Below are 72089 nucleotides of genomic sequence, written 5' to 3'. Positions count from 1 at the left end.
TGTTATTTTGTCCCTTTTATTTTTCTTGGTCGGAGAGTGCTGAGACCCACACCATGAGATGGAGCTCACCACGACACTGCCAGGAGAGCCAGCACCCAGAGATGGAGTAGCCTAGAGACCTAGAATGGAGCCAAACATGCCCCCCAAAAAAGTCAATGAAATAATCCCTAATGATATCCAGCTATTGCTTACCCCAGTGGTCATTAGAGAGGAGTCATCCAGCAACTGATGGAAACAGATGCAGAGACCTACAGACAAACATTATGCAGAGTTCAGGGAATCCTGCGGAAGAGGGGCAGGAAGGATTGTAGGAGCCAGAGGTGTCAAGAACACCACAAGAAAACCCATACCATCAATGAAGCAGTGTCTCATAGTGACTCATTGAGACTGAACCAACAACCAGGGAGACTACATGGGCTGACTTAAGCACACTGCACACGTGTTGCAGTTGTATAGCTTAGTCTTCTTGTGGGACTCCTAACAGAGGGAGCAGGGGCTGTCTCTGTTATCTGCATTTGGGACCCATTCCTCCGACTGGATTGCCTCATTCAGCCTCAATAGGAGGTGCCTAGTCTCACTGCAACTGGATAGACCATGGCTGGTTGATATCCATGAAAGGGTCCCCCTTTTTTGAAAAGAAGTAGAGGAGGAAAAAGGGGAGGTGTAAAGAAGAGCACTGGGTGGGAAGTGACTGGGAGGAGAAGAGGGATGGAGAGAAAGAGAGAGAGAGAGAGAGAGAGAGAGAGAGAGAGAGAGAGAGAGAGAGAGGAGTGTATCACCTGGTGGATGTACCCTTGCTGTGTCAGAGAGCAGGGCTTTCAGTTCTGGATGCCAACCCAAACAGATGTTCCAGAATGTTCCTGATCTTGGTCCTCAAACTTGGGACTTCCCTTCTTTGGTGTGAGGACTATGCTGATTCTAAACAGGAAATGAAGCTGAAAGAGGGGTGTCCCCATCTCCACACACATTTGTTTTTCTTAATTAACATTTCCACTTTCATCAAATGACTGAGGCGCCCGGCATAAAAACCTTTGCCCAGCATGTTCATTGTGAAATGTGTGCTCTGAAGTAATCGGATCGTCTTTTATAGCATTATAAAATCAACTCAGATACTACATGGCAACGTGTGCTTTATCCATGTTGTTAGAAGGATGGGCTTTCAAAGCCTAAAATAATGTCACATCAGCCATATTACTCTTTCCATGGAGTAAATAATCAAAAAAATTGCCTACATGAGAACCCTGTGAGAAGAGTTCAACAAACCATGTGATCCACAGAATCCAAGCTGTCTGCCATTCAGTCTGTGTTCAATAGAATGGTAAGTATAAGAGTCAATGTGACCTCCAGAAAATCAATTTGAGGTTGAAACCTCTGTGGAATGATGTGGAATGAATCCTGTTGCTAAGTTAAGCCTTTATAGTTGATGATACTTGGACACTAAACTCAATTCTTCGTTCTTCATGATGACTTTGTACATGCTTTGGCATCTAGGTTTCTTATGGTGTTACCAGTGAGACCCTGGATGGTACTTAATCCAGTAAAGATGTTATTAAAAGGAAGGCTTGGGAAAGTACCGTGTACTCATGCCTATAGAATAAAAACACTGTGCCTTTGTAAAAAATTATGTGCGTGCAGACAAATGTGCATATATACAGATGCATATATATATATATATATATATATATATATATATATATATATATATAGTGTGTGTGTGTGTGTGTGTGTACAGAGCTAGAGGATAGCAACTGTCTTCCTGTATCCATTTCCATTGATTCAGCTAAGCTAAGTGACCAATGAACTCAGAGATGATCCACCTGTCTCCACACATACCCCCTTCTAGGTTTGTCGATGCAAACTCCTTCCCCTGCCCAGTGTTAGACCTTTAGGCACACGCTGCTAAACCCAGCTTCTACTCACATGCAAAAAAATCTGAACTTAGATCTTCACACTCTCGGGTCATGCAGTTACAAATGATGCTATCTCCCCAGGTCCCAAAAACATGAATCTGAACGTAGATCTTCACACTCTCGGGTCATGCAGTTACAAATGATGCTATCTCCCCAGGTCCCGAAAACATTGTTGATGATAAACCTTGAGACACATAATCAGCTTTAGACTGCCCATCGGGATTTGTATGTTTTTGCTTATAACGGTGATATGGTGTGATCTCTCCCTTGACAACCTTAGGAGGGTTGAGCAGTCTTCCGGAAGCTAACGTGAGAGTGTATTTAAAGACAAATTCTGTGCCAGTGTCACTGTCAAGTTATGACAAGGACAACAACCAACCAAGCGAGACATCCAGGAGCAATACTTAGGGTTTGTTTTCTTTCACGCTGGAAGGAACTCTGGGCTTTGAGCATGGAATGGAAACACTCTGCCAATGAGCTACAATCCCAGCCATCAAAATCTCCCTGAGTAAGCTCACTTCAGGATGGCAAGAACATAGAGACCTAGGGTGATGCTGAAACGATTGCATTCAATAAGAAAGGATCTGCTGTTTTCCTTTCACATCAGAGGGAACTGTCTAAGGGATGGTAGATGTCCTTGCTTGAGCACCCAACCCTTCTCTACAAAAGATATGCCTTACTATGCTTACCCTCAGACAGAGTCTTAGTGACGGCCTCTATGGCCATGAAGAGACAACATGACCAGGGCAACTCTTACAAAGGAAAAACATTTAGTTGGGGTTGGATTACAGTTTCAGAGGTTTAGTCTATTATCAGCATGGTGAGAAAGCATGACAGTGTGCAGACAAACATGGTGCTGGAGATGAGCTGAGAGTTCTACATCTTGATCTTCTGGCAACAGGAAGTGAACTGAGACATATTTCCTCCAACAATACCGCACCTACTCCAACACCTGCTAAGAGTGCCACTTCTTATGGGCCTATGGTGGAGCAGGGGTTTTTCTTTCAAACCACCGTGGAGAGATAAATTAAAATAATAAGAATTTGTTATTGAGACACAAAGGAGTAAATTCTAAGGAAGTAGGAGCACTATGGTGTCCCTTTCCAGCTTCCATTAGCCTGGGAATTTGATGGACACCTTCAAGACAGGTGGGTTGAGGCTGAGGATGCAGTTCAGCTGGTAGAACGCTGGCCCAAAGGCTGAGTTCAATCCTCAGTCCTACAAAACTTAAGGGCAGGGCATCACATGCTTATAACCCCAGCCCTCAGGAGGCAGAGGCAGGAAGATCAGAAGTTCAAAGTGATCTTTGGCTACATAATGAGTTGGAAGCCAACTTGAGTTATATCGCTGTCTCAAATCCTTTGTAAAAAACTTACAACAGATGGACCTGAGTGTCACCTAGACATCTACAAGAATGTTCTCTTCATTCTGGCTTTTTGGAACATTTTGTGCACATGAATTAGTACATGAAGCAGGGTGTGGTGATACACACCTCTAACTTACGTGGGAGCTGAGTAAAAAGGATAGAGTTTATGACCAGCATGGGCTAATAAGACATTATCTCAGAAGAAAGCATGGAAGGAGCTACTATTAGGAGTCTATACATAAACAGCATGTCAAATTTTGTGGTCAACTTAAGGGGTCGTCCACATTCATTTTTACTATTTATTCACTTTAGTGCCTATACCTACCTGAGAAACCGCTCCCCAAACATTCAATTGCTGATAACCAAATAATCTTTGTCTTTTCTTCCTCAAATTAATAACTATTCAGAATCAAGTCATTGACTTTCTTTCATATATTAAATTCCCTAATATAAACCATTTTATTAGAAAGCTACTTGAATCAATTGCAAATTAATAGTTTCATCAACAAAGGTTCAGCAAGCACCCCTAGACACAGGTTCCAAATGGGTTGCCAAGGCTGTAAAAACAGATGCTACCTCTGGTTCAAGGGTTTTTAACCCTAACTGATGAAGACAGATAAAACACATTGAACGTGGTTTGAACAATAAAACAGTTCCAATGTTGCCCCAGAGGAAAAAGAATTACTTAATTTGATGCTTAACAAAATTCTGCAGGTTGATTTAAAATGTAAAATGTATTTTGTTTTTATGGCTGCTGTTATTTTTTTTCTTGTTGTAATCCCGTCATTGAAATTGCATTTATCATACTTAATATTTTTATTAATCTTCTAGCTCTCCTGCCAAAATTAAATCATGGGATGAGAGTTACCTCTCTAATTAGCTTTATGGCTTCTAAAAAGATCCCCTGATTCTTCTGTAAATGAACTGTCACTGTAAATTATGCAGTGCACCTAAATTGCCAGACAAACATGACGTACATTTTTAAATAATAAATTAAAATGTATGCATCAGACTTGATTCTCCTACTTACTGTCATGCTAGCTTTACTCATCAGAATGTTGCATCTGGTTCATTCTAAAGTCGCATAAATTATGTGGCTAGTTTCATGTAAGATGACATTAAGAGAAAACCCTATAGACATTTACCTATCGTGGCTAACTCGGCAGTGACCCATGGCCATGCTAATGCCTCTCTCACAGTCGGTGTAACATGCCAAGGCTATTGTCTCCACAGTTGTTATGTGTTTCTATATGCTAAAGACATTGGTGCCATCTCGAGAGTTGTGTATCTTTTACAGGCAGATGTTTCTTTCCCAAATTCATGTTTGCTGTTATTCCACAGCCCCACCCCCAGGCCACTCCTGAATGCATTGCTGAAGAGAATGACCAACTCCAGAAAGAGCTGTAACTGTGAGAGACAGGGTAGATGATGAAGGATTTTCGGGAAATCTTCAGCGCTGATCCGCAGAACAAGTTAGGGGTGGGTATAAGAGCACCTCAGCGCAGAAAGCAGCAGGCCATCTGAACAAGCTGAGGAAAGAGGGACATCAGAGGGCAGTAGGGAAGTCCATTCGGTTCCAGCACCAGGCTTCACCCTGGCGAGGCTGCAGATAGTAAAGGCAGTGGCAAACAACACCACATTCTTCCATTCCCTCAAGCCTGATGACAGAGAACGGGGCCGAAAGGCAGCTGGAGTGTTTAGGACAGGGAACTCATACCCAGAAGCAGTCTTGAGCATCTAGAGGTTTCCATGACCCTGGGCTTTAAGTTTCCAGTCCCCTTCATGAGGCATGGCCTTCAGACAGGGACAGTTAGAAGAGGCCTTTTCCTAGCAGAGATGAGCCCCTGCTGAAGCTGAGGACGAACACTGAAAGGAGAAGCCAGGAAGCAGAATAAGGAGGTAATAATTCAGAAGTGTCTTTGAAGCTGGCAATCAGCCTCCTTAAAATGATTTTCCCAGGGTTCACACGAAGGAGTGGAAGAGATGCAGCACTAAGAAGATGGCTCCATCAGTACATGCTGGCCTGGGAAGTCAGCACACTTGAATTCAGGTCCGTAAAACCCATGCAGAAAACTGGGTTCATGCTGTAATCCCAGTGCTGGAGGAGAAGTCTGGCTTGTTTGGGGCTCTGTGAACAGCCAGTCTTAAAAAATAGGTAACATGTGGGAAAGCAGTCAAGAAAAGAAAGACAAAATCAACCTATCTCCTACATACACAAACGTACACACACATACATGCATGTATACATACATATATAAATACACATACATATTATACACACATATACATACACACATAACCACACATACATATACACACATACATAGATATATCACATATATGCACACATACATACATATACACATGCATGCATGTACACTCACATAAGTGTACACATGCATGTGGATATATATCACATAGAGAGAGAGGGAGAGAGGGAGGGAGGGAGGGAGGGAGGGAGAGAGGGAGGGAAGGAGGGAGGGAGGGAGGGAGGATGGGAAGGAGTGAGGAAGGGATTCAGAGACTCCTGCATTCTTCAGTTTCTGTGTTCTTACCTTGCACATCATAGTTTTGATCTTAAGTTAGACAACTATTTAAAGGAACCCTTCACCTGAACCAGAATCTTAGAAAACACAGCTAGCTACTTCAGTATGTGAACTCTAAACAGCCTCCTGAGGATCAGGCCATCAGGAGAGCTATCGTGGGCAGAGCTGGCCCCTTGTTTGGATCTGGGGAATAACTCCTGGTCTTCCAGGAACCAGGGCAGTTCCTCACGTCTCCATCCACATTCTCCTTCGTTTACTCAGAACTTTATGGAAGAAAAACAAATGACACAGTCAAGGAAAATAAACAGCTGAAGAGGAAATTCAGCTAGGAACTGACACAGAAAACCAGCCAGAGACTGTTAAGCCCCAGTCACAGCTGGTACCGAGGCGAGCACAGACAAAAGGCCAACCATGCTGAGCGGTCAGGCAGGTACAGAGCAGAGTAGAAGACAGTGGCTTTCCCTATAGGTGGCTATTTTGATATTATTCTGTAAAACTGACACCCTAGAGCTATCTTTGGTTCTCCAGATGTTCTGGTGTTCTCTGGACGGAGGTCCAACAACTGATGAATTACACGTGATCCAGCTAGGAGACAACAGCCAGATGGACTCACAGTGAACTCACTCCTGAGTATGTCTTCCACAGGCAGTGAACAAGAGTGGACTTTTAATGCAATTAAATGTGAAACTCATCTAACAGCCGAAGAGTCTTGACGATGGCCGGTCCTTTTTCAGTAATGAGAATTATAGGCCGAAGTACAGCCATGACATTATGAATCACTGCAATCCATCACATCAAGAGAGACCTACAGAGTCCCCACCCCACCCTCACCCCACCCCGGTCCTTCACTCTGATTTCTACCTGACAGTGCCAACCCCTGTCATTGTGCTCATTGCTGATTCTTAGTGGCATCTTTTACCCTACATTCTATACACGTGAGAGATAAGTTGTGATTTCTATGCAGTTTAAGAAAATGGCTTCATATTTCATTCATTAAATACAATCACAACGTTCCCTGAGTTTTGGAAATGGTTAATTTTAAAGTGCCTTTAAAATGAAAGCAATTAGGAAGGCTCATTAAAATTAACAACAGAGGCTGGTGATATATAAGTCAGCGGCCAGCACTTGCCTAGCGTCAGGTCCGGGAGTCAATTCCTGACACTGTAAAAACAGTAACACCAAAATAACAGAAATGCTAACCTATTACAATAAGAAGCCCTATAAATTACGGTATTGAAAGAAAAACCTACTAAATATTCCTTGGCTGGGTTAGCTGTTCTTCGTGTATCTGTTTGTACACTCACCCCCCAGTTAATGAGTACCCTAGTGTTTTAGCTGCTGACCCAGGCTGAGGAGATGCACATGAATAACAGACCCAAGACACTGCCACCCATGAGCAAAACAAAGCCAGTAACGCAGAGGTGGGGATACTACAGTCCGAAAAGCATCTCAGATCCACCACGTGAGCAGAGGCTCTCTGCCTCTAAGATAACCCTCCACACGTGGTGTAACACAAAATAAAAACACAGCTCTCATCTCAAAGGGCAAAAGAGATTGTTTACCCTGTGACCAAATAAGAATGACCACGGCCCAAGAACTTAGATTTAGGTTGTCCTAAATACTATGTTCTAACATTGTAACAGCAAAGCTTTTATGGTAACAGGACAAAGAAAGTCATTAGCCAAGACACTTTTCAGATCCATTGGTGGAAACATGCAGGCATGTTATAACAAAGGAGGGAATTGTTGTTTGCTACAGGCTTCAGATGCTATCTGAACCTACTATTAGCTTTTGGGTTGGTGTCTCTTCATACATTCCAAAATAATTTACCTAATATTCACAAGGATGTTACACCATACACAGATAGGTATGAATGGCTGTCTCAGGGGCTAAGATAACTCAAGATAATTTGTCTGTGATATTTTCTAATCCCCAGAATCATTGACCTTCTAATCAGTCAACCAGACTTGCAGAATGGTTAATATGGGCACAGCTTTTTCCTAAGAACTTCAGTCAACAAGTCCAAACAAATTTCCATTTCAATGCAATTTACTGGAATCTACGTTGTGCCAGAAACTGTGTGAGATTAAGTCAAAAAAGAAGCCTATGGAGAAACGGAATTTGATATCTGTCTGGAAAATCATTTGTGGGCTTCAGCCCAATAATTGCAGTTATAACACAATTCCCACATGATCCCTAGATTTTTTTTAAAAATCTGCTATTCATAAGCAGACACATGAGAGAATCAATGAAGCCAACCAGTCTTGTAACTACAAGTAGGAGAGAAATTGGGTTCCATCCTGAAAGTTGGAATCTGTGTTCTGCTATGAGAAGGAACAGTCATCTCTATGTGCTGATTGAAACTCCATTTCCAGTGTTGAGTCAAGTTAGAATAGTGACATTATTCAAAGTAAATTAAGAGTCAAATCCTCTTTCCCATTCTGACAACCAGTGGACGCTCTACGGAAAAATCCAGGCATGGGCTGGCTGACTTCCGGCTCTGTCCATCTCTCACCTAGCAGGAGATATCCACTTACCTCACATCCTTCAAACTCACCAAATGAGAGCTAGCTCTCTCCAGCTCTGTGCACATCTCCCATCCTTACCTCTGCAAGCCCCTGGGATTCCCAAAGGCCCTTATACTCCGGGCTTCTTCTCTACCATAGCTCAACTTTTTTAGCTTCTGCCGCATGGGATTGCTTCCACACTAAGAATGTGGTGTCATGTCTTTTCTCAAGATTGAAATACAGAATTCCCATACCATTCCTCTTGCTTTTAATAAACAACAACAACAAAGAGGAAGACATGAAAATCCCACACACACACACACACAAAGAAAAGGATGGTGTGAACTGCCACGTTTGCTTTTGGATTTCTTCCTAAGTAGGCACAAAGTCATAGCTGCTTCTGCAGAGGTCTCCACAAAGGCCAGGGCTCCGGGCATGAAGGCCCCTCTGTTCTGAGTGGTATTCTGGCGTGAATGATGTGACGACAAAGAATTCACCTAGCGGGCCACTCTCGTGGACAACCTACTGTCTCCTTTGCATCTTTTGTTTGCTTATGTGAGTAACCCAGCTTCAGTTTCCATTTCCCTGTATAGGGATGTTCGCCTTTCCCTCCTTCCAGAGGAAGTTACAAACCAGAAGGACAAAACTCCCAAGAGCAGACAAGACTTCTCCAGAATTCAAGCGTGAAGCACCTACAAAGTCAAAATCTTTCCCAACGGGTCCCATTAAGAACTCAACCATCTCCCTAGTGGCTTCTAGCCATCCCATGCAAAGCATCCACAGTTTTCAGAAAACCTGTCCTAGACTGGAGGCAGAATCCTGAGTGCATCCTTTTTTTTTTCTGCCAATAATTTTCACGCCAAGTGAATGAAGCCATGATAAGATGAATGAGAAGTACTCAGTTGCCATGGCCATTAGTGTCAGCAGTTGGTAAACTTTCCGGGAGGGAAAGACTTAGTAGAGTGTGGAAGGAGGTCCAGAAGGGTGTGGCTTCCGCTGGGCCCTCTGCCTCCTATGAGTTTCAGGCATTGGCATTTGATATCTGGATTTTTCCAGCTGGAGAACTGGTTAGACCACACACATGCTCAAATGCCTCCAAGGGACCAACCTCGATGCACAGGCTCAACCCACTAAGAGGAAGAGCATATTTTCCTAGTCCTGACACAGACTTTTCAAGTGACTTTGTTAGCCTCAGCTACCAGGACTGCAGAGAGAAGCCTTCGCTTCCTTTCCCTCCCTCCACACACACCCCACTGTCCCAAGTGTGCTGTTTCTACCTCACAGGAACAAAGAAAAGCCTGCCTGCCGTGAGATTACAGCTTCTCACTGGTCTCTTCCAGGAAGAGTGTCTAGTCACAACATCTACTGCCCTAGTGAGTCTCCAAAGAAGGAGGCAGAATTTAAGAAAGCTGGTGTTGGAGAATGGCATCTGCCCTTCATCAGCCACCAAGCAAAATCCCCGTCTGGTTCAACTAGGATAAAAACAAGCTAGCTCATATGTAGGCCGATCTTCTCCATTCCTCAGCCTTCACTGTTATAGCATAGGCTGTTAAATGGTTACAAACATGCATAACACCTTTTAAAAATAAATTGATAGTCTGCTCATCCATAGGAACCTACTAGAGAAAACGCAAATAGAAGCTACTTAAAGTTTTATACTAATAGCTTTTTATTTTATTTTATCTTTGTTTTTTCCTGTTTGTTTTTTTTTTACATTTTTATGTTTAAGGAAAACAAGTTTTTTTTTTACTATGCTGCAAGGCAATAAAAACCACATGCCTGTTACTTTTTTCCTTTTATACATGAGTGAGAACCACCACTCTCCCTCTTCTCCATCTTCCTGGTCCTCACCCGAACAGAAAGGGTGGCCTCCAAACACTTAAATCCTCACTCCCCTGCTTTCTTCTACTCTTCCTCAATCTGGTTCTCCTCAGAATCTGTGCCAGCCCCTCCTTATAGTCCTCCCCTCTCTCACTCCCAGGATAAATTGCCCTCAGCCCCTGTGTCACCCCGCCCTTAGTGGGTGTGAATGGCCCTACTCACGTCTATGGTCCCTTCTCTCTTGGTGCTGAAAAACATCTAGGTTCCTTTACCACAGACCTCACCACCTTCATCAAACAATTCCAATACCTAACCCAGCCCACAACTTCACCTTCTGTGATCTTTATATGATCCTTCCTTATAACCTCCTCTTGAGGATCGCAGATGTGTCTGGGAGAAAGTCTGGGAACATGCAGATCAGATATACGAAACATGCCAATCCCACCCCTCCAGAGCTGCGAAAGTCCCCGACACAGATTCTAACCAGAACTGCAATAATAGATAATAATTGTCGAGCCATAGACCACTTCATTGCTTGTCTCCTCTCTGGTTGAGGAGATTGGCCGCTAAACCAATTAACTTTGAAAAATCCTAGCAGTAGTTCAGGACAATCTGAAAATCCCTCTCAGTTCCTCAACTCCTTACATGACCCTGTTCCCACATACAAACCTGGACCCAGGGACTCCACATAGTCACTGATGACCTCCTTTTTTGCCCAGTCTTCCCCAGATATAATGGCTGAGGTTCCAGCCCTGGCATTCAAGGTCTTTCATAACGGTCATGAGTGCAACCCAAAACGCAGGTACCAGCTCTTGGCTAAGGCTTTTCAAAAGACTCCTCATGCTGGAGCACTTCAAAGAAAGGGGGTGTCAGGTCAGAAGGAGCCACCAGACCCTTACTTCAAGTGTGGCAAGAAAGGTCACTATGCCTGCCCAAATCCTTGCAGACCTACCTGAATGTGCCCTAAATGTCACCAGGAGGGGCACAGGGCATCAGACTTCCCCTAGGGCACAACTTCCTCAGCGTCATCCAACCTCCTGGCACCTCCCTTGGACCTACTGGACCCGGAAGCCGAGGTGTGATGACGCACAGGCTCTGCTATAGACTTGACCAAATACACACAATACACACCAATTATTCTTCAGAAGCCTAGGGCCTCACTCATTCTGAATCTGACAAATTTAACTTTGGGATCTTCCTTTACAACCTCTCTCTCTCTCTCTCTCTCTCTCTCTCTCTCTCTCTCTCTCTCTCTCTCTCTCTCTATCATTCCTCTCATATACAAGAAGATCCTCTAGCTTCTTCTGACTACAATTCTTATACCTATGAGAGCTCGTTCCTGTCAGATGGCTACCATATTGCAGGATACGCAGTGGTCTCCGATGATGTCACTGTTTAGGTGGCCTCTTTACCCTGACACAGGCAGAATTAATAGCCCTCATCAGAGCCTTACAAATGGCTGACGCTACATCATTACGAGTATCTACCAGTGTATACAGACTCCAAATGTCTTTCCGTGCCTTGCTAACACACTTGGCTATCTGGAAGGAACTAGGATTGCTAAACACAGAAGGCAACTCAATTACTAACTTTTCATACATCCATATCCTCCTCAAGGCCTCTCTTTAACCCACTCAGACTGGCCTGGTTCATTGCAAGGCACATCACATTAACCCCTCCTTAATCAGTAGGGGCAGTCATTGTCCAACACGCAGCCCGTCAAGCAGGCCTCCATCCCTACAACTTACCCCTCTTCCCTCCAGACTATCTTACTACATAACCAGGGTAAAAACATCCCTAACCGCCCTTCAGCACAGGACTTTGCTTCTTACATCAAATACTTCACGCTAACTCTAGATCCTTTCTGTCCTTTCTCCAAACCTACCTGATTCACATCCCAGCAGCTAAGACAGTCTACAGAACCGAACCCAAACCTACCACACATGTCAGCAAACTAAAGCAAAAACACCACCTTTCCCACTCACCAGGCCTGGGAACTGCTTCCTCGCTATGCCTGGCAGACTGACTTTACCCATATGCCCTCTGTAAAATGCTTCAAATATATTTTAGTCTGTGTTGACACATTCTCTCATTGAGATGAGGCCCATCCAAGCACAAACAAAAAGGCATCAGCCTTAACCCCTTTTCTGTTCTCTAACAGTCTCTTGCTTTGGATTGCCTGCTTTCCTCCAGTCAGATAACTGTGGAGAATCCACCCCTCAAGTCACTCAGGGCTTAACCGAAGCCCTACAGATACCCTGGCATGCTCATATTCCTATCATCTACAGTCCTCTGGCAAAGTAGAATCACCAATAGAATCCTAAAGGAAATCTAACAGAACTCACTCTGGACCCATTAAATTCCTCCTCTAGCTTTACTCTGCCTTCCCTCTACACTGCTCCACCAGCTCAGCAGCCTTTCTCCCTTTGAGTTAATGTTTGGAAGACCCTTTCTATCCCCAGGACTACCTCCCTCACCTCCCCCATACGTAATGAACTCCTGCACACCGCTGCCCCCCCCCCCCCCCATAGGCCATCCAATCCCTCATCTGGACACATTCTGAAAGGATTCTTCCCAAGCCTTCATAAATTCTCCAACTTGTCCCACACAGCTGGGAGGTCAGGGTTTCCTAGCAACTCCCAAGCAACTAACCCCTCCCCTCCGGCCCAAGTGGCAAGGGCCCTATACCATGTTACTCATACTCCAACTGCAGTCAGACTCCAGGAAAATCCACATTAGGTCCTTCCAGGGTTCAGAGGGCAGCAACGTGCAGTATTCAGCTTGCTTCCTTGCACAACCCAGGACCACCTTCATGGGTTAGCACTGCCTACAGTGGGCTAGGCACACTCCCACATCAAGAAAATACCCCAGATACACCTACACATCAATCTGATGGTGGAGGTTCTTCAGCTGAGGGTCACTCTTCCAGGTGACTCTAGTCTGTAACAAAATCTAACCAGCTCAGTCATCATCCCCAGATGATTCTGAAGCAGGTGACTGTCCCCACCTCAGGGTTTAGTTCTAGGTATCATTGGACAATGAGAATTGAGAGAAGTATTAAAATCATATTAATTCCCAAGTGGTTAGTTTGCTTTTCTGGGACACCAAGCCTTAAACAGGGGGAAAAAAACTGTTCTAAAGAGTAGAGTAATGACCTTCAGACAATTAGAAGGTTGTAACTACACTGCCAGAAGAAAGCAGGGTAATGGAAAACAATGAGATTTGTGGGTTAATTAGTAGTGCTGTGCTATTTCATGCCAATGAAATGAGTACACCAGATGGCTCACAAAACACTCCCGACTTCGGCTGGCGAAGAAAATGCGCTGAGTGTAAAGAGGTCAAACCTGAGACCTCACTTAGATTACTCAGATTGCATTGGGTGAGACTTTGTTCTGGCATCGTGTTACTTGCAATCTGTGTAAACACTTCAAGAACTTTTTAAGAAATAAATGTTCGATTTTATATTAATCCATATGTCTATCTTTCATCTACCAGGAAAGCTTCCGTTGTTACTGAAAACAAAGGTGGTTGAGCAAAGGTACAGCCCTTGCTATCAAGTTTCCTACAGTGGAGGTGAAAAAAGTTTAAGGTCAGATGTTGTGGTGGTTTGGAAGTAAATCCCAGTGTCATAGGGAGATGTGGCCTTGTTGGAGTAAGTGTGGCCTTGCTGGAGGAAGTGTGTCACTGGGGCTTTGAGGTCTCAGTAGCTCAAGCTAGGACAAATGGCTCACACTCTCTTCCTCTCTTCCTGTTGTTTTCAGATCCAAATGTAGAACTCTCAGCTACTTCTCCAGGACCATGTCTGCCTGCATGCTGCCATGCTTCCTGCCATGATGATAATGGACTGAACCTCTGAACCTGTAAGTCCCCCCCCCCCAAGTACATGTTTTTCTTTATTAGAGTAGCGACAGAAACCCGTGGATAAGATGGATATCCACGTGGAGACAAGATGAAGTCATTGCAGGAAGACCAGAGTGTGCCCAGTCTGAACTCACTCTTGAATGCTTGATATTTGACAGGTAAATTGGGCTATTTCCTGGGATCTTAACAAACCTCACTGGGCTACTCATCTTTTAAAACTCAGTGAGAGGCAATTTTCCCTACTCTCTCCCTCTCTTCCCCTCTCCCTCCACTTCCTCCTTTCTTCCTCTTGCTTTCTTCTCCTCCCTCTCACACCTCCCTGAGTTTATTCATCTCAAATCCATACTATTTTCTCTGTATCCTTTAGTTTTTCACTTCAGTCTTCCTGAGTATTTAAACCCTCCCCAACCGCCACCCCCCCCCCCGCCCACTCACAAGCTCACTGCAGCAAGTATTTCCAATATAGAACAGGAACATTCTGCAGGTTCCGTGGCATTAGAAAAGAGTGGGAAGCAAAAGGATAGAGCCGAAGTGAATACAAAGATACTTTACAAGAATGTACTACGACTTAACTGAACAATGGAAGACAGATTCCTGCTATCATAGAGAATGTTTATTGAATAACTTGAAAAGATGCGGTTTTTTGAAAGAGGCAGAAGGTTCTTTCAGCTAAGGTGTGCTGTTGTTCGAGATGCTATGGAAACTAACGTTAAAGTATGATTTCTATTCTCAAGCTTTTACCGAAAGGACTGGATTTTGATGCGCTTAGGAACCAGAGCCCACGCATCCATCAGCCTGCAAAACCCTCAGCACCCGATGTTCTGCCCACCTGTCCATGCTATTGCTCTCTATAAATCCATCTCCCTCAGGGCTAATGAGCGCTGGTATCATGATGCTCCTCAACCTCCGGCAGCCAGATGCCAGAGGCAGCCACGTGTGGCAGTCTGGCACTGTCCGGAGCATGCTCAGTCGGGTCCGGAGCCACTTCTGCAGGTCCGAGCTCGGAGCTTCGGGGTCACAGGCAGTATTTTGCCGCTGGGTTTGCCAGTCACAGAGAAAGAGGCGGTCTGCGAGCGCTTAAACAGTCTCCTGTCTTTTTGACAGCTGTCCCTGACTCAGAGTGAAACACACCGGGTCTGACAGCTGGAGCCACTTAGGAGTGTTAATTTGCACAATCCACCTTTCCGTGTTTTCTCAGCAACCTATGACCAACGGGGTGTGTGTGTGTGTGTGTGGGGGGGGGGGGGACGTGAGGGGGTGGAATCAGAATTATTAAAAAAAAAAAAAACTGGTGTGGGGCGTGGCCAGATGGGGGCAGCAAAGAAAAGCCCAAGAGGAGCCTGGTTACTGCCCCAGAAACTGGCAAGCTCTTTAAAAGAAATGGGGTGTGGGTGTGTTTTGGGGGGGGGAGGGATTCACTAACACTGCAGGATTGTGCATAGAAAATAATACTGCAGGATTATGCATAGAAAACTTATGTAGGTGTTAAAAACATTTTTAGAGTACTTATTTTCCCCCACCAAAACAGCAACTTAACTCCTCGTTAGAGAGAACGTCGAAACTGCAAATAAACTTAAGGGGCAGTTTTATAAATCCCCCCCCCCGGAACCCCACCGCCCAGAAGCCGCCCGCAAACACCCCGCTGTGTCTTATCCACTACCCCCCACCCCGTCGCTTCCAGGCGTCCACTGTGCTTTAGGTGTGGCAGAGCAGCCTCCGGGAAGGCCCCCCCGGACACTTCAGCTGGCGACTGGGTACGTTAATTGGTGGGTGGGCTGGTTGCGGGTGGCCTCCAGGGTGGCGTTCGAAGACGCCCGCTCCTGCGTGTCCTCGGACGCCACTGCGACGCGCTGCTCAGGAAAGTTGCCGTGACAGCGCCTGCAGCGCCCTGCCCCCGGCAATTACCAGTCACGCTGCCGCAGCACCGCACCGTCTGGTGGAAGAGCTCGGGTAAGTCACCTCGGCTCGCACGAGCACGGCTGGTGGCCGCGCGGTCCCGCCCAGAGGCGGAGCTCGCCGAGCCCGGCGCTTCCCCGCCGACTGCGGGGCCCGCCCCTGGTGGGTGGAGCCCACCGCCCGCAGCGACCCGCCTCCGCCCTCGGCAGCCGCGAAAACCCGGTTCTGCAGCGCGCACCCCACCTCGGCGTCGCCGGGAGCCGCACTGGGCATGCTCGGCTCTTGCCGGCTCCGGCGCCCGTAGGTGGAAAGCTCCGATTCCCCGCGGCAGGGCTCGCAGCCCGCATCCAGAAGCAGCGCGGGCGGAGGAGGTTGGTACGCGCTGAGTGCTGCAGACCTATTCGGGTGGCCATGGCGAGCGGCGCACGGCGACCACCGGGGTGGCGCAGCGGTGTCAGGTCAGTGAGGGCACCGGGCGGGCGAGCCTGGGCGGTGAGGTACGGTAGGAGGGAGCCCCGCGCCGGGTTGGTGGTCAGCGGTCACCCGAGCTGCGCAACTTTCGGACGCCTGGGCTGGCGGAGGCTACGCCTGGAGGTGCCCTGCGGTCCCAGTTCGCGTCTGGTGGCAGGATGCTGGAAATACGTGCAGGGCGGGGACTGGTGGGTTGGGGACAGCCGAGTTCCAGGCTGGTGCCACAACCTTCTGAGTGAGGGCCAGGAGCGAGCTGTCTACAGCGCACTAACCCAGAGCCTCACGGATCTCCCGGGAGGAGGAGGACGCCTTCGCCGAGCTTTGGATCGTTCCGCGTCACGGTGCCTCAGTTTCCCCAGACAGAAAAGGGGGTGTACTGGCCTTTGCCCAGAAGGCGGCGTGGGGAGCCCGAGGGCGCCGCGTCCTGATGCTACAGGAGTCTGGGAGGCAGCGGGTGCTTAGAACCACCTCCTCCTCACTGGAGCTCTTGGAGTTTGTCGCATTTGACACCATAGCAAGTTGACACGGAATTGCCTCGTGGCCGGGAATGGGGAAACGTGCTTCTTTGGCTAAAAAGAGTAAATGTAGAGTCAATTCATTTTAAACTTGAGCGTTGCTTGCCTCCCTCACTAAAGTGGCCTGGAATTGCAAATTCCCAGGTTTATAAGCAAACTAGAAAAAAAGAAAAGAAAACGTTTGCAGGTGCTTTTAGCTGCTCACACTGCAGAAAATATTATGATTCCGTTGTGATTGTTTTGAACGACACTTGTTCAAAGTTTGCTTACTGCAGCGATCTTTATTTTACTCTGGCTTTATGTTAAAAACTTGGAAACAGCCCTGCAGAAACGCAGTGGTTTTTAAGTTTTCTCACTTCTTTTCTAGATGAAACACTTTTTTTTAAGTTGCTACTATACTCAGCGTAGTAAAATGTTCAAGATGAAATATGCAAGAGGAGAAAAGGAATTATTTTCAGTAGAGACTAAATTAGAGCAAGGTAGCTTGCAGACATTGGGCTAATACACAAAATGCCATCTGTACTCCCTCTGCAACTTTACTGTTTACCCCTACAGCTACCTATATACATGTATTAAAATATTTACAAGTTTGAGGAACCCAGCGCATGGATGGTTTATACTTCCTGGTTGTGTGCAATGCATCACGTTTAAAATCTGCCATGATTGCCTCATGTAGCTACACCTCATGCCATGAAGATGGAAATAGATAGACTGTCTCCTTAGCCTTGCTTTCCTGCATCATGGCAGGGGGCTGAGCCTCTGCTTACCGTATATGACTCTGGAGTTTCGTATAGATTAATGGGCCGCCAGGTGGTTCTAAAATTACCAAGTATTTTCAGTGCTGGGAAACACAGTGAAATGTAACCAAAGGCTGTTTATCCCAGGGCCCTGAACTTCACAAACTGGGTTCTCACAACCTTAACATTAACAAAACCAAAGGAATTAGTTTGGAAAGTGTTTTATTATTACTAATGATGAAAACCAACAAAGGGGGCTTTGTATTCAGAGACAAAAACAGGATAATCTCTCCTTCCTGCTTAGCCTCAGGTCCTTGACGCTCAGTTTCAGCACGTCTAGGTTTTAGAAGTGTTTGTGTTTCTGTGCCCGATTATTTTGCTAGTGACACTAGATATACGTAACAGACTGTTGGCTTTAAAAGTAGATCTCCCCACATTCACCTTAATTTATTCAACCCCCCCCCACACACACACACATACTTTGGCTTACAGTTAAGATGTTTAAAGCTATTTAAGCAATACAGTTACTGCTTAGTTTGTACTTTCAATAATTTTTTCAAGAACTTTCGAACACTTAAATACCAGGTGACTCCTGTTGTGACCAAATTGCTTTCAATCTCTAACCAATCCAGTTGGCTTTGCTAGGCGAGCGTGTCTGTATGAATTCAGGAAACTTGTGGATGGTAGCGCTTGCCTAACCTAGAATCCATCCTAGCGCTTGGGGTACAAGTTGTCTTTTCTAGCCAAACCCGGAGAACACTTACACAGTTTCCGTGGCCAATCACATTATAGTTAAAAATCAGCCTCAGCATTAAGGTGCCAAGATTGGTTTTGAATTTGCTGTGGTCTCTCCCTGGAATGGTTAAAAGAATAGGGATTGGTTGGTTGGTTATGTGCTCATAATTAATTAAAGGCTGACAAAGTCATTTAGCAGTTAGGCTATCCAAACAGAGGCTCTATAATGGATTGGTCTTGCCCCTGCTTCCCCACCTGAGGTCTCTTCCTGCATTAAAATAGCACATTAAATTTTCTTTCCCACAAACTTTTACGGTTAGGCTTCCGAAGCTGCAAGAATGAGTAAGACATCATGACTCACCGTCTAGTTGGAGTGATATTCCTGAAGACAAATCACTTAGAGTACAAAATACGTGTTGTGTGTGGGCCTGAGGAAGCAGGGGAAACTGACCTCCTTGGGTCTGGAGGAGGAAGTGGTGACTCTGCATAGCCTCTCAGGGAATACTGAGAGTGGCTTCAGAGCCTTCAAAGCAGAGAAATGGGTTCTCTATCCAGAAGGAACTTACTATGGTGGGCAGAAAAAAAAAAATGCCTCCATGCCTGACTATGAAGTGACTTTCTGGATGATGAAAAAGGAGCCTTGAGATGGGAAGACAATGCCGTACCTGTCCACATGGGCCCCACATCATCACAGGGCTTGCCCAGGCTAAGGAGGAACGCAGTGGAGTCTTGAGAAAGATTCCTTTGGCTGCTGTAGGCTTTGAAGATGAAAGGCCTCACAAGAGAGTGTGGGCAGCTGCAAAAGCAAGGATCCAGGTTCTTCCTTTACCAGAGCCTTGAATTTAGCCCATTAAGGAACAGTGTGCTGATTAGCGCCATTGTCAACATACCTAAGAGGGAAGAGCAATTTAAAGAGCTGCCCAGATCAGAGTGGCCTGTGGGCATGTCTGTGGGGCACTGTCCTTTATTGTTATTATTATTATTATTATTATTATTATATGTGTTATGTTATTAAGAAAGCCTTGCAAATTAAAAAATCAAACACCCAAGTTAACCAGAAGTCCATAAAATACATTCTATACCCAAAGTGTAAAATGTATTGGGAAGCTTCACACCTTCTGTTCCAAATGCCAATTCTAACTCTATAGAAAGGATAGACTTTGGTCTTGTTAAATTGGACATTTTTTTTTTATTACTACTTGATAGGAGGGCCCAGTCCACTGCGGGAGGCACTATTCCTCAGTCAGGAGGGCCTGAGCTGTTTGAAAAGCCAGCTGAGCATGAATCAGAGTGTAAGCCAGCAATAAAGCCAACAAGCAGGATTCCCCAGGGTTTCTACTTCAAGCTTCTGATTGAGTTCCTGCCCTGTGCGATGATAGACCATGGCCTGGAAGTCAGAGCCAAATAAACCCTTTCCTCCCCATGGTGCTTTCGGTCCGAATATCTTACCACAGAAACGGTACTAGAACATGTGGTGAATCTCCAAACCCAGAACAATCAGATAATGAGTGTTGTGTAAAGTTACTGAAACTGGTAATCTGTCATAGAAGCCATAGAAAGCTCACGCCTCCACACACGAGGAAGATTTGGTGTGATGAGAGAGCAGGCAGAGGCAGGGTAAAGGACATAAAGTGTTCTCTTCATAGTGATGACCTAAACTGCACACAAGGAGTTTGGGTTCTATCCCATAGTAGGTCAACAGCGGGAAATGAGCTGAGGATTTAAAAGAACAGTAGGAAATGGATAGTTTGTTGGCTGGTCTTAACTGCCAACTTGACTCAGTCTTGAGTAACCTCGGCTGAGTCTTAATACGGAATGATCTAGATCACAGTGCTCTCTGAGGATGTCTGAAGAGTCGTCTACAAGGTTAGTTGGTGGAAGAAGACACATCGCAGTGTGGGCGGCACCATTCCCTAGATAGGGGGCTCCGAACAGTATAAGAAAGGAGAAAGTTAGCTGAGAGCAAACCTTAATCTCCCTTTTCTCCTGACTCTGGGTGTTACTTGAGTCCCGTGCCTTGACTTCCCCAAAATGATAGATTGTAACTTGAGAGTGTAAGCTAAATAAACCCTTTCCCCTTCTCTGCTACTTTTTGCTGGCTGTTACAGCAACAGAAATGAAAGTCAAACAGAAAGGTTTCTGCCAGGTTTATTTTCCTTAAAGAGCCCCGTGTAACTATATCAGTTACCTTTCCTTGCTGTGATGAAACACCATGACCAAAAGTGACTTACGGAAGAAAGAGTTTATTTTGGCTTCGGTTCCAGAGTGAGGGTCCCTGATGGCAGAGGAGGAGTGGCATCTGGCAGCTGCAGCAGGAAGCTCACGTGCGCGCATGCTGCATCTTTATCCCTGCACAGGAAACAAAGAGTGAACTGTAGACGGGGCAGGGTTACAACTTCTCAAAGCCTTTCCCACTGGTGTGCATCATCCCCCCGCCCCCCCCCCCCCACAGCAGATCCAGCTTGAAACCATGTGTCCAAGTGCTCAAACCTATGTCTCAAGTCACCACCGTAGCAAAACCAAATTTCACAGGCCTGTTTGATGAAGTTGGAATCTATCTTGAGGTTGTCCGTGCCCATTCACGATCTCTGAAAATAACATCACTCCTGTGTGTATTTGTGCAATGGAGAGTTTTAAAAACTTTTATTCGCAACTCATTATAGCAGGTTATAGAAATGACAGCAGATAAACCAAGTGCCTTGTTAATTATAGCTCAGAGATGGCTCCGGTGTTAATTACACTTCTCGTGGCTCGAAACCAAACATCTGACAAAAGCAACTAGTGAGAGCGTGTTTCTTTTGGCTCCTAGTTTGAGAAGGTATAGTCCCTAAGGCGCGGGCGGCAGGATCAGGAGGCTGCCTGCTCCCATCTCAGTCAGGTAGGAAGCAGATTGGCCCAGAAGCAGAGCCTGGCAGTAGCCCCCATTCCTGGCCTCTCTCTGCACAAGTCACTCACTTCCACCAGCTAGATTTCTTAAAGGTCCCAGAACTGTCCAGAACAGTATCACCAGCTCTGGACCAAGTATTTAAAAAGATAAATCTGTGGGGTGATGTCTCATACTCAAGGCACAACCACTCCTTCACCTAGTATATCCCCTTCCCTTCCTCCCCCCACCTCCCCTTCTACCCTCGCCCTCATCCCCATGATTCCATACTCAGGAGATCTTGTCTTTTTCTACTTCCCATGTAGATTAGATCCATATATATCTCTCTTAGGGTCCTCAATGTTGCCTAGGTTCTCTGGGATTGTGAACTGTAGGCTGGTTTTTCTTTGCTTTATGTCTAAAAACCACCTATGAGTGAATACATATTATATTTGTTTTTTTTGAGTCTGGGTTACCTCACTCAATATGATGTTTTCTAGATCCTTACATTTGCCTAAAAATTTAAAGATGTCATTTTCCTCTGTGTAAATTTTTTTTCTCCATTGTGTAAATGTAGCACATTTTCCTTATCAGTTCTTCGGTCGAGGGGCATTTAGGTTATTTCCAGGTTCTGGCTGTGACAAACAATGCTGCTGTGAATGTAGTTGAGCACATGTCCTTGTGGTACGATTGAGCATCCTTTGGATATATATTCAAAAGTGGTATTACCGTGTCTTGAGGAGGTTGTTTCCTAATTTTCTGAAAAATTGCCATACTGATATCCAAAAGAGCTGTACCAGCTTGCATTCCCGCCAGCAATGCAGGAGTGTTCCCTTTACCCCACATCCTCTCCAGCATAAGTTGTCATCGGTGGTTTTGATCTTGGCCATTTTTACAGGTGTAAGATGGAATCTCAGAGTTGTTTTGATTTTCATTTCTCTGATGGCTAAGATTGTTGAGCATTTCCTTAAGTGTCTTTCAGCCATTTTAAATTTATCTGTTGAGCGTTCTCTGTTTAGGTCTGTACCTCCATTGTTTTATTGAATTATTTGTTCTTTTGATGACCAATTTCTTGAGTTCTTTGTAGATTTTGGAGATCAGCTCTTCGTCTGATGTGGGGTTGGTGAAGATCTTTTCCCAATCTGTAGGCTGCAGTTTTGTCTTGTTGACTGTGTCCTTTGCTTCACAGAAGCTTCTCAGTTTCAGGAGGTTCCATTTATTAATCGTTTCTCTCAGTGTCTGCGCTACTGGGGTTCTATTTAGGAAGTTCGGCCTAGTATATTCTGATTTTATGGTGGCATTTTTGGACTCAGCCTCATTGTTAAAGTAGGACCATCTGTACTTCATTTCTGCTCATTGCCTTCGTAACGACAGCCATTACTCTGCCATCTCAATACCGTGCACATTTGAGCAGGGAGTTGTGAAAACAGGTATTTGGGATCATTCGACTGAGAAATGATGGGATTTTTACATGGGCTGACTGCCCAGCTGGCAGTGGGCTTGTGCTGACTCATGCAGGGCTACCCTAGTCAGTCAGCCATGTTTGTCGTGGGCTTCCTGTTTGTAGGACGATGAGGACAGCTGCTAAGATGAGATCACAGAACGTCATGTTTATATATAAGAAATCCAGCTGTTCTTGCCAAATGTATCCAGTCTCTTTTCTGGACAAGGGCTCGATTCTTGCCCCATAAAAACCTGCAGTCTGGTTTGAGTCAGTATCTCTCTGTGCCTAGAAAATCTGAACTGGAGAAAGCTACTGTATTATTAGAAGAATGACTCAGAACTGCAAACAAACTGTATTTCAGGAAAAAAAATTGAGAAAAAACTACGTTATCAGACAGAGTAGAAGGTATGCCTTGGGCTATCAAAGTCTGTGTTGAAAACGACAGCAGTGGGGCTTTATTAGAATTTATCTTAATAAAAAGAACTGTACGTATGTATATTGTATAGGTTCCATTTATATGACTTAATATGGTTGTTGTATTGTTCTTACCCAAGTGTCCTTTTACGAAACTACAGTAATTCTTCTTTTCTATGGTGGGATCCTAGCTCAGAATAAACTTGTCAGTCAAAAGAGAAAGCAACCGGGGAGAGATTCTACAAAAAAGAAAGTGGTGTTTATTTGGGACTAACAGGGTGTTTCACTGGGAATATGCGCAGCCAAGTAAGCGATGAACATTTTCGTAGAGGCTGAAGCGGAGTGTGGGGGTTAAAACCACAGATGAGGAGGATTGCACCAGGTATTTGGAGGCCATAATCCTTGATCACAATTAATTACTCCCAAGAGTGGCTTCCGCCTAAAGTTCCAGAATTCTGGGTAAATGCCCTGTAGAAGTACTCTGGATTAGTTTTAGAAGTTTGTATGATAGGAGTTTTTGCGTAATCATGTGTTAAGAACCTGCCCCTTATGACTTCCTGGCTGTGTTCATTTTGCTAGGGTTCATCGAGCAACTCCATTTTGATTCTGAAGAACTTTATGTTTCTTTCCCGGACCGTACCCTCCTTTCAGAATCTTTTCTGAAATAATTAGTCTTGGGAATATTGTGCCCTTAGTGATGCCTTTCTTCTTTCAAGGTTTATTTATTTTAATTTCATGTGCATGAGTATTTTGCCTCCATGCATGCCTGTTTCATATGCATACTGCACCATAGGAGACTGGAAGAAAGGTGACATGTCTTCTGGAAGTGACCTTACAGAGAGGATTGTTAGTCACCATGTGGGTGCTGGGAACCCAACCCAGGTTCTCTAGAGCAAGTGCTCCTAACCATTGAGCCGTCTCTCTGTCTCTATACCTTTATTTTGTTTTTGCTCTTTCTCGGAGGGTTCGTCCTGTACGTTCTTGGGATTTCAGCCTTGCTCATCTGCTTTGTAAGCTGCTGTATTTCTGAGTAAAGGGTTTCCCTGTGACTACGTCAGTCAGTCACCATAGCCCACGGTTTCCACGTCAGCGTTTCAAGCCAACTGTTCTCAAGTATATCATGTATCCACCCATTAAACTGTGCATTCGTTTGACAAAAGTTTAAAGCCTGAAATTTCATCTAATGGAAAGATGAGTGTGTGCAAAAGGCAATCACATGAAATTACGGAGTTCGGGGTGAAGTTGGTGAGACACTAGTGTCTGGGGTCGTCCAGCCAAGATTTCCTAATGGGGTCTTTTCCGGGTGGATGGAGGAAGGAAGATAGCCTTGAAGGTAACAGAGGTGGAGGACTACAGAAGTCCGTGAGGGCTCGGGTGTGAGAGGTAAGAGGGAGGGAGGGAGGAGACTCCGGGAGACAGTAAAATGGGGGCATTGTAAAAAGCCACGGATTGAAGTGGGGGCATGACGAAAAGCCGTGTAGTGAAGTGGGGGCGTGATGAGTGGGGGCGTGACGAAAAGCCGCACTTGCTCTAGTCAAGAGTCAGATTCACTCTGTACAAAATAATACTTTGTTTGTTTGGGTTTTTGTTTGCTTGCTTGCAATACTAGGGATTCGAACCCCGGCCCAAGTGTGCACCAGGCAGATGCTCTAAGAACTAAACTGTACCCTCAGCCCCTGAAATAAATTTTAAATCAGATCTTTTAGAGTCAGCTCTTTACGGCAACAAGGCACGTGGGACAGATTACAGCAACAAGTAGAAGGCTCATGCGTGGGACTAGAAGCAAATCAAGGAGGAGGTGCCTGTTGGAGGTGATGATCACTAGGGCAGAAATGGGGTGGTGGCCAGATAACCAGGAGTGAGAGACTTGCTAGGACTCCGTGACTGTTCTTTACATCTGGGCAGGAAATAAAGGGAGGCGTTGCAAACAACTCCCATGCAATTAATCGGATTATCTGTGTCAGGCATTGCCTATATACACATGGAGGCACACCTGCTTGGTGTAACACTCTTGGGCTCTATTCCAGGACAGGGCTTGGCAGCTCCCGAGAGACTGGTTCCCGTCGTGCGTGTTTAAAACAGGAAGGGGAGGTAATGCCCACCCCCAAGACCATGTATATGAGCCTTACTTAACCATTGCAGGGCGCAGATGGTAATAGAGATATAAACGAAAGGAGTTTATTCCCTAGAACTTTGCCACTTCTAGCTGAGATTATCTGGGGCCTGTGGATGGGGCTGAGAGAATCTTAGTGTGGGTGGACTTCTCTAATTCAGCATCGAGAGGGCAGCTTTCGAGGGTGGGCTGTTACTCTGGACTCTGTGATCAGTGAAACGAGGAACCCTTCCTGGACAGATACTTGGTGTGCTCCTAGCCCTTTCCTTCCATTGAGGACTGGAGATTGTTGATGGTGAGAGGAGGAACAAAGGGGAAGGCTTTGTTTCTTGAAGAAATAAATGGGTTGAAGCAACAGGCTCCAGAACTATCCGTTGATGGGGCCCACCCAGCTCATACAGGGTCAGAATGGGGTGGCTGTACTTCAGAAGGTTCTCCTAAGTTTATTAAAGGGGTATCTCTCCCAGAAGACATAAAAGAACACGCGCACGCGCGCACACACACACACACACACACCTGTCCTTGCTGCACCTGCTTAAAACTAGCACGGACACTACTTGGGGCTGACTGATACCTTCTTTCCCAAAGGTCCAGTTCCTATGCAAGGAAGAAGGTAGACAGTTACCATGGGGAGGGATGCGCCCACAGCCACGGGGGACGGGGGTGGCAGGCGAGAGGCACACAGAATCCATCTTCTCTTGTCCTTAGCTCCCGGCTTTACCTATGGCATGCTTATAGGGTGACTTTGGGCAGTTTCAACGTCTAGAAACTGTGCAGTGCTCCTGCCTGTTGGCCACTGTGCCTCATCTCATGTTGTACATGTCTGTGCTGTTACAAACGCAAGCCCTGGGATGGCCAATCCTGCCAAGGCCAGGGTGGTTCTTGCCCTCGTTCTGCCTGGCTTCCTGCCGCTTCTGCTAGTAGCCCAATTTGGAAAGAAGGCCTGTGGCTGCTCTTCCTGTCGCTGTGTCTCTGTGTCTCTGTCATCCCTCTCTCTGTCCCTCCCTCCCCTCCCATCCCTGGGTGTTGTGTTAAGTTCTCTTTCTTTTTAATTCTTAACTTCAAGCTTTGGACAATCCTAGATGACTCCATCTCTGAGTGGAGCTGGCATTAGACTTCTCTAAAGTGACCAGTTTTTCTCTGGTTCAGTATCTTGAGACTCATTTCCAGAAAGCATTGGCCTTATGCCCATCTTTTGCTTTCATGGGGGTTCAGCATTTTTCCACGGACGGTTCGTCCACCGAGCTACTTTAGACTTCTGGGTTCCTCTTGCCTTTGACAGGCATCTCATCCCTACTTCTAGGCTGTGGGCAGTCACCTCCCTTTCTTTCACGGGAGTCTCGGGTTTTGCTTCCTAAGGAATGAACCATCAATCCCAAAGTCTTCCTTATCATTTCTCTTGAGAAGCTCTAGTGACCCTTTTATTAAACCATATTTTTGGAGTGTACCCCAACATTCCAGAGTTCTTGGGGTGGCACTCATAAGATACAGTAGATGAGCTTTGTGTAAACATACCACCACACGGGCTTAGATTCATTGCCATGACAACTTACTGCAGCCCTCACTTTTCACAGTGAAGCCAGCATTCCTACTAAGGAACTGTGCTGCCTCCTTTATTCATTCTCCTGGTCCTGGTCATGCCCAGGGACTATTCTGTGACCTCTCCAGTTTGCCCCCCCCCCACATGTATTTCTATGCCATGTATCGCTCTATGTGCTAAGCACCTCTTAGGTAAAGACCAGGTCCTGAACCATTCCTGCTCCCTAGTGCAATTGGTATTCAACCGATACTACTAGCTTTATAAATACATTGTTCAGTTAGCTGATGGGATCAGCTCTTTGCTGCTTTTATCACTTAGCTATAGACCTGACTGCCTGGATGAGAAATCACTGCAAATACGTTCTGGGACTCTAGGTCTTTTGCTCATCATGGCAGGGAGAAACTCTGTATGGAAACCAGAGTGTTCCTATTTCCAACTGCTTGTCTTAAAGTTACAGATGACTGTGAGCTGCCATTTGGGTGCTGAGAATCAAAGCCTGTCCTCTGGAAGAGTAGACACTGCTCTTAACCACTGGGCTATCTCAACTAGCTGTGAACTGATTGTGTTTGTTTCTACCAGTTTGATGACTGTCACAATGGAAGGCATGCAGGCTTGGTGGGGAAATGATCTTAATCTTGTATAATTAAGTCAACTAGAAAATGGTTCAGATCTAGCCCAACTTCTGAAAAGTGTTATTCGTTTGCTCCAAATCTTTGCAATAATGATTACTTAAAAATGTATTCCATATATTAAAATTAAATGAAAACTTTTGGATAGCTCACCTAAGCTGAGGTGTGTCTTCGCTGATTGCTGTGTGCAGGTTGCAAGAGCCATGGGTTGGGAATCTGAGGGAGTGAGTACAGCAAGAGGCTCCCTGGGTGCAGACTTGCAGTGTGGCATTGCTTCTTCCAGGGTCACATGGGCAGGATCACACAGGCCTGCCCCATCGCAGAGTGCATGGGAGGGGGGAGTTTCTAATGTCTGAGCGTGAGTGTCTTAGAAGCCATAAATGTTAAGTGATTATAAGAAAACTGGGAATCAGCCTACCTCAGGACCCAGCAATACCACTCTTGGGCATATACATACACAAAGGATGCTTAATCATACTACAAGGACATTTGTTCAGTTATGTTCATAGCAGCATTATTTGTAATAGCCAGCCTAGAAACAACCTAGATACCCCTCAAATGAAGAATGGATAAAGAAAATGTGGTACATTTGCACAATGGAGTACTACTCAGCAGTAAAAGACAATGGCATCTTGAAATTTGCATACAAATGGGATAGGACTAGAAAAAAAAACATTCTGAGTGAGGTAGCCCAGACCTAGAAAGATGAACATGATGTGTACTCGCTCATAACTAGATACTAGCTGTAAAGCAAAGGATAGTGAGCCTACACTCCACAATATGCTAAAGAAGCTAAGTAACAAGAACCTTCATGGAGCAATTGATGGAAACAGAGGCAGAGACCACAGCGGAGCACTCAAAGTCCAGTTGAAGAGTGGGAGGCATGAGAATATGAGCAAAGGGGTCAAGATCATGGTGGGAACACCCACTGAAACAGTTTACCTGAGCTAATGGGAGCTCACCAACTCCAGCTGGACAGGGAAGGAACAAGCATAGGACCAAACTGGACCCTCTGAATGTGGCTGGGACAGACTGAGGAGCCCCTGGCAGTGGCAACAGGATTTGTCCCTGCTGCTTGTCCTGACCTTTTGGAACCCATTCTCTTTGGATGAATACCTTGCTCAACCTGGATATAGTATGGAGGGCCTTGGTCCTTCCTCAAAGCAAAGTGCCTTACCCTCTCTGAGGAGAGGATGGGGGGTGGGGGAGGAGAGGAGGGAGTGGGAACTGAAATTGGTTTGTAAAATGAAAAAAAATATAGTTTGTATATAAAATGAAAAAAAGTTTGTTTTCTTTTTAAAAATAAAATAAAGGAAGTTATTGTCACAGTCTTAGAATTAAGTCATGGGGAGTTTGAATCACAGAACCCCTCTGCTCTGTGCCATGGAGGTCTGGTTGTTAGCAGGAGTGCCTGAACCACTTCACCTGTGGAATGCTGGTTATGCAACTCCACTCTGTGTAATGGGCAGGTAAACCAGGAAAGAGGAAACGCTGTTTAGCTATCCTCTCCAGTTATTGAGTGCATGTTTCTCAAGTGGGCAAACTCTTACTCCAATGAAAAACAGAGCCTTAGTTGGTCAGTATCCCGGCTGTGGATTTGAATGGCTTTAATGAATTACTTGGAGGCACAGAGAGTGAAGGGTGCTTGGATATTTGGGAATACAAATTAAGAATATATATTCCAGGCCCAGAAAGACGCTCCCATAATCACTGAGGCGCAGTCCTTACTCTTAACTCTTTTAGAAGAGAGATTGGAGGCCTTAGCTACACCTTGAAAGATGGTCCCTGCTGACCTTGTGGCTAGTCCCAGTAAGGATAAGAGTTACTTCACAAAGAGGGTTTGGGGACTGTCCCCCGTGTCTTCTGTGTACTCAGAAAGTTCTGTTCCCAAAGGAGAAATGCTATCGTATGCCTTAGGGCACACCAACAGTTCACCCTTCAAGGGCTCATGGTCACAATTGGACCTACTGATACTGGGATGAGGCCTTTTTCCCTTTGTAAGGAACGAAGGGTTGATTGGGGTGCACAGGTCAAGGGGACAGACTGTAGGGGCATGGGGTGCACAGGTCAAGGGGACGGACTGTAGGGGCAGGAGTGTGAGAAGCAGTCAGATAGCAGGGAGATGAACACTGGTGCTCAACGACCTTTCTCGTTCCCAGCCCATGCGACGGCACAGCCCACATCCAACGTAGAATCTTCCTTTCTCCAATAAGCCTTTCTAGAAACATGCTGTTAATATCGGGGTATGTGTTTCTATGGTGATTCCAAACCAAATCAAGTTGACACTGAAGATTAACCATGGGATAGGATTTGTTTAAATCTGTGTGCTAGCAATTCCCTTGTTCTTTCTCTCGTCTCTCCGCTCCTTCCAGTTTCTTCCCTCAGCCAGCCCCAGCCCTGATTTTTGTGCTTAGAGAATTGTAGAATTGGGGAGGACCTAGGAGACAGGTCTGCAACTCGGGGATGCTGGATGACTCCGACGTGTAACCTAGTGAGTCGTGCAAGCAGAGAACTGAGCCAATATCACCATCCCAGCCTGTGGACCATAATCCTAAAATTCTAAAGTGGTTTTCTCGTCACACCTCCCTAAGACTTCTGTTCTCCAGTTAACTTCAGAAACCCTGTCTGCCCTTTGCCTTTTATAAGCTCAGCTCTGTGGCTCCCGGAAGGTCCCCAGCATGTCCTTCATTCTGGCTATAGCCTGGAATACAGTCCATGCCCTGGTGGGAGTTATTCTTTTCTTTATTGGGCGCTGCTAATATCCCGAGGCTCATAATGAGTTTGATAGTTTTATTACAGGCTGTGCCCTTGGAAAATAACCAGTCACCTTCTATAAGGGTGCGTGGGAAACTGCTCTCCCAACTCCAGGGCAGCGAGTTAATTGCATTTAGCCAGTTGGGAAGCCGTGTGTGCACAAAGCCTCATTCACGGTGCAGGCCTCAAGAGTTTATGGAGTATCTGGAACCAGCAAGAAAATGTGAGCTCAAAATTGGATCTGATTCGTCATTAAGAAAGTGCATTGAGAATGTTATTCCCTGGGCTGGAAAGATGGCTCACAGTTAAAAGCCTTGTCGAGCATACTGGATGGCCCGAGTCTGGTCCCCAATCTGAATTTCATCTCTGGATCCCACCAATGGAAAGAGAGAACCAGAGCCTAAAGGTTGTGTTCAGACCTCTATGCCCATTACATATGGTATTATAGACATACCATGATACTCATGTACACACACACATAAAATCATAATAATTTTTTTAAAGATGGGGCTGGAAAGATGGCTCAGTGGTTAAGAGTACTCACTGCCCTTGCAGAGGGACCAAGGTAACCAGGTTTGGTTCCCAGCACCCACATCAGGTGATACACAACCTATTTAACTCCAGTTCCAGGAGATCTGACGCCCCTTCTGGCCTCCGTCAACCCCAGCACACACATGATGCATTTACATTCATGCAGGCACTTACGCTTGTACATCAAATAAAAATAATTAAATCTTTTTTTAAAAGAATATCCTATCACTCCCTGGCTTATAGACCTCTAAGACTATACAGAGACATAAGCGCAGTGCTGGCCACTCAGCTTGTAGACAGTTAGCTAGGAGTATATTCCAGTAAAACTTCTCCATATTCTATGGGATCCTCTGAGCATTTTTCCTAGGCCTAGGGAGAGTTCTGACCCATTGATGGATCCAGGGTTGTAGATCCTGGTGGTTCCCGCTGGCTTTAATCTGGCTTGAGGAGACTCCAAATCAATTGTTGAGAAATGGGCTTGAGATAGGTGACAAGCAAGAATTCAAAGCTGGCATAAAAAAAAAAAAATAGTGTAGATTATCCAGTTAACATAAAAAATTCCTGGGAGGAGCTAGGGAGATGATTCAGGCATGAAGTGCTTGCTGCACATGCTGAACACCAGGCTTGGAGCCACAGCACTGATGAAGAAAGTTGGGTGTGCTGGTGTGAGCCTGTAAGTCATCTCAGCATTGAATAACAGTGGCAGGCAGATGTCAGTCAGCCATCCTAGCCAACGGGTGAGCCTCAGGTTTGCTGAAAGACCCTGTCTCAGATTTAAGGCAGAGACACTCATTGTCAACCTAGGGCCTCCACATGAGCAAGGGGGGTGTGCACATATACGTAGGCATACGTACACATAGGTATACACTCCATAGAAAATATTGGGACTAGAAGGTTTGAATCTTCGTGTGTGTGTGTGATGTGAGTAGGGAAGATGTTTAGTTTTTGTCTTTAAGGGTAGAATTCTGGGGAAACATATTCTAATGTTGAAAGCGCCAAAGACAGAAAGCAACGAGGAGTGTGCTTCTAACCCAACCTTAGCTTGACTATGGACTCTAGCAGGGATGACTTAAGAGCTAAATGAAAAATTCCAAAATAAGGATCCTAGTCGACCTTACCATCTTTTTTTCTTTTTGGTCTTTTCTCTTTTTTTTTTTTTTTTGAGACAAAGTGTCTGACTGTGTAGCCCAGGCTAGCCTCAAAGTCACAGCAATCCTTCTGCCTAGCCTCCAGAGCGGCAGCATTACAAGTGTATGCTACCACACCTAGCTATCTCCATGAGAACTTGAAAACTCTGAAGCATCATATATTTGGGACAATACTGTGGCTCGAAGGCATGGCAAATCTTTCTCGTTTGTTTCCTGTCCCCGGGTGTTTTCCCTGTCTTCGTGTATCTAAGGAAGGTTCCCTGTGTGCGGTTAGGTTTAAGTTCATTGAGGCCCAAACTGTTTTGGCCCATTGCTTTAGAAGGAGAGCTAGGGGGAGTTAAATATTTGTTGTCACGATGGTCAGCTGTTCTGAAGGACACACCTATGGTTACAATCTTCACTGCATGACCCAACCACCGGAACAACTAAGCACTGCGACAAGAGGGTCCAGCGGGCATTGTCTAGGCAGGCGCGGCCACAGGCTCCTTATTTTGGTTCTGAGCCACTAATCCTGGACTGCTGTATTCTCTTGGACTCTCTTTCTTATCTTGTATAAAGAGAAACCTTTATGAACAATGTCTAAGGTTTTCCAGCACTAGTGTTTTAGGTCTGTAACAGATTCATACAGTAGACCTCTTTTTAGCTTGTTTAATAGTTATATCTCCAGAGAAAGGAAAACCTTAATATTATTTGTCTTTCTCTATACTGCTTTGGTTTTTGTTTCTGTCTTTTTTTCCTCTCTCTCTCTCTCTCTCTCTCTCTCTCTCTCTCTCTCTCTGTCTCTCTCTCTCTGTCTCTGTCTCTCTCTTTAAAAGACTGTAGTAACAAATCTCTAGAATACATCCTTTCCAATGATCAAACTTAACAAGTATTTGTAATTAATAGGTTGTCAACAGTGTCTTTCCGGTGCTTTAAATGAACTTTTTAGATGCTGTCATGCCCCAGGCAAGGCAATGTTTTTAACCCCAGTCCGTGAGGCAAAGCGTCCCACAGCCCAACCTGGTCTCAGACTCACTATGAGGTTGAGGAGGAACTTTGAACTTGTGATCCTCTTGCCTCCACCTTCTGAGTTCTGGTACTGTAGGTATACATCACTGAGCTCAGTTTATCCGGTGCTTCAGATAAAACCCAGGCCTCACTGCATGCTAAGCAAACGCTCTACCAACTGAGCCATATCTCCAGCCCCTGTAACATACTTATTTGTACTCAGAACAACAGACTTTGTAGGGAAGACATGATAAAAAAATCCATGAATGGTTTCTTAGCATTCTTATACCATCAAAAATTACAGTGTGCGAGTGGTAGATAGGGTCCTATAGCTAATTTTTAAGTTGGAAAAGCCAGGATTTCAAACAGATCATTTTTGAAAAATATGGTAAATATTTTAATATTGTAAAATATTAACAAAGCATAAAGTTCTTTGGAGGACTGCATGTTGGTGTGGTTGCTGGAGTACGGAGGGGAACTTCTGAAGCGGGTGCTCTCTCTTGTGTATTGTGCTTGTTTGCCGCAGTCCAGTATGTCAGGACATGCACTGTGCTCTGCCCAGTGAGTAGCTAGAAATTAAGTCCAAGGTGTATGCGTAGTATCTGGAGTCCCCCGACCCCATCTTTCTCTTTGTAGGGATCAATCACAGCCTCCTCTTCTCTTCTGAAGATACGCAGCCATGTATCTTGGTTTATGAAATTTTGTCCCTTTGGACGCTGTCGCTCTTGCTTGTCCTTGAAACATCTATCAGAGCCAGGAAACCAGTGGAGCTAGAAGGAGAAATGAGGGAACCAGGCCAGAACTACCATAGACTTTCCTGGGCTATTTCTAGCAGAGAGTGGATAGCACTACCCCAAAGAGTGTTAGTGGAAATCCGTAATTTTTGTCTTCACCTGTGTTCTACCAACAGCACCGATTTTGGCAAACAATATACCTAAGAGAGTTTCTTTGTAGACACCGCTGTTGAGCCATTACTTTGACCTGCAATCAGTTAGTCTTTAAATCCTGTGCGTTCTAATCTTTGTGCTCTTTCCGATTTGCCAACCCCTTTCTTGTTCTTTTGCTTCTTGTTCAGGCTCTGACTCTTCCTTCTGTCTTTGGGCACTGTTGCAGTCTCCTAGCAACCTCTGCATCAGCCGCCCCCGAGTCCTGATCAGGGTGACCTTTGTCAACAAGGAGAGTACCCATGTCTTCAGCATTCCATACCACCGCCCTCGCCATCTGGACAAACCTGCCTTTCCATTCCCCTCCCCGGTGCATGCGTGCAAACTTGTCAGGCATGTGTCTTCAACCAGAGGATATCTCTGAAGTTCACGCATCACCTGTGCACCAGTGAAAACAGTGGCGACACAGTTGAGACAAAACCCCATTGTGAAACCAAACAGTTCGCTCGTCCCCATTGATGGAAAGGTGCCAGCAATAATACTGCCAAGAAAAAAAAATAATGTATATTCATTTAGTTTAAAACACTCTTAATAAGAGGCCCTTTTCTCCCAAGTCCATAAATACTTCAGCTATAGTCCTGCAGGCTATAGGTGGAGAAGAGAGAAGCAGGGTTCAACAGAGCATCTTATTAAATACTTACACACCAAATACAAGTGTTGGGAAATAGGGAAAAGGCAAATTAAGGAAAGAATATTTGATGTTTGCTACACATTTTCTCTTTCTCCCTGTTTATGGAAAATAAAGTGTCCTATGAAAGTTTTCCCAAAGGCCACGAGCGAACACATGGAGCTTAACAATTCCCCCACTGTAGCTTTTGTTAAGCCCAGTCTTTGAAATCTGTGTTCTTTGTTCTTGCATTTTGAAGGACTGCATTTTAAGCTGCTGGAGATTACAGCACTGACATTTACGCTTGGCTGCCAGAATTGTCTTTTACAAAGTTAGAGTGCTATTAACTAAACTTTTAATGTTGCTGTCAGATCCCGGTCTGATAGGCTCTTATTTTAAAAATTCAGTCGGAGGTTATTCCTCTTACTTCAGTCATGTGAGATTGTCTGCGCTCTGGGCCGTGCATTGTCGTGTGCTCATTAACAATTGGATCCCACAGAAGTGTAGCTCTGCAAGGCAAGTGTGTAAATGTGATTCCTGGTGCCTTGGCGACCCTATAGGTGTGTGTGTGACATTTCCTTAATGAGAAAGAGAAAAGAACGAGACGTGACAGGAAGACAGGAAGAGTGCCTCGAGTCCCTTGCACGGGGTGGATGCCTTGGGGACACTAGAAGCCTGGGACGTGCCACAAGGGCAAGGTGGGAGGTGGCAGAGCTCTGGAAAACATTCAGCGAGCATGACCTACTTGCATCTGTCCAGCTAGCCAGTGCCCGCTCTACCCACTCAGTCATCAGCCCATACAACCTAGAAGCAGCTCTCTCCAGCTAGACTATGGCATATATGGCCTTGGATTTATTTGGTTTATGGTACTGTCCATCCCCTATGTCCCTGGCAGTGTGTTCACCACTTAATAGATGCCATGTTAATGTGATATAAAGAAGCTGTACGGGAAAGAGCATGGCTTGCAGTAGAGGGTCCCTAAAATGCTTACTAATTATTGTCCATCAAGCTGGTGTGCTTTTTTTTTCTTCGCCAAACTAAATTTATTTTCATGATTATTTCTTTGAGTAAAAATCTTTCGTGCGGTCTTTGAATTATATCATATGCCCCTTAGTAACCTTACAGTGAGCGAGGAAAGGGGTAATAAGGGAGTTTTGGCAGATTGCTAGCTAAAACTCCCACATTAAAATACATGTCATTGTGTTAGGGCATCTCAGAGACCCTGAGGACCCAGGTGCAGAAGTCACCATGTATTAAGCCGCAGTACCTACTGAGACTATTAGAATAGCACCACAGTGCCCTAGTGCAGACAGTGCGTTTGCGTGTGCGATGCCAGCAAGACCAGCCTCTGTTTGAAAACCACTCTTGGCTTGCACATGAATTTTTTAATGCATTTTTATTGTTTCCTCCCTAATTGTAATATGTAATGGTTTGCTAGTTGTGAAAGTGCTATGGTTTGTTTCCCCTTGTATTTTTTAAGTCTGTCTCCCATATTGTCTTGCCCTTGGTCTAAGGGCATTACTCTGACCCAGTCATCAGGAAGTAAAAAATGAGAGAATCCAGCTTTTTCTCTCTGTCTGTTCATTCCAGGGTGATACCCAAAGAGGTAGCCTTCCTGTTCTCAGACTGGGGTGCCTACAAAGGACCCAGGACTAGAAGCCACTGCAGTGGCTTCCCGTCACAGGGTGACAATCAATATGGCATTAAGCTACCAAGCTACATTCTCTACATAGCATAACTTAAAAGGAGGCTTAAGAAGCCTGGCTGCAGTAAAGAGAGCATTGTATGCGGACCAGTCCTTCTTGTTTATCAAGTCATGCTATATGCAAGTGCTCAGCGTACTTAGAGTTCTCTTGTGCTGAGTAAGTACTTGTCCCCAAAACTACACAGCCAATAAAAGTAGATAGAAACAGGGCCCTACCCTATCCTGTCTACAACCTGAAGCCCTGCTCCTAGCTGAAGCCTTGCTTCTAGCCACTGTTCTATACTAAACACATCTACATAAAAGCACCCTGAGGAAAGGAAACCACAAGTTCAGCCAAGTGATGAAGGCCATTTCTAGAGTCCCAACAAGGGCTATAGTGCCTCGCAGCTTGTGCTATCTGCCTTGGCCATAAGGTTTGGGCTGGCTGGGGAGTGTGCCTGCTGTGCTGAGAAAAGGAAGACCTGAGAATCTCAAGGAAGCTGTGGAGGAAGCTCTTTTCTGTCTTCTGGGGAGAAGACATGACCTAATGACAACTCTTTGGGTTGATTGTGTCTGAGACGAGTGTCATAATCCCTGCCCTCCATTCCTTCCCCAGGCAAATCTTCTGAGCGTCCTATGTGTCAGATGGTATCGTCAGTACAGTAGAGACGTAAGGATAAGATCTCAACATCAGTGGAGCAGAATAAGAAGCTTCGAGATAGACCCACCCACATATGACAGCCTTTGACAGGAAGACAAGGCAATCCATTGGAGGGAAGCTAGTCTTGTTTTACAGATGTTGCTAAAACAACTGGACATGGTATGGGGAAATGACCCTTAACCCATTGAAGCTGTGCTCAGAAATACTAGACTGGATCATAGAACACTAAAACTGGGAAACGTAATAAGGAACTTTGGGTGGAAAAAGCATTTTAATCTTGTTTATTATGACAGTTGCATAGATGCATCAAGTATAAACCTCAAGTGGGGAAGGATTAATGTGTGTGAATTATACTACAGCGAGCTGAATTGTTTTCAATTCCTTTGCATAGTGTTCGCTGTGAACATTAACTAGGCTGCAGGCTCCTCATTCTGACCTGCAGAGCCCATCAGCAGTCGTGGCCTTCCTTACCCTCTCCCATCCTGCAGCACCCACTCCTATGTTGCTTCCTCATCCAGGAGCCCCTGCCTTTGGTGTTGCCTTTATCCAGAGTTTTCGTCCCTGGACCTTGGCGTTGGTGGTCCTGGCTCAGTCCTCCCTAACTGCCTAACTCAGGACCAGGCCCATCACAGTGTGTTTTCCTAAGCATGTGCCATGCAATCACATTTTCACACGTCCTTACTCGTTTTCTTTTTCCCCGCGAGACTGTAAGCCCCACTCATCAGAAGCCACCTTTGTGGTCCACTTTTGTATCTCCAAGACTGAGAGTGGAGTCTGCCTATAGCACATGTTCAAAAATATTTTTGAATGCATAAAAGAGCTAGAAATTGAGATATAGTGGCATGGGGTGAAGAGAAACATGACAAGGAAGGACGCTGAGTGATTGGGCTATGGGAAACTGTTCTCTGTGGAAGGCTATAGAGACTGGACAGGGAGCTACAGAATGAACTCAGGTTGGTCATGAAGAAGACGGCTATACTACTTCTGACAAAATGATAGTGAAGTTGGAGTTGATTCTCACTGCCGCTCGGTGAGAAGTGGCAAGGATGAAGAAGATACGGCCAATATATTTAATTGCATTTTTTGTTTTTTAATGAATTTATTTATTCTTATTAGTTCTTTGGAATTTTCATGTAATATGTTTTGTTCATATTTTCCCTCCCCAAACCCTCCCAGATGCCTGCCTTCCTGCCCACCAAACTTTATTCTCATTTTTTTCTTAAAAACCATCAAGTTCGATTTGTGCTGTTATATAGTCTTGGATATGGAACCCACCCATTTGAATATGGCCACTCCCATTTTTAAGTTTTCAATCTTTTTCTTGAGAATTTCACGTAGCAGTATACTGTGTTTTTATCATTTACATCTCTCCCCCCCCATCAAAGTCCCTCTCACAGTGAACTGCTCTCAGATTTGCTGCCTCTTCTTCTAGAATTATTATTGCTACCTACTTGTAAACAATCTACTGAATCTATTGAGTTTGTTGTATATGCATGTGTTTAGAGCCAACCACTGGGGACTAGGTAACCTTCAACAATATCCTGACTCCATTGAGTATTGCTATAAGCCCATATGTTTAGGGCCAACCACTGGGGACTAGATAACCAACCAGGGGATTAGTCCCTGGAGAAAACAAGTTCTGCCTCTCTCAACAGCTGTTGATTGATGTAGTTCTTCATCTAGGGGTGGGGCCTCATGAAATTTCCTTCATCCTTATTGTCATGCCTACTGGTGGGATCATCTTGTAGGCAACCATGTGTTGAGATTTTGTGGGTGCAGCTTCCCTGGCATATCAGGAAGACACGATCTCACATTATACATCCTGGTTCTCTGGATCACATAATCTTTCCACCCCTCCTTCCACCATGTTCTGGAGCCTTTGGTTTAGCAATTGTGGTATCCATAGGCAGATTTGGGGTGGATCGCTTGTGTTGTGCATTTTTACCAGTTAGTGGATCTCTATAGGAGCCTCAGTCTGCTGCCAAAAGAAGCTTCTTTGTTGAGGGGTCGGAGTTCCACTTATCTTTGGGTGTAAGTCTTTAGAATATAGTTAAAAGTTACAGTGATGTAGGATAATGGCAGTAGTAGATGGTCCACTAGGGTCTGTGACATCTCCAGCCGTGTTTAAGTGGTAGGTATGCAGTACCAGGTTTAAGTTTGATCATAATGAGTAGGCCTTAATTCAAATTAGACAGCTGTTTGATACTTCTAAGATGCGAATGCCACTGTCGCACCATTAGGAATATCTTGCTGGGACAGTCGCTGTGGTTTTGTGGTTCTTTTTATTTATCTATTTTTTGAGACAGGGTCTCTCTGTATAGCCTTGACTGTCCTAGAACTACTCTGTTGACTAGATTGGCCTTGAACTCACAGAGATCCACCTGCCTCTGTCTCCCAAGTACTGGGATTAAAGGCACCACGGCCCAGCTATCACCGTGGTTCTTGAAGTGAAATCAATAGAATGTATCTACTTGTGCTCCTGGAAATGAGAATACACGTTCAGACCTTCACAGATGATGGGGCCCTGAACAAATATAATGGATCCAAGAAATCAATATACTTATATTTTAAGTATAAGGATGTGTTTGCTTCTGTAATGTTAATCTGAAGTGTCTACAGAATATCCAGCCAAAGATATCTAGTAGGAAGTTGACCACACTGACCAGAAACTCAGGAAAGGGGACTAAAGAAATGACTTTGGACACAGTAGGGTTTGGGCAGGAATAAAAGCATTAGATGAAAGTGTACAAAGGGCTGTTCATTAAAGAAAGAAAAGAGAAAGGGGGGGAATGCTAGTGATGAACCCTAGGAATTAACTAGATTTTAAGAAGTGAGAAGAGCATGGCAGTGGTGTCGGGTGGTAGCTCATGTCTGTAGTTCAAGCACTGGGCATGCAGAAGTAGGACTGAGAGTTCAGAGCCATTCTGGGTTATATAGTAAGGATCCATCTGAAAAAAAAAATTAAAGCATTCCATAATAGCTAAATGTGCAAATCATGGAAAGAAGCTTTGGAGAAAGAATCATTAATCATACCAATTGTCACAATTGTTTGGGTAGAGGAAGATAACCACTTGGCAACAAGGAGTGATTGGTGGTCTTAACAAGAGCTACTTCAAGAAAGAGCAAGTAAAATATAGAAAATGATAATATGGTAAGGATGTGGCATGTAAGGATCTGAGCATAAGATACAAGATGTTTTCCAGAAGGCAGAACAATAGACAGCCGGGATTTAGGACATCAAGCACTGGTAGAAAAAATATGGTCTCTGCTGTCTTAAGATTAGAATATCAATGGGCGAAGACACTTGATTCTCAAGCTGATGATGTCATAAGCACTATGGAAGGATAATACTGAACCAAGTGAGTGCAGGTAAACAGACTGCCAGATGTCACCATTGCCTGGCAAGAGTTAGAGATCTTTCCTTCATTATCATAGTAATTATATAGTCGAGCAATTCTTCCCAGCAGTCTGTCTCCTGGGTGCAGGCAGACATAAGAATGACACACAGTTGGCTTGATCAAGGTCACCTACGTGTCGAATTAATGTGTCAGGAGGACAAGGAGAGAAGACATTGCAGACTGTGGTCTGTATGGTTGGGTCTCAATGAAACATGAGTAAAACGTAAAAGTCATATATGTGGAGAGACTGAGAAAAAAACAAGGGCCAGAAAGCCCCATGAGAATCGAAAAGCATCCGCAAGCATGGTAGACTGGAGCTAACGGTGGTTTATCCAGAACCCGAAAATTACTCAGAACTCCAGAATTTAGAATTTGGACACTGGGTGTGGCTGGAAAAGTAGTGGCTAAAGGAGCAAGTTAGACCTTAGACACGGAGGAGCCCGCCATGTCACCCTGCCCATCCTGACGATGTTACTCAGCCTGGGGAAGGCAAAGGAAGATCGAAACCAGGGAATTCTGTGAGTGGCTGTTAGTGAGCAGGTAGCAGAGGCACGGATGCAGGGCGGAGAGTGCAGTCAATTCTGGGATGGGGAGCCTGGCTGAAGTATAGAAGCTCTAATGAGGAATTAGGAGAACAGTGGATTGTTTCTGAGGAAGTTCTTCCTAATGCTTGCAGAGTCCGAGCTGGGACCAGCTAAGTACCCTAGAAGACATGAGCTTTGAGAAGGAAGAAGGAACCCATAGGTTATCATGAAGATAGGGGGAGGGGCAGAAGGCATCTTGTAGTACTAAGTGGAAAAAGTGTAGATCGAGAAGTAATGTAAAATTAAGAGGTAATGTAAATTAAGAAATATTAGAATATTCAGATATGGTGGTGCATATCTATGATCCCAACACTTAGAAGGTAGAGGCAGAAGAATCCGGAGTTTGTGGCTATCTTCAGCTACGTAGCAAATTTGCAGCCAAACTGTGGTGTGTGAGATCCTGTCTCAAAAACAACCAAACACAAAAACAACAACAAAAAAGTAAGATTATATCAATTATATTAATTATATCAATTAAGCATAAGAATTATATTTGTTCTTACTGTTTTAATACAGACATATAACTGTATACTGTTAAGATTTCTGTCATATAAATTAATATTGGAGCACCAGAATATGTGTTTTATTTAAGAATGATACAGGCTTATACCTTAGACCTGAGCAAATTTCTATTACTTTACAAGTTTTATTTAATGTATCAGTGTTAATATTTGTGTTGCATGTGTTTTTTTTTTTTTAACAGATTCTTGATCAAGTACTTACTCCATGGATCCAGGACAGGTTCGTCCCATGGCCTGCTCTGAACAGTGTACAGTCTAAGAGAAGAGTCCATCAGCAAACCATCTCTTGCCTTACAGAGCAAGCCAAGAAGATGGACCTACTGAAGAACCATCCGACTGTGTGCTTACCACCTTCTGTGCCCTTCTTAATCCTAGTCTCCACTCTAGCAACTGCTAAGAGTGTCGCCAACAGCACTTTCAATGGCACGGACGTAGTCTTGGGCTCTGTGCCTGTAATCGTTGCCAAAACTGACCACATCATAGTCAAGGAGGGGAGCAGTGCCTTGATTAACTGCAGTGTTCATGGCGTCCCCGACCTAGGATTTAAGTGGTATAATTCTGTTGGCAAGCTATTGAGAGAAGGTGATGATGACAAGGAGAAAGGAGGAGGTAGGTTCCAAAGTTCTTTCTGTTGTCATAAATTATAAAAGGGACTTAAAAGTCCATACCCTTAATGTTAATTGTCCTCATACAGGCCACTTAAAAGTTCCTTTCTGTCTTGTTGTGCAGAGGCATAAGAGAGACTGTATGCTCTTAAGGACTCAAGGTGTAATTAATTCATTTTTTCCACTCATTGACTTGGAAGACAAAGGGCAAGCACTGATGTCTCTGGAAAGGCCTCTTATAGTGTCGTGCTATTCTTATGCACCCCAAGACATTATAGAGCTTAGAGTAGATTCCCTAAATATATATTCCATTTATAAGATGAGTGTGTTTCCTGTCCTGGGAATGGTTCCAATAAGTAGTGGAGAAGTTGTTTATCATTAAACATCAATTTAACTTGGATTTCATGACCAACTTCTTAAAGAAGTGTGTGCTTTCGCTCTCTGCCAACTGAAGAGTCTCCTCCATGCTCCTGGAGACCTGGCTGAGGTCGGTGAGAGGAGCCTGGGAAGCTGGGCAGCAGATGAGACGCTGGGGTTGAGTGAGTGACTTTTTGACTAGAGGGTGTGATTCCTTTTCCCAAGCCCCAAGCTCCCCTCACCAGAAGCTGCATCCAGCGACAGGCTTTGAGACATCCGGAATCTACTTTTCTTGCTTAAGATGTGTGAGGAGATTGTGTGAAAACCCAATCGCCCTCTGCCGCGAAGGAGTTAAGAATACAGAGACGGTTGTTCAGAAGCAGCCCTTCTTCCCCTTCTTCCTCTGCATTGCCCGCCCCACTTCTTAACCATCTAACCATTGAACAATCCCCCAAAGAATTTCTGCTCCAGAGAACAAACCTACATATTTAATCTCTTCCCCTCGTATTATCTTAATTGCTCTGCAAAGAGAAGAAGCCGAATGCTTTGCATCTGCTTAGGAGGTGCCTGCTGGTACAGCTTTCCTTTCACAGTTCTGTTCCCAGTGGAGAAGGCTGCTGGAAGTCTACCTGCCTGGGACGGACCCCTGGCAGTCATGCTTCTGCTGCCATTGTTTAGCTTAGCCAATCACGACTACTCCATGCAGTATAACTGATTCCCTCCAATCAAGAATTACATATTATAAATCATGTGTGTTTAATCTAGGCAAGGTACAGCCATTCCCCACCAACTCAAATTGTACTGTCATAGGAATTCTAAGGTAGAGGGGACTTTACACACATAACAGTCTGGGTTGGTTTTTTTTTTTTTTTTTTTTTTTTTGGTTTTTCGAGACAGGGTTTCTCTGTGGTTTTGGTTCCTGTCCTGGAACTAGCTCTTGTAGACCAGGCTGGTCTCGAACTCACAGAGATCCGCCTGCCTCTGCCTCCCGAGTGCTGGGATTAAAGGTGTGCGCCACCACCGCCCGGCTACAGTCTGGATTTTGTTTTTTGTTTTTTGTTTTTTGTTTTTTTTTTCGAGACAGGGTTTCTCTGTAGCTTTGGTGCCCGTCCTGGAACTAGCTCTTGTAGACCAGGCTGACCTCGATTTTTATAGAAATCTGCCTGAGGTCCTGCTGCCAATTAAATGGTTGTAACTAGAGTTTTCTCAACTGACAATGGGGAGATGAGAAACACCACCCCTTCTTCCACAGCCATCGGTCAAAGAGAGGGAGTAGCGTGGTAACTGGTAACACACATGCAGACCTTAGCGGGTCTTTCTGCAGGACCGAGCTACTCCTAGGGATGTCAGGATGACTGAACTCAAGAACTCCAGATGTGAATCCCCTTCTCACATGAACCCTGAAGCAAAGCCTACTCCTGGGTATTTGAAGAGGAGTCTGTGCACTAAACTGCTGAGCCTTAGAGAAGAAGAGAGCCATGGTAATGATGTAATACTGGAGCCTATATTTCAGTCACATCAGTTTGAATGCTGTTCCAAAGTTGTACCCTACTGCTTCAGAGAAATCCACAATGCCTTCATTGAAAAGGTCTTTGGAACTGTGGAGTAACCTCAGCAAGCACACATGCTGGCTTGCCTTCTTCATTGGTGTGGAAACATGACTGAGCTGTATTAGGTGGTAGTTATATTTTCTTTAATTTTATTTTGCTTGTGGAAGCTCAAGTGGCCCATTGGAATACTGCAAATATAGACTCAACTCTATCAGCAGCTTGAGAACTGAAGCATCAGAATGCAGAGCTCCCACCTTCTCCATAGACTGCCTGATAAATCAGTTAACTATCTTAAATCTCATCAAAGAAGATGTATTTTCAATTTTTAAAGTGAGCTCGTGATACCAGCACTTGGTGTCCCGGCTCAGCTGTTGTAATTACAGTATTTGATAATAGTCTTTGCAGAGCATATGCCGCCTGGGGAAACATAGCCAGCAGTACACCTAACAAGCAGGCAGAACATGGGAAGGAGAAGAAAAGAGACAATGCCTAAGGAAATATTAGCGCCGTTTTGGTCCTGGTGCAGCCTGTGAGAGCACACAGTCTTCTGTTTCTCGTTGCTGATGAAGTAAATGCCCATTTTATAGCACAGATATAGATTTCTGTTTTCGCGGCAGAACACTAGCAGTATAACCTGAGCAGGATTTCATTTGCAACTGAACAAAAGAGTGAGTCAGTGAATACAGAATGAAAATGGCGCTTGTATGCCACTACTAGGACTTCACATAGATACATGGGGACTGTTTCAGCCAAATGGATGGAATTCAGACAATCTTCATCAACAACTATTGCACATAAGTCTGTGCACCAGGTTATACGTGTAATTTCTAATCCTTATGGTAAGAATGTATGTGAGGTGCTATCAGTCCTCGTGAACGCAGATGTGAAGTCATTGGGTTGGGGAAGACAGTATACAGATGTTGTTTAATGCAAAGGCAGTGGTATTGCTTTCCCTGTCAAGGTCTCAACCAATGAGAAATACTGTGGAGCCTCTAACTCAGCTAGAGTGAATGTGGGAAGAACTCCTGCCTGGAAGAGGCCTTTAACCACTACCATCCTAGTTAGAGTCAGGATATCTTTGCCATAGGATGTATGTGTCATGCACATACAAATGTGTTCAAAGTCATAGGTCAGTTTGCTTCCGGGAGTTGATTACCACTGACTTTGTGACTAGACTGGAAAGAAACAATTTCATATCTTGTTTATGCTGAAAAAGTGAGATAGTTGTTATGCATGGTGGCCCCATCTGTGCTAGAAAGAGTGGGGCCATTTCTCATCCTGATGGCCATAGCAGCTGCTTTGTTTGGCTCTTCTGATTCTCCTCAATCCATTTCCATGGGATTAAGAAAGTGTAATGGGTAATCCATACAGTTTTGAAGTTCACTGAAAGAGTGTTTGTGAACTCTCTCAGAATTCAAGCATGCATGTGTTGTAAGGAGGCCTCTTGTTGGTTCCCAGCTGCTTAGCCCAAAATAATCACACAGAAACCATATTATTTAAATCACCTCTTGGCCCATTAGCTCTAGCTTCTTATTGGCTAACTCTTATATCTTAATTTAACCTATTAGTAGTAATCTGTGTATAGCCATGTGGCTGTTGGCTTACTGGGTAAGTTCCAGCTACATAGGGACTTGTACAGGGGACTTGTAGGGAGAAGCTATGGGGCTACATGGCTTCTCCCTAAAACTCTGCATCCTTTCTACCAGCATTCTGTTTAGTTTTCCCCACCTACCTAAGTTCTGGCCAATCAGGCCAAGCCAGTTTCTTTATTCATTAACCAATAAAAGCAACACATAGACAGAATGACCTCCCACACCATGTATGAGCTCAGATGGCCAAAAATGCACTGTTTTCAGTTTTCCCTTTGTCTACTTGTCTGGGAAGCATTATGAAAAGTCCCCAGTCATTGCAGATGCACTAATTATCTAATTATCTCACTGTGCTTTCTTATTGCAATGTTAAAACATTTCAATTTGCCTTAGTACCTCCATCAGAGAAGTAAGAAGCATTTTAAAAAGTTGGCCTGTGCAAGACCCTGGAAATAAGCCTGGCTGTTAGAGATGACGAATTCTCCCATTAATGCTCTTTCCTTGAAAATCTACTTTTTGTGTAGATGTGTTTTACATACTGCCCTGTCTCCAAAAACAAGAATTTTCATGACTAAACCACATAGGAGAAAACTGGCCAGGGCTGCCTTTCCATTGCTCCACTCTTCCAGAGTCTTCTAAGAGCCTAGAAATGCCAGTTCTGCAACGTGAAGTCAGTCAGGTTTCCAAAGTGTTGTTTCTCACCTCTTGGTTTTATCAAACACACATACACACGTGCATGCACACAAACACACAGGCACACACGCACACTGCCTTTCCATTGCTCCACCCTTTCACAGATCCTTCTAATTGACTGGAAATGCCAGTTCTGCAAAGTTAAATCAGCCAGGTTTCCAAAGTGGCATTTTTGTCCTCTCTTTTTTAATCAACATGCACGCACACATTACACACACCTACACACACACACACGTGCATGCGTGCACATGCACGCGCATCTATACCACATATAATGTACAATGTATATAACATATAGGGACTGGTTAATTGCCCTTTACCATCAGTGTAAAGTAGGAAATCAATCTATAAAATCATACACAAATTTGTATATATTTTACTATATTAAATGCTTAAGAATTTAAGAACACTCCCAAAGGCATTAAACCATGTTTGTGCAATTACAGTGGCAAGCTCTTTTAAGCCCCAGTTCTCTCTTCTGTAAACCAGAGAGAATCTTTTCTTTACTATCAAGCCAACTTGCAAGTCTTGAATAAACACTTGTCTGTTAAATGCTTGGCATGGTACCTAGAACTCAGAAAGCTCACAGTAATGACAGCAGTTATTTTTGTTAATATTCTGTTCTGTCCTCAGAGCAATCTATGTCAAGTGCTAAATTCCCATTTCCTAACATAGAGTTTTTGTAACCCAAAGAATTTTTGCATTATTCTCTCTCTCTCTCTCTCTCTCTCTCTCTCTCTCTCTCTCTCTCTCTCTCCCTTGTCTCTGTTTCCGACCTCAAAAAATGACTTTTGATGGGCTGGAGCAGTGGCTCAGCAGTTGAGTGAGCCACTTTGCAAGACTAGATCAATTCCTGGCACCCACACGATGCCTCACAACCATTCATAATGCCATTTCCACAGGACCCAATGCCCTCTGCTGGCATCAGTATAACACATGCAGGCCACTCATATACATAAAACAAAATAAATGAAGCTTTTTAAAATTTATATGTGGCTGGCAAGACAGTGCTATAGATGAAAAGCACGTGCCTTGCAAGCCTGACGACTTGAGCCTAAGCCTCTGGAACCTACAATGCAAGCAGAGAACCTGCTCCAGCGTCCCCTCTGACCTCTACACATGCGCTGTAGCACACACTAATAATAACAATCACAATTTTTTCAGTAAGTGCAAAAATTGACATTCCCTTAAATGCTATTTGAAATCTCTAGTCATTTCAAAATAACCTTCTGACAGTTTAGTAACCCTTGACTTTTGTGTACAAACACCTTTGATCGCTGATACACTCCTTCTCCCACAGGCAAAATACATGGAAATTACGAAGTATATTCTGTGCAGGGTAAGTTCCCATTTTGATTTTATGTGTATGGATGTTCGGCTCCTGCCACCGCTAATTCTGAGACAAGTGTGTTTCTCATAACTGGGATCTATAGGGAACCCCACTGTCACTATACAATGCCTGAGAGCCAAGGATGCTGCTCCGAAGCCTATGAGCAGAATAGGTCCCATGAGAAAACAGAATCACCCAGCTCCATGGGCTGCCGCGCCACTGCTGAGGAGCCCTGGTCTTACCCAAAGTGATACCCCCAACTCACTAAAAAGATACCTTCTGAAGAAGATCAGAGAGCCGGTTCTTTAAACCCTTAATGTATTTTCCCCAAAAGTTAATGGTATCTGGGTTCATTTTCAAGATTGGTAGATATTAAAGTTAACTCCCATTGTTCATGTGTTTCTTTAGCAAATTGTGCTTCATTTGGGGTGTAAGCCCAGACAGCTGCAGTCTTAGCCAGGAAAAGATTCTCTCAGATCCATCTAACATAAGAATGGCAGCAGGGAGCCCCCAAATGGAAGTCACTTTTATGAAGCAAGCTCATTGTGCTTCTGCATTGGGAGACCAGGTGTAGCTGCTCTCAGAAAAGCCTAGCTGGCATGCGGAGAATGCCATGCATGGCGCTTCTGTTAAAACCAAGATTGTCATATCAAATTAGCAAGAGGATCGGGTTTTCTTTTTTTTTATCCTTTACCAGGATATAGCGGCAGCAGGTTCTTTTCAGATAGTAATTCCTCTTAGCGGAACAGAAATGCAGATTTGAACAGCAAAATCCCTCCAGCCGACCTTCCTGCCTGAAAGCTGAGCTATTGTCCCAAGCCACCTTTGCTCCACGTGACACAGGTAATAAGCTTGTTAGAACGGACCCAGCCCTCTCGCTGAAGAGCTCTCTTAGGGAGTATTGAGGGGTAGGAAAAAGGACACCAGAGGGCTTGCAGCTTGAAGTGTTTATAACCCTGCTCACACAGGCTTCGAGGGCCTGACATCTGTGGCAGAAGCCTTGGAACAGGTGCAACCATGCAGTGCTAAATTTGTCTTCAATTAGATTCTGTAGCGAGGCGTGCGATCCGTTCTCCTCGGCAGTCTGGATTTCACACAGCAGAAAATATGCGTCCCATTCATAGGTGCAAACTCATGCATTGTGTGCTTATTTGAAGAGTCTCAGTGTAATGTGATACTCGTTCAAGAGACTCTTTTTATAGTCACATAAACATGTAGTGGGATGCTCACCACCTGATCATTTTTTATGTAAACTGGTTTCAAAAAAATAGCATACTAATTCGTGAGATTGTACCCCCCCCCCCCCCCGCTGCAAGGCGGGGCTGTGTGAAGCCTAAGAGCCCAGGTACCATAGGAGATTGGGAGCAGAGTTTTAATGTGTTAGCCATGCTCTCTGGGGATGGAGAGGAGCCACATATAAGCTGGTTCATGCATACATTCAGATTGATACAGCTAAGGGAGAAAGCACTTCCTTCAAATAAATAACCTGAGGACAATCTGAGAGCATTTTGTGTCTCTTTAATGCTCAGCCTTGGAGAAAATCAGGGAAGCTTTCTGGCTGGTGTTTGGAGACACTAGCTGTGACCACCCATGGGGTCTTTGTAGGTGATGTCCTCACTTCCCTTGTGGCCCTTCAGCTCCTAAACTTGGTGGTGGTGTTCATTTTCATGCAGCAATAATTTGACCAGAGTCATCTGCAAAAGTACGGGGTAGTTGTGATGGGGCCACGTGTTGATCTCGTGTTGAGTCGTGGTAGTGCCTGTATTGGAGGGTTCCTTGCTGCTTACAGGTTTAGTTCCCAGTCATGTACTCCTGTTGACCTCATTGCCGGAAGGTCTGCTGTCCTGGTGATGTGACATGTGATGTCACTTGTGCACAGGCCTTCATGTCAGGATCATGGTCCCAGGCTCATTGCCTTCCTGCCTTGGAACCAATTGCAACTTCTAGAGACAGCTGGCAGAGAAGGAAAGTTCTGGAACTATGCCCTTCCCCATAAAAGGGGTATTACAGGAGGAGATATAGTCTGAGCACGAATCATTATTATTATTCTGAAAATGAAATGTTTTTTATTACTTTGATGTTTTTTTGTTTGTTTTTTTGTTTTTGTTTTTGTTTTTTTTTTTTTGTCGTGTTCACGTTCATTGTTTGCCAATTGGTCAAGGGGCTTACCTGATCTGATAAATGTCAAGATGTCTAGAGGAAGGTTATGGGGCCTCCGTTCATGCCCCCAGAGGTCATTCAAACCTACCTGCCCTATGGGGAATGTCCTTCCCTCATTCTGAGCGGTGCAGTTAGCAGTCATTGCCCTCCTCTTTATTTTGGCAACATGAAAAGTGAAAGTTAATGTTTTCAAACGGCTTTGATCCCCTTAAGTTGAATGGTGATTTATTTAATCAGTCCTGGTCAGAAAACTCTCACACTCTTTCTGGTCCTTGTTTCTTATAAATTGCCTGTTTGTTTATGTATATTTTCCTATTTTTCTTTTGGATTTCGTCTTAACTCATAATGGTTTTTTGTTCTTGTTTATCTGGAGTTTCCATTGTGTCTTTGTTTTATGTTTCATAGTTGTTAAGCATTTGTCTGTCACACATTCTAGAATTTTCTCCCAGTCGGTGACTTCCTTCTAACTTTTCTGTGGTGAGTTTTTATGACTCAGAATATGTTCATTTGGAGGAAGATGTGAGCCATCAATATTTTCTGAAATACCTTTAAAAACCCAAAAAAAGGCCTCTATCCCCCAGGTTACCAATAATTTTATGTCCTCAATTAATTTCATGGTTTTAGTTTCATATCAAGAGTGTTGGAGTGGGTTTTTATTTATTACAGAAAACAGATTTTCCTGCCTTCTTCTTTCCAATGTCCGGTCAGCCCAAAGGTCTTTCTCCATTGATCTGAAGTGCCTTCTCTCTCACCCTTAAAACTCTTAGTTACTTCTGATTTGGACTTTCTGATTCTCTTCTCTGACTTAATTAGGGTTAGCAATGGGCCATTCACAGTGTGAAATGGACTTTGAGGGTGAGGTCAGGCAGGAGACCGAGAGTGAGGAGTGGAGTGGTCTCAGCAGAGAGGCAGTGGTAGGAAGATCCTGTGGCCCCTCTGTTAGAAGAAACCTGCACTGTGTCTGGAAAAGTCCGCTAAAATAAGACACGTAAGTTAGAGGGGCCCAGCGCTCTTGCCCTGCTGTGTTGTAAGCCCCATGCACAGGGGCCCTGGATTCCTTTCAAGTCTGTCTCCACCCAAGGCCTGCTTCGGTTTACACATGGTTTGTCAGCTCAGCGGCTCATGCTGTGTTCTCTCTGGCTTCCTGCACCACCCCCCACTGGCCCTAAGAGTCTCCTCTCCCCACCCGCTGCCCTCCCCCTTCCACATGCCATTGCGCTTGGCACACTGTCTGCTGGAGTCTTTTCCCCAGGGGGACTGGATGATTTTTGTAGTCAGGAATCGTGCCTCACTCGTCTCTGTATTCTCACCATCTAGTGCAGAGCCTGGTACACAGGCAATTTATTCAATGGTGTCTGTTGACTGAACGAGAGAGCAAGATAAAAGGATCACCGCCCTTCTAAAAATGTCCGCCTGGCAACGCGTCCTGCCGCACAGCTCAGCACCCACCTCTGTTAGCCCCTCTCTCTGCAAAAGAGTCGACACATTCATTCACATGGGAGCCATGTTCGCGTGCCTGGACTTCCTGGAGGAAAGCAGTGACAGATTACTAAGTGACCACTAACCTACCATAATGAATGTGTCTGTAGTTTAGCCTGAAGCCTCAGAGGGGCTGTCACTTTTCAAAGCAGCACTGGGAAGAAAGAGGATGGAGAGGAAGAATTTGGAAATTGAGGGTAGGGGCTATAACCTGAGCAAGAGACAGAAAACGGGTAAGAGTAGGCACACAAATGAGTATTGGAAAAATGCTGGCCATTCGGTGCTGTGTTATGTTCGGAAGGTAAAGCAGTCGTGAACAGCCTGCCCTTTCGATTGCCTCCCAAAGCCTTGCGTGTGGAGCTGCCTTGGCTTCAGTGGCTGACACTTGAGGGTTTTATTTGCACTGAAGTGGTTCAGCCTCATGAAAATTCAGTGCCATTCCCACCAGCTACAGTTGAAGCCACTCGGCAGCAGCATGGTGTGTGCCTGCTTCATAAGCATGGCACTGAAGATTTCCGGTGACAGTCACCGTGGGTGTTCTCGTGTCTTTCACATTCTGGCAGCCAACGTTGGGACCCTTCCAGAAGAGGTCTCAGGGAAGGGCATTCTCACAGGACAGAGGTGGATGGCCCATGATAGTGCAGAGAGGATGTTCCCAATTGGGGGGTCTACCCTGTGGAGGTGTTTCTTGAGCCTGCTTCACCCCGATGGAGGAAAACCAGCAAACATAATTCAGGGCATCTTCCTGGTTTTCAGGTCTCTATGTGTTAATAGATCATGTATACATCTGTTTTTCACTAATCAGAGGGGAAGCTGAGGTTAAGTAGAATTTGGAGTCTTAGTGCCCAGGAAAGAGTGAGCTTACCAACTTACCAGCCAGGAGAAAGAAACAGAGATAAACCTAGCCTTCGAGACCAGAGACTCAGAACTTCAGTTCATCTGACATGATCATTGGAAGGTGTGTGTGTGTTTGTGTGTCTGTGTGCATGTGCATGTGTTTGTGTGTGTGTTTGTGTGTCTGTGCATGTGTTTGTGTGTGTGTCTGTGTGTGTGTATCTGTGTGTGTGCATGTGTGTGCATGTGTTTGTGTGTGTGCATGTTTGTGTATCTGTGTGTATGCGCCTGTGCGTGTGTTTGTGTATGTCTGTGTGTGCCTGTGTGTGTGAGTGTGTTTCTGTGTGTACATGTGCGTGTGTGTGTCTGTGTGTGTGCCTGTGTGTGTGTGTGTGTGTGTCTGTGTGTGCGTGTGTTTGTGTGTGTGTGCGTGTGTTTCTGTGTGTTTCTGTGTGTCTGTGTCTGTGTGTACCTGTGCGTGTGTTTGTGTGTGTGTCTGTGTTTGTGTGCGTGTTTGTGTGTGTGTCTGTGTGTGTGTGTGTGTATGTGTGGGGGGTGTGGCAGGGGGATGTTTATAGGCTTCCACTGTTCCACTCTTTTGACTTACTCTGTGATATGGTGACAGAATGTTAATCTAGATTGTTTGTTTTACTATGCGGCACATATGGGCAGAACCCTCAGAGCCATTACTATTAGCTGAATCCGTACAACAAACAGGCCCTTGGTTTCAAGAACTAAATTAGTGTGTCAGTGTCCTCCTGGGTTGGAACAGGAAATTGCCAGCAGAAGGTGGTAGTTTATTGTTTAGCTAAAATGACGGTTTAAAAAAAAACTGTTTGGGGGGGTCACAATATATGTATTTACATTTGTTTTGCCTTACAGTAAGTGACAATACTCACTTCCCACATATGTGTCTAGGCTTCAAACTTTAAACGCAAGCAAGGGTCTGGAGAGATGGCTCAGCAGTTACGGGCACTTACTGCTTTTATGACCTAGGTTTGGTTCCCAGGACCCTCATGATGGCTCACAACCATCTGTAATCCAGTTCCATGGTCCTGACTCCCTCTTCTGGTTTCCTTGGCTCCAACATGCATGTTGTGCATATATATGAACTTATGCAGGTTCATACACCTGCACGTGAATAAAAAGCTTTTGTAAAAAAGTAAATGAGATTTTTGTGCTAGAGAAAGCATTTAATAGATGTTAGTTTATGGAATCACAGTCCTGAGCTACAAACTATGATATATTTGTAAGTGACCACTTACCTGCGGAAAGAGCAGTTTCCTCAGAATGAACTGCAGACATCAACAAACCAGGTTGTGTTCCATACGAAGCTCAGATCCTTTTAACAACACAGGGAGACACAAAGTGTCTGTATGTCTGAATTTAACTGCTTGCGCTCAAGTTAGAGAAATTGGAGTCAATAGACATGTATGTCTGGAATAAGGATAAAGGTCAAATTCAGACCATTTTAGGAAATTCTCACTAGAGGAAAACACCCGTCCCTTGTAGTTGCTGTGTGTTTTTGCATTTTTTTCTTTTTCTGTGAAAGTGGGTAGAATTCTACAAAACCTACTCTTCAGGCATGAGGAGGAAGCTTCTGTCCCTTCCATCCCTGTTTAATGTTCTCCTGTTTTCTCCTGTCCCAAGTACATACTGTTCCCATTTGTGTTTATAGCAATTTCTCCAGGTAATGTGTGGAGAAAGACAGTGGAGTGGAGATAACCAAAGCGGCCCTTCCCATTTCTCTTCGATCTCATCCTGTTTTCAACAGAAGGAAGGCAGATATGAGAACACTTTCCAAGGCTCTTCTCTGAAACCCAGCGCCTCCCATGTAGACTAAACTGTCCATCAGTGAGGGTATTTCCTCCATACCTGCTATAGTCTACAGGAAACATGCCTGTTGAAAGAAAATAGATCGATAAGGCAAATTTCCTGGCCTCTAGTGTTTGTCTATGCAGCTAACTATGCAGCAGAAGGATTGAAATTCATGCCCAGGGAATGAACGCTTGCCTGAGCTGCATGGGAATGGAGCCGATCATAGGCCACATGCTGGGTTTGTCTGTTCCCACACTTGGCCTAGAAACTGAAATCATGAGACGCTAAGCCAAAGCATTTTCCTCTTAGGGGAAGTACACCGGCTGGACTGTCGAGAGAGGGTTAGCCTAGGACACGAGGAACACTCTTCACACATGTTCTTTCAGAAGGCAAAGAAATGTTAAAGTACCTAAGTGAGGGTCCCTGCCAGAGTCTCGGCTGCGGCCACCGGGGAGGTGCAGTAACCCAAGGAAAGTACCGCACTGGTGAATCTAGCCTCTTTGGGCATGTCCGTAGGCTTAGGAGATACGAGGTCCTCCGATGCTTCATATAGCAGCCCTTTGAGCCCCCGACTGCTTATGATCTCTGGAACTTAGCAGTGCTGGGGCCTCAAGCCAGGCCTTGTGAGTGTGAGCCAAGCGCTCTGCCATTGGAAGTAGTTGAGCTAGTCTCAGCCGGTGAGGTCTGGTGAAGACTTTTAATTGCCAATAAGTCACACGGAAAATTTAAATTATCCCGCCTCTCAGGGGGCTCCTCTGGTTGGTTCAGAGGACAAGATGCCTTTTATGAAAAACTGTCTGTCCCTTCCTTAAAGTTTCCAGGAGACGTAGCTTGGAGCTCCATTGCTCTGTGGGAGACCATAGGAGGTGGGTATTAAGATTTAATTCCTGACTCTGATCCAATGCTTGGAACCAAACCTGATAACCTACTACATAGAAACCTTGAGAGCTGCAGGGAGACAGGCTAGATTTCATCCCATCCCCCTGATTTAGAACGTCATTCTCAGGCTAGCATAAAGTCTTAGTTCTCAAAGTGCCTCCTCCTTTTAGCCAGACTTATCATCATCCTGGCAGGCTTCACTTATTTTCAAAGCTAAAGCTAGTTGATATTCATATTTGACCTCTGAATCTTCATTGTCCGCTTATAACTCCAAGCAGTGTAGTTTGTGTGAACTCTCAAAATGAATGACATAAATTATGTTTAATTAGCTGAAGCCATAGGAAGATAATATCAGTCCTAAATATGGGTCACCTAAGCAAACAATTATGACTTAATTGATTTTCTCCAGGTTTCAGGTTGAACCTAAAATGCTTTCCATTCCAAGAGGTCTTAGTGTCCCCGTGAAGTGTGTCCAATAGAGTTCTGCTCACAAGCAAACTAGAAAAGCATACAGAACCTTAAGGAACTCTTTCTTAAAAACACTGCATTATCCAGAATATTTCTCTTATTTTTCCACCAGGAATTGGAATTCCACACTATTGTGTCTAGTAAATAACATAACGTTATCTACTGAAGAAGTTATATTCCTCTGGGGACATTTCTTCTGGTAGGCCCAAACACCAGTGAATGTCCCCACACCCACATGGTCACAGACACCACTGTGGATAGAGGAGATTATTAATAACAACAAAACAGAGGGATAAAGCTGGGAGGGAGGGATATTGGGCAATGGGACACTAGAGACTTGGGATACAGTTCACTGATAGAGCACTGGCCTAGTATATGTTTGAGGCCCTGGGTTTGAACCCTGTCACCATGAAAACAAGGAAAGGGGAAGGGAAAAGAATACAGTTTTTCAAATACAAATCCATAGATCTATATACTACTTCTAAATAGGTAACCTTGGTAACATTGCTCAAGTGTGTCTCAGTTTTCTCGCCCATAATGTGGGGGCAATGTTAGTGCTTCCTCGCAGTGTTCCAGAGGGAATGAATGGGCGGGTGTCGCAAGCGCATAGCAAACACATTTGTCACAAGCTCGATGCCATCGTTAGTCACCGTACGTGTTTTTAGACGGGCATAAGACTGTATGGCGATGGAAATAATATACTCTTGGTTGAATTCTCTTCCATCCCTTCTGACAGGAAAATGGCAAATGCTGGATGGTGGCCTCCTGAACATCACCAAGGTGTCTTTCTCAGACAGAGGGAAGTACACGTGTGTGGCGTCTAACATCTATGGCACTGTAAACAACACGGTGACCCTGAGAGTCATCTTTACCTCCGGAGACATGGGTGTGTACTACATGGTCGTGTGCCTCGTGGCCTTCACCATTGTCATGATCCTCAACATCACCCGCCTGTGTATGATGAGCAGTCACCTGAAGAAGACTGAGAAAGCCATCAATGAGTTCTTTAGGACAGAAGGCGCCGAGAAGCTGCAGAAGGCGTTTGAGATTGCCAAGCGCATCCCCATTATCACCTCAGCTAAAACTCTAGAGCTTGCCAAAGTGACCCAGTTCAAAACCATGGAATTTGCCCGGTACATCGAAGAGCTTGCCAGAAGCGTGCCCTTGCCTCCCCTCATCATGAACTGCAGGACGATCATGGAGGAGATCATGGAAGTGGTCGGGCTAGAGGAGCAGGGGCAGAATTTTGTGAGGCATACCCCGGAAGGCCAGGAAGCCACAGACAGGGATGAGGTATACACAATCCCCAACTCCCTGAAGCGAAGCGACTCCCCCACCGCCGACTCGGACGCTTCGTCGCTGCCGGAACAGCCCCCTCAGCAGATCGCCATCAAGGTTTCGGTTCATCCCCAGGCCAGAAAGGATCATGTGGATGACCAGGAGGGTGGGCAGTTTGAGGTCAGAGATGAAGAGGAGACGGAACCATCCGAGGAACATTCCCCAGAGACTGCGGAGCCGTCTACAGACATAACGACCACGGAGCTGACGTCAGAAGAGGCATCGCCTGTCGAGGCACCAGAGCGAGGGCTGCCACCAGCACACCTGGAAATGCCAGAACCAGCAGTGACATGTGACAAAAACACCTGCATTGTTTATGAAAGCCATGTCTAATCTTAACTCCGAAAAGCTATGCATATCCAGAAAATCAGGGGCTGCTCCTTGTAATACAAATGTAGTATGCACTTGCCGCTAAGCCTTACCAGGAGACTCTCATCCCTTAGGTTGGAGTGATGCCCCGTGACGGGGAAGACACTTGCATGGAGTTCGTGGGACTAGACTCACCCCAGTGGGAACAGACGTGAGAAGTGCTGGGGTCCAGAACTGATCCGAGGGGGCAGAGGTCTGTCCATGGGATCTGAATCGTAGAGGCCATTCTCTGCCCAATCCCTTAATTGGTGATTCCCTTTTGGCCAAGAGTACACCATTGTAAGATGTTCTGAGTTCAGGAACCGTGTCCAATGCCTACTGCATTGCTTTTTTTTCCGTAATTATAAGTCTGTCACAGTAGTAATTGTTCCTACATGGGTTTGTTGCACTTTCTTCTCTGTTTTATTTATTTTCACAGTTCTTCTATAATGGAGTAGTTGTTATTATATTAATATTAATTGCTTTCTGCTGGAGACTTCTGTGTCACCTTTATCCCTGTTTTTTCTTAGTGTGTTTACCTCAGAGTCTTGGGTGTCAGTCACTGACATGGCTGCTCTGTGTTATTTGTAATGCTCCAAAGTAGTTACGCCCCACTCTTTCTCCTAATTTCCTCTTTAAAAAAAAATACCCCCCACCTCTATTCATACTCATTTTGTTTCCAATGAAGCTGCTATTCTGAAACTGAGAAAAACGTTGCCCCCAAGTAGCACTTTAACAGTCAAATTTACCTGTCCAGTTCTGAGAGCAGCTTAGGTGAGCTCAGCTTGAGGTGAGGAGCAAAATTGTAAATGATTAGATATACCCACAGCACTCCAGAGAATGGCTTACACGCAAGTGCCCTCAGAACAGCCCCAGATGCTTGTCACCACCCAGCCCCATCAGAGGAAACGGCTTTGGACAGCCCGGTTCTTACCAGGAACGTCATCATTTTCATTTGATTGTGAGTAGAATATGCAGGTGACCCCTCAAAGCTCACTTAGAGTTTTGTGGAAAGTCTTCAAACTGTAATAACCCCTAAGTCAATGGGAACCTAGAGAGGAAAGAAAAAAATCTTTAAAGCAGTTGTGAAAAAAAAAAAAGCAAAAAGAAAATTTACTCTTGGGTTCTTTCTCTGAATATGATGCCATCAAAAAAGAACAGCATTCTGAGTCCATACCACTTTACTCTCTCTTGCAGAGAGGGAAACCAAGGTCCAGATTTGCTAAAAAGCCTGGCAAAAGAAGACAGGGTCTTCACCTGGAAGATTCATTGCTTCCTAAGGCAGAGGCGTTTGGCAAATCCCTGTAGGTACAGCATGTCTGCTACCCAGAAGGCCTTGCAGGGCCGATAGTGTGCAGCTCAGCTCTGCACTAGATTTAGGGCAGCATCTCTGTAAAGGGTACAACCGGGTCCCCTTTAGACTGCATACTCAATGTATTGATCATTGAGAGGGAGCTTGCGAAATTAAGATAATGACACACAGGATTTTATCCTAAAATAATTGAATTCTTTGGCCACCATGTAGTGCATAAGGCAGCTTGATATCAGAGAACAAAGGCAATCCAGCCAAGCATCCAACCCAAGCAATCCAACCTAAGAATTGGGTTAATTCTTGACTGTGCCGAGCAGAAGCTGCCAGTCTTTTTAGCAAATCTGGACCTTGGTTGCCCTCTCTGCAAGAGAGGTGAACTGGTATGAACTCAAAATGCTGTTCTTTTTTTTTGATGGCATTATATTCAGAGAAAGAACCCAACATTAAAACTTTTTTTTTTCACAGTTGTTTTAAAGATTTTTCCTTTCCTCTCTGGGCTCCCGTGCCATTTTAATGCTGTTACTCAAACAAAAGGAACACGGCATTTTCAACAAGTTCTCGAATTTTTCCCTTCCAAAAACTAGATTTTGTGCCCCACTTCTACAGTTTAGATTTAATCTTGGTAAGAGCGATGAGTGCTGTTGTTTTATTCATAGATACAAACAGGGGAGACTGAAACCTTACAGACTGTATCAGAGTCGAGGCCATCTTAAGTGTGATGAGTGTCACAGGCTTGTGACGTCAGAGGCTGCGTGGGTTATCAGAACAGCCCCAGATGCTTGTCACTACCCCAGCCTCATCAGAGGAAATGGCCTTGGACAGCCCTGTTCTTATCAGGAACGTCATCATTTTCATGTGATTGTGAATAAAATATGCAGGTGACCCCTCGAAGCTCACTTAGAATTTTGTGGAAAGTCTTCAAACTGTAATAACCCCTAACTCAATTGGGAACAGCTTGTGGGGTACATACTTTACAACAGGGGCATCCGAGGGTAGTAGAGTTGGCAGTACATGTGACCGTGACAGGGCTGTAGACAGTTCATGTGCAAAGCCTTTTGACAACATTTGGAGTTTGGCAGGATTCCCCTTTAAGAGGGATTCCTTGTTGACTTCTAGTGAAGAGTCTTGAAGGTCACCTAAGGAAACTTGTAGCCTGCTCTCATAAGGAGCCAGAGCTTCTTTGGAGGCTGTCTGGATGGGGATCTTATATAGCCACGTTGAAGGAAAGTTTTATCCCCAGCTCCTAGAATATACACATTTCATGATTGTCATGGAGACGGACAAATGCTTACTTTGGACATATATACCCAGAGCGGCAGCAGAGACTGACTGGCAGATGTCCTCTGATGGTATGTGAACTCCATTCTATCCAGTTCTCATTCCACCCAAGCCCGCGTGCAGAGTTCCCCATGGAAACCGGAAGCCGAGATATCCGTGCCATGTAAATACTGGTTAAGGAGTATAAACTAAAGTAGGCAGATTTTTCTTTGGCGTAAGAGCTGAAATATATGACCAAAGAATATTTCCAGATTGATTTTGATTCTTTGGACTGAAGTGGGGTAGGGAGTAAGTGGATGATTTTGAAATCTCCCTCTTTAAGGTATCAAATGTTCTCGGCATAACAATATCCAACCATAAAGGGAACTTGGCTTGATATGGAATTTGTCCATCCAGAAATTTTATGCTCTTGCTGCCCTTCCACAGAGCAGCCTCTTACTAGGATATGAAATATGGAAACCTCATCTCAACATTTGGCTGATAGTTTCCCAGAAAAATGAACCATTCAGGTTCCTAGAATCATTTGTGGAGTCCCATTGGGTAAACATGCACACACACGCTTGTGCACAATACTCATTTGGGTAGCTTTAAAAGCTCAACACTCAGACCCAACCTATGTATGTCCTCTGGGTCTTCTATAGTCATTCTTTAAAAAATAAAAATCAAACAATTTCTGGTTTCTGAGTCATCCTGGTCATACCTCTAGCAATTTTTTTTCTTGAAATTCTGAAAATGATTCACGTACATATGCATATTTAATTCTCTTAGATGATCTATAAACTTGATGGTATTTATTCTAAATGGGAAAAATACCCAAAATTTTATATTGGAAAAAAATCTATGTAATTTATAATGTTTTGTTTTATATATTTATATTTTCATATCTTTAGGGCACATCTGTTGTTCTCATCTTTTTGTACATCACAGTTGGCAAAAAGAAATGCTAATACTTGACTAAAATCTCTAGGAACCAAATGTGATCTATGTGATACATAATGTATATAACTTGCTCTAGAACTCTCTGAATGTCCTCACCCATGCCAAGCATTGTTGTGTCATGTCATTATGGCCAGAATGTCTGGGGTGCTCTTGAACATTACTTTTTCACGAGGAAGATGGAAAGGCCTGATGTCCTACACAATGGATTTGGGGATCTCTTTCCCTTCCTTATTTGTTTCTTCCTTAACTGGACGCGTCCTGCTGACGGGCAGGTGGGAGATGATGAGAAAGCACCAGGAATGAATCTGGCGATGGTTGGGTAAACCGTGTTAACAGACTGAGGACATGTGTTCAGTCCCATGCCCGGGTTGTCATTCACTGGTGATGTAGCATCTGCTTAACTCTGTTGCACACACAGCGTAGGGCATGAAGAATGCTTGCATGTTTTGAGTAGGTACTGTGGATACTTAGTGCGGCCACTATTGGTGACTGTGGGGACACCCATTGGGCACTGGAAGAAATGTCTTAGCAAAACAAGTCAGTTATCTTTTGACAGGGTTTGAAGGAGGAGGCTTATTCTGTGTTCGAACCTATAAATGGTAGTCCCAGTGCTTAAATGGGGATTTCCATGTTTTCATTTGGTAAGAAATGGAGCATTAAAGTCTAGTTCAAACGCTTTTCTCAGCACGTTCAACTGCTCTCTCTCCTTCATGTCTTCCTGCATCCTCTCACCAACCCCACTGAGTAATCCCTGTTTCCACTTTAGCACTTCCTGGAACTCCTTAAACAGCAACCAATCTTCATGATCTATCACACATAGCTCTGAACATATTCACTTTACCATATCGATTTTACATTTCACCGAAAAAGCCTTCAAACCTATAGTGAAGTTCATTTTCTTAATGACCTTTTTATGATTTCTTCAGAGATTAACAGGTTTTGATGAAACAAAACATTTGTGGGTTAAAAAAAAGCATAATCAAATAGAACAGAATTACTTATATTTTCCAAAAGACCAAGTGTTTGACTATTATCAAAAAAAAAATCTCATATGAGAAGGATGCTCTTTAAACATCTTTTTTCCCTTAGAAATGGAATATAAAGGGTCTAACACTGAGAATACTACAATCATTAAAGCTAGACAGATAGAACTAGAAAGGAAGCTAATCCTATGAACATTATGGAATAAATTAATTTTATTATTTAGCCAATTAAAAAAGCCTCAAAATGCATCTTTCTAATATTACAGAACCATGACGAGTGAGTGAGTTTCAGAGAATATGTTTGCATCTATTTTTGTCTTCCTGTTGCTTCACTACTTCGAAAGTTCCTTCGTCAGAGTGGAAATGAAATGGAAAAATGTATCAGGAGGAAATACAAAATCATTTAAAGATATAAACAAATTGCTAAGGTATACATTGATATCGCTGTAGTAAAAAGAAAACGTGATGTGTGGTCCATCCTGTAGTCTGATTGATTGTTGCTTTAATAAAGGGTTTACACAGGTATGTGCATCATGTGTCATGTCCCGTCTGAAGGGCACTTAATTGTGGCCTAATTGACCCCTTAGTGCTTTCGTGACAAACTTTATAAAGCAGTTTATCTATACTGTATAAATTCGAGCCATAACATCAAGCAGAGAGTCCTTCTGAAATTGGACTAGGAAACCCAAACATTGCGCAGGAAGAATGCATCATAGCAGAAATTCTCCAAGTCACCTGGACAGCAAGGGCCCCAGGCTGACGCCAAAGACTCAGTGAGTAGATTCTTCAGTGATCAAGTAACCTGCAGAAGCTCAGATCCCTGTGGATGAGATGGGAGGCAAGTAAAATAGGAGACTGAAATATTGCTTGAACAACAGAAACATTTAGGAGATTTATGTCGGTGTTAAGGAGCACATTGTCAGCTGCACCAAGACAGGAGAGAAATAAGTTGGTCCTGATAAATTTAAACTAATTTGTTGCTTAAAGACCCAAACAGACACCAAAACCATTGCTTTTTTCAGGTTCTAGAATGCTGTGATCTTCAGTGGACAGGTCACCTTCAGAGTGTGTGAGTGACTTTCAAAGAAACAGAATTTGAGACGTGGAAAGCGAGAGTGAGGTTATCTGATAAATAGTCTTCCCTCTGACGTCACTAACAGGCAGACACTTTTGCTCTTCTTGGACTTACAAAGGGAGAACTCTACCCCAGGATGTGAAATACTCTGCTGTGAATAGGTTTAGGTGCTGAGTCACAAATCTTAAATGCTTGTCTCTGCTAACCCTTTGAACGGGAAGCATGGCTTGGTCCTTCTGTGATAAAACTGTCTTCTATACTGTCAACACAAACCAAATGTAATGCACATAACACATAACATATAACACAGAGGATTATAACAAAAGACTGGGTACTTCTGACTTGATTGCATTAGCTGTGTCAAGTGGAGAATGAGTGAGGGGAATGGCTTTTGTCAAAAAGAGTGTTTCTCGCACTATGATGGCACAGGCTAGCTATGGGTTTTTGATCCTACTGCATGTACTGGCTTGGTGGGAGCCTAGGCAGTTTGGATGCTCACCTTAATAGACCTGGAGGGAGGTGGGGGGGGGGGGTCCTTGGACTTCCCACAGGCCAGGGAACCCTGATTGCTCTTCGGGCTGACGAGGGAGAGGGACTTGATTGGGGGAGGGGGAGGGAAATGGGAGGCGGTGGTGGGGAGGAGGCAGAAATCTTTAATAAATAAATAAAAATAAAATCTCAAAAAAAAACAAAAAAAAAAAAAGAAAGGTTTCATTCACTTACAAATCCCGCTGCTGAAAAGAGCACAGTATCTAGGCAGGACCTACCTGGGCTGTTTCCCCTCAGCGTGGGCAGCAATGGCAGGATTGTAGAGGAAGCACTGTATCTCAGAATAAAAAGACAAGGACTTGTCCTTCTGAGAATACCCTCCCCAATAACCCAAGGCCCTCCCACTGGGCTCCACCTCCTTAAATTCCCACTCCCACCTCAATGAAGATGAAGCCTCTAACACAAAATGTTGGAGGACACAGCTACGTTCAAACCATAGTCTCAGAGTGGCCAGACCTAACATTCCAGTGAGGTCAAGTCAACCAGCTGGCCATGAGACCACCCTAAGGAAGGGAACTCACCCTAAGCTGTGTTAGAGAGTAAGTTTCCTAGCTGTACTTCCCAGCTTCACTGCATCCCCCATCCCTCCCACCCCCAGTGAAGCCACCAGGAGGTTCAGCTGGTTCTTCCTCCCTTTCTGGGAGCTGAGTCAGAATAGCACAACTTTTCCTCTTTCTTTTTTCCATCTCTTTCTTTTGGATCTTGACCAAAACCTAAGCTTTGGGCTTCCTTGGTTTTCACCAACTCTGCCATGTGGCTGCTTTTCTGCCTTGTATCTGCCCTCCATGCTGGCTTAAATGGCGTGACATTTTCCCTTCTCTCCTTCATTAACCTTTTCTGGGCAGCTGCTGAGAGTTACAGCTTGCCTGACAGGAGGTTTTGTTGTTATTGTTGTTTGTTATTTGTTTGTTTTTCTCTAATAAAACTGTCCTCAGTCTTCTTTTTGAGTCTATTCTTAAATTCTGTTATTCTTAAGCAGCTGCAGGGTGGCAGATCTACAGTGATTACCAAGTAGATCACTATGTTTTCAAGGAATTACTAGAATTGACTTGAAAAAAGAGTATGTATTATATGTTATATCCAGATACTTCTTAAATGACCAGCACTAATTGCCTTCATAATGTTACGTGAAATCACCAAAGTTAAAATAATGTTCCTGGAATAATGACAAATACGAAATAAAATTAAATTTAAAATGAGGTTTAATATGATAATATGACTTTCTCAAAACAGTAAATCTCACTAAATGTATCATTATCCATGTGTTTCCTACTTCTTGCCTGATATTTATTGCAAAGGTGAATTACTTTGGTGAGTACTTGGAACTAACTAAATGTTAGGTCCCAAGGAAACCTGGACCACAGGCTAACTGAGGTGCCTATTAACATATCAAAGCAGACACTGGTCATAGCATCTCTAGTACCTGTGACAGAGTCCTGACTTTCCACAGCACTTCTCACCCACCCCACCCCCACCCTAAGCCTCTCCTGCCCCTGCCCTGCACTATCCTCCCCCCAGCTTCTCTTTCCTCTATAAAGTGACCATTTTGGCCATGTTCTGATTGGTTCTCAGATCCTCTCATTCTCTATTTTCTTCCCTCTCTCTTCTCTTTCTCTCTTGCCTTCCCCCTTCTCTCTCCTCCCATGACCCAGTCTATTCTGCTGACCATGTTCACTCTGGACAGGCAAAATATAGCTAGACAAGAAGTCCAAAGATACAGAGAGAGAGAAGGAAGAGTCAGGGAGATGCCATGTAGCTTCTAGGGAACACAAGATGGGAGGTAACCTAACAAGCCATGAGCCTCATGATAAAATATAAACTAATAGAAATTGGTTAACTATAACTTATAGTTAGAGCTAGCCAGCTAGCCAGTAAGAAGTCTGAGCCGTTGGCCAAACAAGTGTAACTGATATTAAACCTCTGTTCATTCAGGAACAAACAGGCAGAGAGAAACTGGTTCATTGAGACCAGGTGAGAAGATCCCATCTACAGACGAGGGCTATAGCTATAGGGGCAGGCCTGGACAAGTCCCAGGTTTTGTCTTTATTTGGTTATTACCTTGAACTGCTATGAGGCTGTGGCGGGGCTGACTCAGGCCTAGCATACCTTGGGCTGCTGTCAGGGGTGCTAAAGATTGATTGTCCTTTGTTATTGGCTTCCTCAGAAATGGCCTGCTCAAGTTCAAGAAGCAGAAACTGAGGCTAGTTCTTAACTGAGTTATTTGGAGCCTGTCAAGATACTTACCAGGCCTTGTGGCAGGGAACGTGGTGGTGTGTAAGCAGACATGGTGCTGGAGCTTTGAGTCCTGTTGGCAGAGGCTATACATTCGTTCCCAGACTCCCAGACCGGAAATAATCACACAAAAGCTATATTATTTGCAATACTATTTGACCAATAGATTAAGAGTATTTCTAACTAGCTCTTATAACCTAAACTAACCCATCTCCATTAAGCTGTGCATCACCACCAGGTCATGGCCTACCGGCAAATTTCAACAGGCTCTGATGAAGGTGTCTGTCTCCTATGGGCAGCTACATGGCTCCTCCCTGACTCTGCCTATTCTCTTTCTACATCTCTTTGGATTTCCCACCTGGCTATACTCTGTTAAGCCATTGGCTGAAAGCAGCTTTATTCATTAACCAATAAAAGCAACACATATACAGAAGGACCTCCCACACCAGAGTCCTATGTCTTGTAGGCTACAGGAAGTCAGCTGTCTCACTGGGCATGACGTGGGCATATATGAGACCTCATAACCCATCTCCATAGTGATACACTTCCTCTAATAAGACCACACCTACTCCAACAAGGCCACACCTCCGAATAGTGCCACTCCCTTTGGGGGCCATTTTTTTTTCAAGCCACCACACAGAAACAGAAAGTACGTCTGAAGAAGTCTGTCACAGCCCTGCACACCGCCCTCCTTGCTCAGAATTGTGTTGCTATAGATGTTCTCATCTGATGCAAAAATCTGAAAGCAATGAGGCCTCAGACAATGGAATTTCCTGTTCTACGGTATTTTGTAGGGAAAACAGAAAGGGGAGCTTCATGATCCCTAGACTCTTACAGTGTGATAGGTGCAGCTTTTACTGGCATCCGCTCACCCCAGAGTCTGTCTTCACAATAACTGAGATGCGTTAGTGATGGCTGTGAAGGCTGCCAGATCCTGAGAAGAATGTAAATGTGAAATTATGGGTATTTCTGTAATCTGTTGAGTGTTTTACGATACCTTCTCTCACATTCCCTACCAAATTTGAAGGAATTAAGTATGTTTTACTTCTAGGAATTCTTTGAAATTGCTAATTGCCGTGTTCCAGACAGGCACGCAGGCCCTCAATAGCCAAACATTAATCAAACATCCCACACCCAGACATGCTGAATCAACAAGGGATTCACAGCGTGGCTGTAAACGCAGAGCCGCTGCAACTAATAGGGAAGGCTTCCGAGACAACACAAGGATAGCACATCCTCGCAAAGGAGATAACACGGAAAGCACAGGCCGTGAAATTTCCCACGTTCTTATTGATGGATTAGATTTGTCTTCTTAATTTTTTAAAGATGTATAGAAAACTCAAAAGGAGTCAGGCAGATCACTACAGACAGATACACGGGGAAAAGGAGCCGTAGGTAGACTAATGCTTAAAATGACCAACTTCCTGCTTCTTCCCCATCCCATCCCTAAGATGTAGACTTGGTGCCCCTCCCCTTGGATTTTCAAATCTCCCACAAGGGGGGCTCTAATCAATTTCTTTTTTAAAAAAAAAAAAATCTGGATTATCTAATCTCCCACAATAGCCCAAACCAACTCTTGGGAGAAAGGGAATTCATCCTACACCCAAGCTCTGCCAGAGAAGCTAAAACACCATCTTTGGGTCCTCTCCCCACTCTGGGTGACCCATCTCTTTACTACTAGAAGAGCTAGTGGTGGAATCCACCACCCAAAAGAAGCCCTTCCTCACTGTGCTGGCAGAAGCGAGTATTCTGGGAAGAGAGAATTTCAATGGAAGGAGTGCCTCCATTAGATTGCCTACAGGCTAGCCTGTCGGTTTCTGTTAATGATTGATATGGGAGGTGCCATCCCTGGGCAGGTGTTGCTAGAGAGGAAAGCAAGTGGGCAAGCCATAAAATGCATCAGTTAGCAGTGTTCCTCGGTGGTCTCGGCTGAAGGTCCTGCCTCCAGGTTTTGCCTTCTTTGAGTCCCAGCCTTGGCTTCCCCTAGCGATAGCCTGTGATTGGAAGGTAGCAGTTAAAGAAACCCTTTCCTCCCCAGTTGCTTTGGGTCATGATCTTCGTCACAGGAGCAGAAAGCCAACTGGGACACCTTCTCCAAGATAGGCATAACAGTAAGAGTTCAGGACGCCATTGAAGCAGGTCCTGAGACAGGTGATGCGGATCCCACTCTAAATCCCGGGGCACAGATGGGACAACCACTCGTAGTGATTGCCCAAATGTCCTTCTGTGGATGAGAGGGCTGTTTAAGCAGGAGGATCAAGATCTACTCAGTCAGCTATGTGAATATTTGGAATATTTAGAGTTTTTTTTTAATTAAGTTATTTGCTTGTTTTTTGTTTTGTTTTTAATTAAAAAGACGCTGAGTTTTGTTCCTCTTTTGGAATTATCATCAACATCTTTGAGTCATGTTTCCTAAGGTCAGTTTTTGATCCAACAGTTCAGACTCAGCAACAGCAGGGAGGACCTGAGAGTTGGGGAGTCTAATGAGAAGGAAAGGGCGTGGCCACTGAGTGACTGTTGTATGTTATTAAACATGCCACATTTGCCATTTGCCATTTTTCTCTTACAGTTGGCTCTGTAATTGTAGCTGCTTTGGAAATATCGTGATTGATGTTGCTGCTGTCCAAAGCCCCAGTCAGTAAAATACAAAGCTTTCTTACTCCTTTCTAACTGCAGAAGATGGTACTAAACATGCAAAACAGCTCATTAGCCGTTTTACAAGAGCAGAATACATTCAAACGTAAACCTACCCTGGACTATTTAATCCTGTTTTATCAAACAGTTCGACATAGCTACATTTCACATGATTATACAAGCCACATGTTGGTGGTTCATACCTGTAATCCCAACACATGAGAGGAGTACTATTCTTGGTCATGATCTGAGTTGCTTACTAGATAACAGTGTCATTTGTGAAGAGATTGCTTTTAGAGAGTCTCCGAGTGAGGATTGGGTGACTATGAAAATAATACATTATTTAGCAGGACATTGTGATATATCTGCATGGTTGAAAATAGGGACTAGAGCTCAGCATAGTAACTGAGTCAGAACTGATAATATGTATTAGGAGCTACTGAGTACCGACCTCAACACTCTCTGAGCGGTCAGAATAGGACTTCTATGACAAGCGAAGGTTGGTGTGGGACTGGAACCCGAGGGGTCAAACAAACTTGACTGACTTAGGCACATTTGACCTGCATGTTTCCTTATTCCTTAGGGGAATTTGAAAAAGGGGAAAAGAAGAAGCATAGGGGCATAAGGGGAAAACATCAGACATAAGGGTAAGGCATAAGGGTAAGGGATAAGGCTACAGGTAAGGAAAGGGGGTGATCGCCACAAAACTTACAGTGTATGCAGGCATACAGACAAGTTAATAGTCCCATAGGCGATAACAATAATATTAAGCGTGCATTTTCACAGGGTCACAAGAAACCGGTGGATCTGGCAAAATGGCACCTTATGTCTCAGATGGGCCATGTCTATGAAGTTCCCTTTGGCTGGGAACACAGCCTTGACTAACCTGCAGGCTTTACTTGTATTAGCATCTAGCTGGTTGAATTAAAAGGAATCTCTTCTGGGGACCTTGCTTTTGACTCCAACAGGGTACCCAGGTGAAAATTTTTCTCTCTGAAGCTTGTTTTAGCAACACAGGCCTTTTTCCTTATAAACAATTAATTTCCTAGGCTATGGTACTATGTTAGTTGAAACCAAGGTAAAGGGTAAATACGGACTATTAGTAGCTTGTTAAGTCAGAGCAGAAGACAAATAGATTCCACCTTCCTGAGTCTGCTGTTAGATAAGACCCATTACCTCCTGTATAAGGCCCCTTCTCTTATCGGTGACTACTGTCAATAATGAAGGTTTATGGGGAACTACTTTTCTGTAGATTTTGGCTGTGAGAACAAACACTTGACTGAATCCTTTCACACCATGGCTTCATGGTGTGGGGGGAGGTATCTGGTTGACATACAGGAAAAATCAGGTTTATACACTGATACACTGCAGGGGTACTATAAAAGGGAGAAATGGCATGATTTCACAAAATTTCTACAGAACTGACAGTGTCTTATCTAAAGGACATATGTCCCCGCAGCTCCGCAAAAACGGGTTCTCCAGGTGGAGTGCACATATACACTTCCGGTGGATAGTCCAATAGTTCTGTCAGCTGTACGTTTACTGTATAATATTGTGGGCTCATCACAAATATGGAGGATGTAGATGAGGTTGTCAGGGAGTGTATAGATGTAAGTGTATACACGGTGTTAGCTGGGCAGCAGCAACAGGGCTAGAAGTACACATCACTTCTTTAATATTGGGATGAACTACTGATAAAGGTAGAGCCATTAGGACAAAGACACCAAGAGTCTGAGGACACAGAAGCAAAATAAAGGCTTTAAAAAGATCCCCATAGGCATTGCTACTTGAGAGCATCAGGATCTTTCAGTAGGGAAGTTCCTTTTGCCTGTACTTAACCTATCAACCTTTACATAGAGGGAAGTGACTGGACAGCTTCTCACATCTCTACTCCTGGGAGCAACTGTGAAGTCCAGTCGCCTATGGAAGCCAGCTTCTCAAAAAGTCATGTTTGGTCACAGGATAAACATTTCTATCGTTTCCCGTTGACTGCAGGACTCTGGTGGTAATGTTAAAACATCTTTTAAGATCACCAGGGTAGCTGTGCTTGATGACATCACTTTAGAGGTGGTCTGCTACCCAATTGGGAATGTAGCAGCAAAAATGTGGACATGCTCATCATGGCCATCTAAATCTTGACTACCGTTGTGAGCCTGGGTTTTGCTTGTATGCAATGTTGGGTGAGCATTATCTTTCTGACTACTCCAAAGCTGGAGCAGAGAGCATGTATTTCATTGCGACGTTTTATTTTGGTATAACTAAAGATTCACCTTGACTCTTCCTGAGTTCAGCGCATCCTTTGCCCAATTTCTCTAATGATGATATCTTGTTATACTGGATCATCACCAGTCTATTGGACTTAGTGCAGCTCCCCTGCTGTCTGTCACTTTTCTCATTGCTATGACACAAGCAACCTAAGGCAGGAAGTGTTGACTCTGCTTATGGTTTGGAAGCACAGTCCAGTATGGCAGAAAAGGAATAGCAATGGCTGTGAGAACAAGAGTGGAGAAATCAGGTGGTTATGTTGTTTTGAAAGGCAGTTAAGAAGCAAAGGGTTGGGCTGGAAACCATGGTTAGCATATAAAACAGTTCAGCCCTGTCTCCATGGCTGCCCACTAGGCCCTGTGTCTGAAAGACCTCAAAAACCTCCCAAAGTAGCATCTGGGGAACAAGTGTTCAAACACGTGAGATGGTAAGATATTTTATACTCAAACCATGACACCAGTCTTACAGGTACTCAGTTGTGTGTGTGGAGGGGAGAAGGGCAATTGTATTCACCTACCTAACCCACTGTAAAGTGAGCATCTCAGGAGGGGAATGTTGAAGGAGATAAACAAGAGCAGCTTTGACTCCAAGGAGATTTCAAAAGGGTTGGTGGAGATACCCAGCATAGGGGAACATTCTGAATCTAGCCTCTTAGAAAGTGAGGGCAGGAACTACCTAAGAAAACGAGAATATTAAAAAACAGCTTCTTCATACTGTCAGCCATGGATAGCCATGCCTAGATACCAATCAATTTATAACATATGGTGTATCATATCTGTATTAGCATATGTAAATTAATCAGTAAAAGCATAAGAAAATTACATTCGCTATCTAATTTTCAGCCAAGAAATTACTTCAATTTAGCTATTGTTATTTCTTCACAGACAGAACCTCATTGCCTAAAGAATTTGCTTCTAAGTTAATTGGTATACTGTTTTAAAAATAAATTGTCAGCTCTTTTTTCAAGAAATTATCCCCACCAATAGTGGAAGGTAGACTTTCAGTCCAAGGAGCAATATTAAGGCATCTTTCAAATGCTCATTTATTCGGGAGATGATGAATTAATTGGGAAGCTTTAGTTCATCAGCCTCAAAAATGTTCCCTGTAATTGCCTCATCAGTAAAACTGCTATTCAGTGATTTCTGTTCAAAATGCGGGTTTAAGAATGAAAATCTGCACACCATACTCAAGCTATGAGGTTCAGGTTTGTTCTAAGTTGTACTCTGTTGGGGTTTTTTTCTGCACATGATATATTTCCCAGTTTTAAAATTTTGTTTATACCCTTTTATCAATAGCAGGGTTTGACATTTCCTGTCACATTCTTGCTGTCAGAATCTTTTGCCACAATGAGGGAAGCCTGTAAGTCTCTTCTTTAGTTTGTCTCCATGATAATAGCCATCCTTTATCCCTATCTTGGAGACAATGAGAAAAAAATGACTAGAGTTGGTGAGACAGCTCACCCACAAAGTGCTGGCAAAGGACCTAATCTTGACCTCCAGCACCGATGTAAAAGGCCAAGCATGGTGGTTCATGGGAAGCCGAGCAGAAAGACCGGTTAGCCTAAGCAGAGAACCCAGGTCCCAGTGAGACCCTTGTCTCAAAAATCAAGATGAGCCGGGCGGTGGTGGCGCACGCCTTTAATCCCAGCACTTGGGAGGCAGAGGCAGGCGGATCTCTGTGAGTTCGAGACCAGCCTGGTCTACAGAGCTAGTTCCAGGACAGGCTCCAAAGCCACAGAGAAACCCTGTCTCGAAAAACCAAAAAATAAATAAATAAATAAATAAATAAATAAATAAATAAATAAAATCAAGATGAACAGCCATCCTGAGAAATAATAGTCAAGGTTGACCTCTGGCCCCCATATACACATGTATACTCACATACACAAACATGCACACACACACACACACACACTCACGCACAAGAAATAAAACTAATTTCCCTAAGACACAATAGCAAGTCAATATAGACTCTGTAGCAACTGACCAAAGATGTCTGCAAAAACCAGAACCATGCTCACATCTGCACATACCCCCTACCCCACCCCAAGAAATCCTAGAGACTATTTTAGCTTTACTAAATGCTGATTAAATGAAAACGGCATCTCTTTCAATTAATTAGCATCTTGGAATTGTATTAAACAAGTAACCCCAATGAAGGACAGTGCTAGGGATTAAACCCAGAGTC

At 44.3% G+C, this 72089-nt stretch overlaps 1 protein-coding gene across 2 annotated transcripts; it reads left to right on the top strand.

Moving 5' to 3' along the window:
- The first annotated feature begins 16151 nt into the window (after positions 1-16151).
- On the top strand, positions 16152-62726 carry Mfap3l (microfibril associated protein 3 like). Of its 2 annotated transcripts, XM_057752641.1 has the most exons (4): positions 16152-16365; positions 41370-41796; positions 47282-47320; positions 55686-62726. In XM_057752641.1, exons 2-4 carry the CDS (start codon positions 41499-41501, stop codon positions 56618-56620), a joined length of 1272 nt encoding a protein of 423 aa, XP_057608624.1. In that variant the 5' UTR covers positions 16152-16365; positions 41370-41498; the 3' UTR covers positions 56621-62726. The 2 variants fall into 2 exon arrangements, with proteins under 2 accessions (XP_057608624.1, XP_057608625.1); XM_057752642.1 differs by lacking the exon at positions 47282-47320.
- Positions 62727-72089: the final 9363 nt, after the last annotated feature.

Source organism: Chionomys nivalis, chromosome 20, assembly GCF_950005125.1.
Source record: "Chionomys nivalis chromosome 20, mChiNiv1.1, whole genome shotgun sequence".
Classification (NCBI taxonomy): domain Eukaryota; kingdom Metazoa; phylum Chordata; class Mammalia; order Rodentia; family Cricetidae; genus Chionomys; species Chionomys nivalis.
This window is presented reverse-complemented; position numbering and strand designations above follow the sequence as displayed.

Bases quoted from the DNA above. Each gene is read 5' to 3' on its own strand.
- Mfap3l (XM_057752641.1), top strand. From the start codon at position 41,499: ATGGACCTACTGAAGAACCATCCGACTGTGTGCTTACCACCTTCTGTG. The intron at 41,797-47,281 runs GTAGGTTCCAAA...CTTCTCCCACAG, and splicing joins TGACAAGGAGAAAGGAGGAG to GCAAAATACATGGAAATTAC. The intron at 47,321-55,685 runs GTAAGTTCCCAT...CCCTTCTGACAG, and splicing joins CGAAGTATATTCTGTGCAGG to GAAAATGGCAAATGCTGGAT.